General features: G+C 40.9%; 4 non-coding genes across 4 annotated transcripts; all 4 read right to left on the bottom strand.

Annotated features, from left to right (window-relative positions):
* Positions 1–38,535: 38,535 nt before the first annotated feature.
* LOC140285159 (U2 spliceosomal RNA) lies at positions 38,536–38,726 on the bottom strand. Its single transcript, XR_011910300.1, has one exon. It is a non-coding gene; the product is annotated as a U2 spliceosomal RNA (small nuclear RNA).
* A 259-nt stretch (positions 38,727–38,985) lies between these two features.
* On the bottom strand, positions 38,986–39,099 carry LOC140285158 (U5 spliceosomal RNA). The gene has a single exon (XR_011910299.1). It is a non-coding gene; the product is annotated as a U5 spliceosomal RNA (small nuclear RNA).
* A 390-nt stretch (positions 39,100–39,489) lies between these two features.
* LOC140285151 (U2 spliceosomal RNA) lies at positions 39,490–39,680 on the bottom strand. The gene has a single exon (XR_011910293.1). It is a non-coding gene; the product is annotated as a U2 spliceosomal RNA (small nuclear RNA).
* Positions 39,681–39,988: 308 nt separating this feature from the next.
* LOC140285154 (U5 spliceosomal RNA) lies at positions 39,989–40,102 on the bottom strand. Its single transcript, XR_011910296.1, has one exon. It is a non-coding gene; the product is annotated as a U5 spliceosomal RNA (small nuclear RNA).
* Between the last annotated feature and the right edge of the window lie 31,987 nt (positions 40,103–72,089).

Raw genomic sequence — 72,089 nt, 5'->3', positions numbered from 1 at the left:
CTCTCTGCCTGCTTCTGATTGTTTGGGGGGGCTGTGGATTGTGGCCCTGTACGCTTATACACTCATAACTAAGCACGGTTATCATGTAGGTCCTGTGCCATGGGTGTTGCATGTTCTCGCACACACACACACACATTCATTAGTCCAGTAGCATGGTCGCTAAGCAGTTGATGTATTATCATGTCGTCTCAGGTCATCTATATCCACAGCTGTGTTGTATGCGATTGCCGCTTCTTGTGCTTGTTTTTGTTTCTTTGTGTGTTTGTTTTTTCTCTGCTTGTCTGCTTTCAGGTGCTCCTGGTGGCGCTAAGGCTGGAATCCCCTCAGAGGCCATGGATTGTTGTCTGTTTTGTTTTTTACAGGTGTAGCAGCTGGTTGTCTGGTTTTTGTTTCTATTTTTGTTCTCTTTCCTCTTCTTTCCTCTTCTTCTTTCCTTGTCCCCCGGTCCGGTTCAGTTCTATTACATGTCATATATTGTAAACAGAAATAAATAAATGGGCATCAAGGGGAGCTTTACATTTATAAAACTTCCCTTGGCAAAGCAAATCTGTTTGGCATCAAAGGTATTCAGACTACAATTCTGCTGCCATAATGCTGAACAGGACAAGGGGAAAAAAAAAAAAAGTAAAGAAGACAGTTCTGCCGAAAGCCAGGGACTAGACCTGTTCTAAGTTCTATACTTTTTAAAAGGGGCGTGTTTATCAACTATAGAATTAGAAGATTTACAAAAATGGTCAAGTGCTAGATCTTCATCTGGGATTTTAACAGTGTCATGAACTATTCAACAGATCAGTTAAAAAAAAGCCTGCTCATGGAGATGTTTCAGGATCTGGATACCAACCGTGGACCTAATGTTTTCATTTTTGCAATTCTGATACAAGCTATTGAGCAGTGATAACTAACACCAAGTTCAGATACTGCGGATTTTCTACCTTTGATTTGTTAAGATTGAGCCAATCAGGGACAACCTTGAAGGATCTCTTAAGTTTGGTTTAGTAGGATCAGTAATTACCTGAGAAAGGTTGATATTGGTACACACCTTTTTTAAATGATCAGAGGCAGAGTTCAACTTGTTTAAATTAAAATTGCCACACAGAGATTGGGTTTAGGCCACATGCACACAGAATGACCACAACAAATATAAGAAATATTAAGCATTTACACATGGATTTTTGAATACATGTAGAGGAATGATACTTTGAAATGTGCTCATTGCGGAGTTATGCTCAGTTGAGTAATGAAGGTTGAACTATTCTGGGAAAGAGGTTCTATTCCCAGCATCATGATGGACACTCCTGATATAGAAGGTTTCGCTAACGCATTGGAATTGTTTTACTATTTTCATATGCATGTGCAATGAAGAATTGCTTGTTGCTAATAAATGCAAAGAAGAACAGCTTACACATAGATGCTCACATATAGGCTGCTGAATGCAATGAAGACCTGCTTATCCAGTAAAGTTCAATGTCAATGTGTAATATTCAATTAGGATTTGCAAAACAGTGAAGTTAAACAATGAATGGGTCCATAGTCGGTATGAGAAGACTACAGGAACATTTACCTGGGTGTACGTTCAAACAGAGATGAAAAAATTGCGATAAATAATTGTTTGTTTGTTAGTATGTATATGAATGTTATGTATATAAACTGTGTTGGGTTATAGTTACTCAGTGGTGTCTCAGTGAAACAACCGACGGGGGAAGCCTTGCGGTGACAACAAAAGCAGTGTTTTACTGATCAGTCAAGTTTTCCAGTGTACTCCATACAAACTGGTTGGCTACTGAAGGGATAGAAAATGGGGAATACTTGTTTTAAAGCAAACAAGGAATTAGATGGGAAAAATACATGTTTTAACGGGACCCAGACAATATTAAATACTCAGACAGATGGGAGAAGAAGTGTAGTTTTGTAGGAAATCACAAAATTATTACATAAAATTAGTGAAATCAATTGAAGAATGCCTTTCTGAAGAGCTGTTTACCACAGATGAGCAGCTTTGCGACCAAGCACATTGTAGATCGCTTTACTGCCAAAATGATCTAATTTAATGGATTTTTTTAGACATGCATAACAGCATTTTAAGAACAAAGAGAGAAACAAAAAGGGACAACGCTTCATGGTGGAAGGTGATGTATAAATAACTGTGTATATGATGAAGGAGAGACCATTTGAGCAGCACAGCCATTTCGCAGCACAGGGACAGCAGTCCAAGTTAAAGGATCTCCCACGTGGTATCACCTGTCACACTGTCTCAAGGCATCAAAAGAAGAAAAAATCACCTAACTCAAGGACAAAGAGACGAAGACTCCGGTGAACGAAGAGAGAGGACTGACAAACCAGAAATACAAAAGGATGCTCGATATCAAGATCCAGAAGAAGAGGCTAACAATGCCACGAACACTTACGATGCTGGGAATGATGCCAGCAATGAACAGAGAAGAAGATTCAGTGTCATCAATCTGCAACACGTGCCTCTAATGAGGGGGTGAATATAGAATCCTCAACAATTACAACGTCTCTGGGAACTGTGACAACAACAAGGTTTAAACCATTTTGATATATATTGTAACCTATTGGCTAAGGAATAGTGCTGAAAATTAGGTAAATCTAATCCACCACTGTCCTTGGTCTTCTATAGGGTTTTTAAACTAATACGTGGTGGTTTGTTTTTCCACAGAAATTTGGAGATGAATGAATCTAGTGACTTAAACCAAGTAGCAGATGGTTTTATGGGGATCATTGAGAACAAATAGTTAACTTTTGGTAGTATCATCATTTTAATGGTTGTAACTCTCCCCATAAGTGATATAGGTGAGGACTTCCAACGAGAGAGATCGTCCTCTACTCTCTTTAATAATTGCACATAATTTAGCTTTGTTAGCTCTGAGAGCCTGGAGGAAATGTTTATGCCTAAATATCTAATATTTCCTGACTGTAAAGGGATCACAGGTATATTCTGGACCCTGCAGTTAATGGGCAGAACTTTGGTCTTAGACCAGTTGATAGAGTAGTCAGAAAGTGCTGAGAATTTATTTATGAGTGTGATCGTGTGAGTGAGAGACGTCTGTGAGTTCTGAAGGAAAAGGCTCCCGGAGGGCATCTGCCCTATGCTTATGGGGGCTCTTTCCGGGGGATTCCTCTGCAGTCTTCTGGGTGAATGCATGGTTGCCCCTGCGGTGGGCTTCCTGGGTTCTGTGCTCTGTGGGGGCTGCTGGTGGCCTGGGTCTTGTGGCCCTCTCTGCCTGCTTCTGATTGTTTGGGGGGGCTGTGGATTGTGGCCCTGTACGCTTATACACTCATAACTAAGCACGGTTATCATGTAGGTCCTGTGCCATGGGTGTTGCATGTTCTCGCACACACACACACACATTCATTAGTCCAGTAGCATGGTCGCTAAGCAGTTGATGTATTATCATGTCGTCTCAGGTCATCTATATCCACAGCTGTGTTGTATGCGATTGCCGCTTCTTGTGCTTGTTTTTGTTTTTTTGTGTTTTTTTTTTTTTCTCTGCTTGTCTGCTTTCAGGTGCTCCTGGTGGCGCTAAGGCTGGAATCCCCTCAGAGGCCATGGATTGTTGTCTGTTTTGTTTTTTACAGGTGTAGCAGCTGGTTGTCTGGTTTTTGTTTCTATTTTTGTTCTCTTTCCTCTTCTTCTTTCCTTGTCCCCCGGTCCGGTTCAGTTCTATTACATGTCATATATTGTAAACAGAAATAAATAAATGGGCATCAAGGGGAGCTTTACATTTATAAAACTTCCCTTGGCAAAGCAAATCTGTTTGGCATCAAAGGTATTCAGACTACAATTCTGCTGCCATAATGCTGAACAGGACAAGGGGAAAAAAAAAAAAAAGTAAAGAAGACAGTTCTGCCGAAAGCCAGGGACTAGACCTGTTCTAAGTTCTATACTTTTTAAAAGGGGCGTATTTATCAACTATAGAATTAGAAGATTTACAAAAATGGTCAAGTGCTAGATCTTCATCTGGGATTTTAACAGTGTCATGAACTATTCAACAGATCAGTTAAAAAAAAAGCCTGCTCATGGAGATGTTTCAGGATCTGGATACCAACCGTGGACCTAATGTTTTCATTTTTGCAATTCTGATACAAGCTATTGAGCAGTGATAACTAACACCAAGTTCAGATACTGCGGATTTTCTACCTTTGATTTGTTAAGATTGAGCCAATCAGGGACAACCTTGAAGGATCTCTTAAGTTTGGTTTAGTAGGATCAGTAATTACCTGAGAAAGGTTGATATTGGTACACACCTTTTTTAAATGATCAGAGGCAGAGTTCAACTTGTTTAAATTAAAATTGCCACACAGAGATTGGGTTTAGGCCACATGCACACAGAATGACCACAACAAATATAAGAAATATTAAACATTTACACATGGATTTTTGAATACATGTAGAGGAATGATACTTTGAAATGTGCTCATTGCGGAGTTATGCTCAGTTGAGTAATGAAGGTTGAACTATTCTGGGAAAGAGGTTCTATTCCCAGCATCATGATGGACACTCCTGATATAGAAGGTTTCGCTAACGCATTGGAATTGTTTTACTATTTTCATATGCATGTGCAATGAAGAATTGCTTGTTGCTAATAAATGCAAAGAAGAACAGCTTACACATAGATGCTCACATATAGGCTGCTGAATGCAATGAAGACCTGCTTATCCAGTAAAGTTCAATGTCAATGTGTAATATTCAATTAGGATTTGCAAAACAGTGAAGTTAAACAATGAATGGGTCCATAGTCGGTATGAGAAGACTACAGGAACATTTACCTGGGTGTACGTTCAAACAGAGATGAAAAAATTGCGATAAATAATTGTTTGTTTGTTAGTATGTATATGAATGTTATGTATATAAACTGTGTTGGGTTATAGTTACTCAGTGGTGTCTCAGTGAAACAACCGACGGGGGAAGCCTTGCGGTGACAACAAAAGCAGTGTTTTACTGATCAGTCAAGTTTTCCAGTGTACTCCATACAAACTGGTTGGCTACTGAAGGGATAGAAAATGGGGAATACTTGTTTTAAAGCAAACAAGGAATTAGATGGGAAAAATACATGTTTTAACGGGACCCAGACAATATTAAATACTCAGACAGATGGGAGAAGAAGTGTAGTTTTGTAGGAAATCACAAAATTATTACATAAAATTAGTGAAATCAATTGAAGAATGCCTTTCTGAAGAGCTGTTTACCACAGATGAGCAGCTTTGCGACCAAGCACATTGTAGATCGCTTTACTGCCAAAATGATCTAATTTAATGGATTTTTTTAGACATGCATAACAGCATTTTAAGAACAAAGAGAGAAACAAAAAGGGACAACGCTTCATGGTGGAAGGTGATGTATAAATAACTGTGTATATGATGAAGGAGAGACCATTTGAGCAGCACAGCCATTTCGCAGCACAGGGACAGCAGTCCAAGTTAAAGGATCTCCCACGTGGTATCACCTGTCACACTGTCTCAAGGCATCAAAAGAAGAAAAAATCACCTAACTCAAGGACAAAGAGACGAAGACTCCGGTGAACGAAGAGAGAGGACTGACAAACCAGAAATACAAAAGGATGCTCGATATCAAGATCCAGAAGAAGAGGCTAACAATGCCACGAACACTTACGATGCTGGGAATGATGCCAGCAATGAACAGAGAAGAAGATTCAGTGTCATCAATCTGCAACACGTGCCTCTAATGAGGGGGTGAATATAGAATCCTCAACAATTACAACGTCTCTGGGAACTGTGACAACAACAAGGTTTAAACCATTTTGATATATATTGTAACCTATTGGCTAAGGAATAGTGCTGAAAATTAGGTAAATCTAATCCACCACTGTCCTTGGTCTTCTATAGGGTTTTTAAACTAATACGTGGTGGTTTGTTTTTCCACAGAAATTTGGAGATGCATGAATCTAGTGACTTAAACCAAGTAGCAGATGGTTTTATGGGGATCATTGAGAACAAATAGTTAACTTTTGGTAGTATCATCATTTTAATGGTTGTAACTCTCCCCATAAGTGATATAGGTGAGGACTTCCAACGAGAGAGATCGTCCTCTACTCTCTTTAATAATTGCACATAATTTAGCTTTGTTAGCTCTGAGAGCCTGGAGGAAATGTTTATGCCTAAATATCTAATATTTCCTGACTGTAAAGGGATCACAGGTATATTCTGGACCCTGCAGTTAATGGGCAGAACTTTGGTCTTAGACCAGTTGATAGAGTAGTCAGAAAGTGCTGAGAATTTATTTATGAGTGTGATCGTGTGAGTGAGAGACGTCTGTGAGTTCTGAAGGAAAAGGCTCCCGGAGGGCATCTGCCCTATGCTTATGGGGGCTCTTTCCGGGGGATTCCTCTGCAGTCTTCTGGGTGAATGCATGGTTGCCCCTGCGGTGGGCTTCCTGGGTTCTGTGCTCTGTGGGGGCTGCTGGTGGCCTGGGTCTTGTGGCCCTCTCTGCCTGCTTCTGATTGTTTGGGGGGGCTGTGGATTGTGGCCCTGTACGCTTATACACTCATAACTAAGCACGGTTATCATGTAGGTCCTGTGCCATGGGTGTTGCATGTTCTCGCACACACACACACACATTCATTAGTCCAGTAGCATGGTCGCTAAGCAGTTGATGTATTATCATGTCGTCTCAGGTCATCTATATCCACAGCTGTGTTGTATGCGATTGCCGCTTCTTGTGCTTGTTTTTGTTTTTTTGTGTTTTTTTTTTTTTCTCTGCTTGTCTGCTTTCAGGTGCTCCTGGTGGCGCTAAGGCTGGAATCCCCTCAGAGGCCATGGATTGTTGTCTGTTTTGTTTTTTACAGGTGTAGCAGCTGGTTGTCTGGTTTTTGTTTCTATTTTTGTTCTCTTTCCTCTTCTTCTTTCCTTGTCCCCCGGTCCGGTTCAGTTCTATTACATGTCATATATTGTAAACAGAAATAAATAAATGGGCATCAAGGGGAGCTTTACATTTATAAAACTTCCCTTGGCAAAGCAAATCTGTTTGGCATCAAAGGTATTCAGACTACAATTCTGCTGCCATAATGCTGAACAGGACAAGGGGAAAAAAAAAAAAAAGTAAAGAAGACAGTTCTGCCGAAAGCCAGGGACTAGACCTGTTCTAAGTTCTATACTTTTTAAAAGGGGCGTGTTTATCAACTATAGAATTAGAAGATTTACAAAAATGGTCAAGTGCTAGATCTTCATCTGGGATTTTAACAGTGTCATGAACTATTCAACAGATCAGTTAAAAAAAAGCCTGCTCATGGAGATGTTTCAGGATCTGGATACCAACCGTGGACCTAATGTTTTCATTTTTGCAATTCTGATACAAGCTATTGAGCAGTGATAACTAACACCAAGTTCAGATACTGCGGATTTTCTACCTTTGATTTGTTAAGATTGAGCCAATCAGGGACAACCTTGAAGGATCTCTTAAGTTTGGTTTAGTAGGATCAGTAATTACCTGAGAAAGGTTGATATTGGTACACACCTTTTTTAAATGATCAGAGGCAGAGTTCAACTTGTTTAAATTAAAATTGCCACACAGAGATTGGGTTTAGGCCACATGCACACAGAATGACCTCAACAAATATAAGAAATATTAAACATTTACACATGGATTTTTGAATACATGTAGAGGAAAGATACTTTGAAATGTGCTCATTGCGGAGTTATGCTCAGTTGAGTAATGAAGGTTGAACTATTCTGGGAAAGAGGTTCTATTCCCAGCATCATGATGGACACTCCTGATATAGAAGGTTTCGCTAACGCATTGGAATTGTTTTACTATTTTCATATGCATGTGCAATGAAGAATTGCTTGTTGCTAATAAATGCAAAGAAGAACAGCTTACACATAGATGCTCACATATAGGCTGCTGAATGCAATGAAGACCTGCTTATCCAGTAAAGTTCAATGTCAATGTGTAATATTCAATTAGGATTTGCAAAACAGTGAAGTTAAACAATGAATGGGTCCATAGTCGGTATGAGAAGACTACAGGAACATTTACCTGGGTGTACGTTCAAACAGAGATGAAAAAATTGCGATAAATAATTGTTTGTTTGTTAGTATGTATATGAATGTTATGTGTATAAACTGTGTTGGGTTATAGTTACTCAGTGGTGTCTCAGTGAAACAACCGACGGGGGAAGCCTTGCGGTGACAACAAAAGCAGTGTTTTACTGATCAGTCAAGTTTTCCAGTGTACTCCATACAAACTGGTTGGCTACTGAAGGGATAGAAAATGGGGAATACTTGTTTTAAAGCAAACAAGGAATTAGATGGGAAAAATACATGTTTTAACGAGACCCAGACAATATTAAATACTCAGACAGATGGGAGAAGAAGTGTAGTTTTGTAGGAAATCACAAAATTATTACATAAAATTAGTGAAATCAATTGAAGAATGCCTTTCTGAAGAGCTGTTTACCACAGATGAGCAGCTTTGCGACCAAGCACATTGTAGATCGCTTTACTGCCAAAATGATCTAATTTAATGGATTTTTTTAGACATGCATAACAGCATTTTAAGAACAAAGAGAGAAACAAAAAGGGACAACGCTTCATGGTGGAAGGTGATGTATAAATAACTGTGTATATGATGAAGGAGAGACCATTTGAGCAGCACAGCCATTTCGCAGCACAGGGACAGCAGTCCAAGTTAAAGGATCTCCCACGTGGTATCACCTGTCACACTGTCTCAAGGCATCAAAAGAAGAAAAAATCACCAAACTCAAGGACAAAGAGACGAAGACTCCGGTGAACAAAGAGAGAGGACTGACAAACCAGAAATACAAAAGGATGCTCGATATCAAGATCCAGAAGAAGAGGCTAACAATGCCACGAACACTTACGATGCTGGGAATGATGCCAGCAATGAACAGAGAAGAAGATTCAGTGTCATCAATCTGCAACACGTGCCTCTAATGAGGGGGTGAATATAGAATCCTCAACAATTACAACGTCTCTGGGAACTGTGACAACAACAAGGTTTAAACCATTTTGATATATATTGTAACCTATTGGCTAAGGAATAGTGCTGAAAATGAGGTAAATCTAATCCACTACTGTCCTTGGTCTTCTAGAGGGTTTTTAAACTAATACGTGGTGGTTTGTTTTTCCACAGAAATTTGGAGATGCATGAATCTAGTGACTTAAACCAAGTAGCAGATGGTATATGGGGATCATTGAGAACAAATAGTTAACTTTTGGTAGTATCATCATTTTAATGGTTGTAACTCTCCCCATAAGTGATATAGGTGAGGACTTCCAACGAGAGAGATCGTCCTCTACTCTCTTTAATAATTGCACATAATTTAGCTTTGTTAGCTCTGAGAGCCTGGAGGAAATGTTTATGCCTAAATATCTAATATTTCCTGACTGTAAAGTGATCACAGGTATATTCTGGACCCTGCAGTTAATGGGCAGAACTTTGGTCTTAGACCAGTTGATAGAGTAGTCAGAAAGTGCTGAGAATTTATTTATGAGTGTGATCGTGTGAGTGAGAGACGTCTGTGAGTTCTGAAGGAAAAGGCTCCCGGAGGGCCTCTGCCCTATGCTTATGGGGGCTCTTTCCGGGGGATTCCTCTGCAGTCTTCTGGGTGAATGCATGGTTGCCCCTGCGGTGGGCTTCCTGGGTTCTGTGCTCTGTGGGGGCTGCTGGTGGCCTGGGTCTTGTGGCCCTCTCTGCCTGCTTCTGATTGCTTGGGGGGGCTGTGGATTGTGGCCCTGTACGCTTATACACTCATAACTAAGCACGGTTATCATGTAGGTCCTGTGCCATGGGTGTTGCATGTTCTCGCACACACACACACACATTCATTAGTCCAGTAGCATGGTCGCTAAGCAGTTGATGTATTATCATGTCGTCTCAGGTCATCTATATCCACAGCTGTGTTGTATGCGATTGCCGCTTCTTGTGCTTGTTTTTGTTTCTTTGTGTGTTTGTTTTTTCTCTGCTTGTCTGCTTTCAGGTGCTCCTGGTGGCGCTAAGGCTGGAATCCCCTCAGAGGCCATGGATTGTTGTCTGTTTTGTTTTTTACAGGTGTAGCAGCTGGTTGTCTGGTTTTTGTTTCTATTTTTGTTCTCTTTCCTCTTCTTTCCTCTTCTTCTTTTCTTGTCCCCCGGTCAGGTTCAGTTCTATTACATGTCATATATTGTAAACAGAAATAAATAAATGGGCATCAAGGGGAGCTTTACATTTATAAAACTTCCCTTGGCAAAGCAAATCTGTTTGGCATCAAAGGTATTCAGACTACAATTCTGCTGCCATAATGCTGAACAGGACAAGGGAAAAAAAAAAAAAAGTAAAGAAGACAGTTCTGCCGAAAGCCAGGGACTAGACCTGTTCTAAGTTCTATACTTTTTAAAAGGGGCGTGTTTATCAACTATAGAATTAGAAGATTTACAAAAATGGTCAAGTGCTAGATCTTCATCTGGGATTTTAACAGTGTCATGAACTATTCAACAGATCAGTTAAAAAAAAGCCTGCTCATGGAGATGTTTCAGGATCTGGATACCAACCGTGGACCTAATGTTTTCATTTTTGCAATTCTGATACAAGCTATTGAGCAGTGATAACTAACACCAAGTTCAGATACTGCGGATTTTCTACCTTTGATTTGTTAAGATTGAGCCAATCAGGGACAACCTTGAAGGATCTCTTAAGTTTGGTTTAGTAGGATCAGTAATTACCTGAGAAAGGTTGATATTGGTACACACCTTTTTTAAATGATCAGAGGCAGAGTTCAACTTGTTTAAATTAAAATTGCCACACAGAGATTGGGTTTAGGCCACACGCACACAGAATGACCTCAACAAATATAAGAAATATTAAACATTTACACATGGATTTTTGAATACATGTAGAGGAATGATACTTTGAAATGTGCTCATTGCGGAGTTATGCTCAGTTGAGTAATGAAGGTTGAACTATTCTGGGAAAGAGGTTCTATTCCCAGCATCACGATGGACACTCCTGATATAGAAGGTTTCGCTAACGCATTGGAATTGTTTTACTATTTTCATATGCATGTGCAATGAAGAATTGCTTGTTGCTAATAAATGCAAAGAAGAACAGCTTACACATAGATGCTCACATATAGGCTGCTGAATGCAATGAAGACCTGTTTATCCAGTAAAGTTCAATGTCAATGTGTAATATTCAATTAGGATTTGCAAAACAGTGAAGTTAAACAATGAATGGGTCCATAGTCGGTATGAGAAGACTACAGGAACATTTACCTGGGTGTACGTTCAAACAGAGATGAAAAAATTGCGATAAATAATTGTTTGTTTGTTAGTATGTATATGAATGTTATGTATATAAACTGTGTTGGGTTATAGTTACTCAGTGGTGTCTCAGTGAAACAACCGACGGGGGAAGCCTTGCGGTGACAACAAAAGCAGTGTTTTACTGATCAGTCAAGTTTTCCAGTGTACTCCATACAAACTGGTTGGCTACTGAAGGGATAGAAAATGGGGAATACTTGTTTTAAAGCAAACAAGGAATTAGATGGGAACAATACATGTTTTAACGGGACCCAGACAATATTAAATACTCAGACAGATGGGAGAAGAAGTGTAGTTTTGTAGGAAATCACAAAATTATTACATAAAATTAGTGAAATCAATTGAAGAATGCCTTTCTGAAGAGCTGTTTACCACAGATGAGCAGCTTTGCGACCAAGCACATTGTAGATCGCTTTACTGCCAAAATGATCTAATTTAATGGATTTTTTTAGACATGCATAACAGCATTTTAAGAACAAAGAGAGAAACAAAAAGGGACAACGCTTCATGGTGGAAGGTGATGTATAAATAACTGTGTATATGATGAAGGAGAGACCATTTGAGCAGCACAGCCATTTCGCAGCACAGGGACAGCAGTCCAAGTTAAAGGATCTCCCACGTGGTATCACCTGTCACACTGTCTCAAGGCATCAAAAGAAGAAAAAATCACCTAACTCAAGGACAAAGAGACGAAGACTCCGGTGAACGAAGAGAGAGGACTGACAAACCAGAAATACAAAAGGATGCTCGATATCAAGATCCAGAAGAAGAGGCTAACAATGCCACGAACACTTACGATGCTGGGAATGATGCCAGCAATGAACAGAGAAGAAGATTCAGTGTCATCAATCTGCAACACGTGCCTCTAATGAGGGGGTGAATATAGAATCCTCAACAATTACAACGTCTCTGGGAACTGTGACAACAACAAGGTTTAAACCATTTTGATATATATTGTAACCTATTGGCTAAGGAATAGTGCTGAAAATGAGGTAAATCTAATCCACCACTGTCCTTGGTCTTCTATAGGGTTTTTAAACTAATACGTGGTGGTTTGTTTTTCCACAGAAATTTGGAGATGCATGAATCTAGTGACTTAAACCAAGTAGCAGATGGTTTTATGGGGATCATTGAGAACAAATAGTTAACTTTTGGTAGTATCATCATTTTAATGGTTGTAACTCTCCCCATAAGTGATATAGGTGAGGACTTCCAACGAGAGAGATCGTCCTCTACTCTCTTTAATAATTGCACATAATTTAGCTTTGTTAGCTCTGAGAGCCTGGAGGAAATGTTTATGCCTAAATATCTAATATTTCCTGACTGTAAAGGGATCACAGGTATATTCTGGACCCTGCAGTTAATGGGCAGAACTTTGGTCTTAGACCAGTTGATAGAGTAGTCAGAAAGTGCTGAGAATTTATTTATGAGTGTGATCGTGTGAGTGAGAGACGTCTGTGAGTTCTGAAGGAAAAGGCTCCCGGAGGGCCTCTGCCCTATGCTTATGGGGGCTCTTTCCGGGGGATTCCTCTGCAGTCTTCTGGGTGAATGCATGGTTGCCCCTGCGGTGGGCTTCCTGGGTTCTGTGCTCTGTGGGGGCTGCTGGTGGCCTGGGTCTTGTGGCCCTCTCTGCCTGCTTCTGATTGTTTGGGGGGGCTGTGGATTGTGGCCCTGTACGCTTATACACTCATAACTAAGCACGGTTATCATGTAGGTCCTGTGCCATGGGTGTTGCATGTTCTCGCACACACACACACACACATTCATTAGTCCAGTAGCATGGTCGCTAAGCAGTTGATGTATTATCATGTCGTCTCAGGTCATCTATATCCACAGCTGTGTTGTATGCGATTGCCGCTTCTTGTGCTTGTTTTTGTTTCTTTGTGTGTTTGTTTTTTCTCTGCTTGTCTGCTTTCAGGTGCTCCTGGTGGCGCTAAGGCTGGAATCCCCTCAGAGGCCATGGATTGTTGTCTGTTTTGTTTTTTACAGGTGTAGCAGCTGGTTGTCTGGTTTTTGTTTCTATTTTTGTTCTCTTTCCTCTTCTTTCCTCTTCTTCTTTCCTTGTCCCCCGGTCCGGTTCAGTTCTATTACATGTCATATATTGTAAACAGAAATAAATAAATGGGCATCAAGGGGAGCTTTACATTTATAAAACTTCCCTTGGCAAAGCAAATCTGTTTGGCATCAAAGGTATTCAGACTACAATTCTGCTGCCATAATGCTGAACAGGACAAGGGGAAAAAAAAAAAAAGTAAAGAAGACAGTTCTGCCGAAAGCCAGGGACTAGACCTGTTCTAAGTTCTATACTTTTTAAAAGGGGCGTGTTTATCAACTATAGAATTAGAAGATTTACAAAAATGGTCAAGTGCTAGATCTTCATCTGGGATTTTAACAGTGTCATGAACTATTCAACAGATCAGTTAAAAAAAAGCCTGCTCATGGAGATGTTTCAGGATCTGGATACCAACCGTGGACCTAATGTTTTCATTTTTGCAATTCTGATACAAGCTATTGAGCAGTGATAACTAACACCAAGTTCAGATACTGCGGATTTTCTACCTTTGATTTGTTAAGATTGAGCCAATCAGGGACAACCTTGAAGGATCTCTTAAGTTTGGTTTAGTAGGATCAGTAATTACCTGAGAAAGGTTGATATTGGTACACACCTTTTTTAAATGATCAGAGGCAGAGTTCAACTTGTTTAAATTAAAATTGCCACACAGAGATTGGGTTTAGGCCACACGCACACAGAATGACCTCAACAAATATAAGAAATATTAAACATTTACACATGGATTTTTGAATACATGTAGAGGAATGATACTTTGAAATGTGCTCATTGCGGAGTTATGCTCAGTTGAGTAATGAAGGTTGAACTATTCTGGGAAAGAGGTTCTATTCCCAGCATCATGATGGACACTCCTGATATAGAAGGTTTCGCTAACGCATTGGAATTGTTTTACTATTTTCATATGCATGTGCAATGAAGAATTGCTTGTTGCTAATAAATGCAAAGAAGAACAGCTTACACATAGATGCTCACATATAGGCTGCTGAATGCAATGAAGACCTGTTTATCCAGTAAAGTTCAATGTCAATGTGTAATATTCAATTAGGATTTGCAAAACAGTGAAGTTAAACAATGAATGGGTCCATAGTCGGTATGAGAAGACTACAGGAACATTTACCTGGGTGTACGTTCAAACAGAGATGAAAAAATTGCGATAAATAATTGTTTGTTTGTTAGTATGTATATGAATGTTATGTATATAAACTGTGTTGGGTTATAGTTACTCAGTGGTGTCTCAGTGAAACAACCGACGGGGGAAGCCTTGCGGTGACAACAAAAGCAGTGTTTTACTGATCAGTCAAGTTTTCCAGTGTACTCCATACAAACTGGTTGGCTACTGAAGGGATAGAAAATGGGGAATACTTGTTTTAAAGCAAACAAGGAATTAGATGGGAACAATACATGTTTTAACGGGACCCAGACAATATTAAATACTCAGACAGATGGGAGAAGAAGTGTAGTTTTGTAGGAAATCACAAAATTATTACATAAAATTAGTGAAATCAATTGAAGAATGCCTTTCTGAAGAGCTGTTTACCACAGATGAGCAGCTTTGCGACCAAGCACATTGTAGATCGCTTTACTGCCAAAATGATCTAATTTAATGGATTTTTTTAGACATGCATAACAGCATTTTAAGAACAAAGAGAGAAACAAAAAGGGACAACGCTTCATGGTGGAAGGTGATGTATAAATAACTGTGTATATGATGAAGGAGAGACCATTTGAGCAGCACAGCCATTTCGCAGCACAGGGACAGCAGTCCAAGTTAAAGGATCTCCCACGTGGTATCACCTGTCACACTGTCTCAAGGCATCAAAAGAAGAAAAAATCACCTAACTCAAGGACAAAGAGACGAAGACTCCGGTGAACGAAGAGAGAGGACTGACAAACCAGAAATACAAAAGGATGCTCGATATCAAGATCCAGAAGAAGAGGCTAACAATGCCACGAACACTTACGATGCTGGGAATGATGCCAGCAATGAACAGAGAAGAAGATTCAGTGTCATCAATCTGCAACACGTGCCTCTAATGAGGGGGTGAATATAGAATCCTCAACAATTACAACGTCTCTGGGAACTGTGACAACAACAAGGTTTAAACCATTTTGATATATATTGTAACCTATTGGCTAAGGAATAGTGCTGAAAATGAGGTAAATCTAATCCACCACTGTCCTTGGTCTTCTATAGGGTTTTTAAACTAATACGTGGTGGTTTGTTTTTCCACAGAAATTTGGAGATGCATGAATCTAGTGACTTAAACCAAGTAGCAGATGGTTTTATGGGGATCATTGAGAACAAATAGTTAACTTTTGGTAGTATCATCATTTTAATGGTTGTAACTCTCCCCATAAGTGATATAGGTGAGGACTTCCAACGAGAGAGATCGTCCTCTACTCTCTTTAATAATTGCACATAATTTAGCTTTGTTAGCTCTGAGAGCCTGGAGGAAATGTTTATGCCTAAATATCTAATATTTCCTGACTGTAAAGGGATCACAGGTATATTCTGGACCCTGCAGTTAATGGGCAGAACTTTGGTCTTAGACCAGTTGATAGAGTAGTCAGAAAGTGCTGAGAATTTATTTATGAGTGTGATCGTGTGAGTGAGAGACGTCTGTGAGTTCTGAAGGAAAAGGCTCCCGGAGGGCCTCTGCCCTATGCTTATGGGGGCTCTTTCCGGGGGATTCCTCTGCAGTCTTCTGGGTGAATGCATGGTTGCCCCTGCGGTGGGCTTCCTGGGTTCTGTGCTCTGTGGGGGCTGCTGGTGGCCTGGGTCTTGTGGCCCTCTCTGCCTGCTTCTGATTGTTTGGGGGGGCTGTGGATTGTGGCCCTGTACGCTTATACACTCATAACTAAGCACGGTTATCATGTAGGTCCTGTGCCATGGGTGTTGCATGTTCTCGCACACACACACACACATTCATTAGTCCAGTAGCATGGTCGCTAAGCAGTTGATGTATTATCATGTCGTCTCAGGTCATCTATATCCACAGCTGTGTTGTATGCGATTGCCGCTTCTTGTGCTTGTTTTTGTTTTTTTGTGTTTTTTTTTTTTTCTCTGCTTGTCTGCTTTCAGGTGCTCCTGGTGGCGCTAAGGCTGGAATCCCCTCAGAGGCCATGGATTGTTGTCTGTTTTGTTTTTTACAGGTGTAGCAGCTGGTTGTCTGGTTTTTGTTTCTATTTTTGTTCTCTTTCCTCTTCTTCTTTCCTTGTCCCCCGGTCCGGTTCAGTTCTATTACATGTCATATATTGTAAACAGAAATAAATAAATGGGCATCAAGGGGAGCTTTACATTTATAAAACTTCCCTTGGCAAAGCAAATCTGTTTGGCATCAAAGGTATTCAGACTACAATTCTGCTGCCATAATGCTGAACAGGACAAGGGGAAAAAAAAAAAAAAGTAAAGAAGACAGTTCTGCCGAAAGCCAGGGACTAGACCTGTTCTAAGTTCTATACTTTTTAAAAGGGGCGTGTTTATCAACTATAGAATTAGAAGATTTACAAAAATGGTCAAGTGCTAGATCTTCATCTGGGATTTTAACAGTGTCATGAACTATTCAACAGATCAGTTAAAAAAAAGCCTGCTCATGGAGATGTTTCAGGATCTGGATACCAACCGTGGACCTAATGTTTTCATTTTTGCAATTCTGATACAAGCTATTGAGCAGTGATAACTAACACCAAGTTCAGATACTGCGGATTTTCTACCTTTGATTTGTTAAGATTGAGCCAATCAGGGACAACCTTGAAGGATCTCTTAAGTTTGGTTTAGTAGGATCAGTAATTACCTGAGAAAGGTTGATATTGGTACACACCTTTTTTAAATGATCAGAGGCAGAGTTCAACTTGTTTAAATTAAAATTGCCACACAGAGATTGGGTTTAGGCCACATGCACACAGAATGACCTCAACAAATATAAGAAATATTAAACATTTACACATGGATTTTTGAATACATGTAGAGGAAAGATACTTTGAAATGTGCTCATTGCGGAGTTATGCTCAGTTGAGTAATGAAGGTTGAACTATTCTGGGAAAGAGGTTCTATTCCCAGCATCATGATGGACACTCCTGATATAGAAGGTTTCGCTAACGCATTGGAATTGTTTTACTATTTTCATATGCATGTGCAATGAAGAATTGCTTGTTGCTAATAAATGCAAAGAAGAACAGCTTACACATAGATGCTCACATATAGGCTGCTGAATGCAATGAAGACCTGCTTATCCAGTAAAGTTCAATGTCAATGTGTAATATTCAATTAGGATTTGCAAAACAGTGAAGTTAAACAATGAATGGGTCCATAGTCGGTATGAGAAGACTACAGGAACATTTACCTGGGTGTACGTTCAAACAGAGATGAAAAAATTGCGATAAATAATTGTTTGTTTGTTAGTATGTATATGAATGTTATGTGTATAAACTGTGTTGGGTTATAGTTACTCAGTGGTGTCTCAGTGAAACAACCGACGGGGGAATCCTTGCGGTGACAACAAAAGCAGTGTTTTACTGATCAGTCAAGTTTTCCAGTGTACTCCATACAAACTGGTTGGCTACTGAAGGGATAGAAAATGGGGAATACTTGTTTTAAAGCAAACAAGGAATTAGATGGGAAAAATACATGTTTTAACGGGACCCAGACAATATTAAATACTCAGACAGATGGGAGAAGAAGTGTAGTTTTGTAGGAAATCACAAAATTATTACATAAAATTAGTGAAATCAATTGAAGAATGCCTTTCTGAAGAGCTGTTTACCACAGATGAGCAGCTTTGCGACCAAGCACATTGTAGATCGCTTTACTGCCAAAATGATCTAATTTAATGGATTTTTTTAGACATGCATAACAGCATTTTAAGAACAAAGAGAGAAACAAAAAGGGACAACGCTTCATGGTGGAAGGTGATGTATAAATAACTGTGTATATGATGAAGGAGAGACCATTTGAGCAGCACAGCCATTTCGCAGCACAGGGACAGCAGTCCAAGTTAAAGGATCTCCCACGTGGTATCACCTGTCACACTGTCTCAAGGCATCAAAAGAAGAAAAAATCACCAAACTCAAGGACAAAGAGACGAAGACTCCGGTGAACAAAGAGAGAGGACTGACAAACCAGAAATACAAAAGGATGCTCGATATCAAGATCCAGAAGAAGAGGCTAACAATGCCACGAACACTTACGATGCTGGGAATGATGCCAGCAATGAACAGAGAAGAAGATTCAGTGTCATCAATCTGCAACACGTGCCTCTAATGAGGGGGTGAATATAGAATCCTCAACAATTACAACGTCTCTGGGAACTGTGACAACAACAAGGTTTAAACCATTTTGATATATATTGTAACCTATTGGCTAAGGAATAGTGCTGAAAATGAGGTAAATCTAATCCACTACTGTCCTTGGTCTTCTATAGGGTTTTTAAACTAATACGTGGTGGTTTGTTTTTCCACAGAAATTTGGAGATGCATGAATCTAGTGACTTAAACCAAGTAGCAGATGGTTTTATGGGGATCATTGAGAACAAATAGTTAACTTTTGGTAGTATCATCATTTTAATGGTTGTAACTCTCCCCATAAGTGATATAGGTGAGGACTTCCAACGAGAGAGATCGTCCTCTACTCTCTTTAATAATTGCACATAATTTAGCTTTGTTAGCTCTGAGAGCCTGGAGGAAATGTTTATGCCTAAATATCTAATATTTCCTGACTGTAAAGTGATCACAGGTATATTCTGGACCCTGCAGTTAATGGGCAGAACTTTGGTCTTAGACCAGTTGATAGAGTAGTCAGAAAGTGCTGAGAATTTATTTATGAGTGTGATCGTGTGAGTGAGAGACGTCTGTGAGTTCTGAAGGAAAAGGCTCCCGGAGGGCCTCTGCCCTATGCTTATGGGGGCTCTTTCCGGGGGATTCCTCTGCAGTCTTCTGGGTGAATGCATGGTTGCCCCTGCGGTGGGCTTCCTGGGTTCTGTGCTCTGTGGGGGCTGCTGGTGGCCTGGGTCTTGTGGCCCTCTCTGCCTGCTTCTGATTGCTTGGGGGGGCTGTGGATTGTGGCCCTGTACGCTTATACACTCATAACTAAGCACGGTTATCATGTAGGTCCTGTGCCATGGGTGTTGCATGTTCTCGCACACACACACACACATTCATTAGTCCAGTAGCATGGTCGCTAAGCAGTTGATGTATTATCATGTCGTCTCAGGTCATCTATATCCACAGCTGTGTTGTATGCGATTGCCGCTTCTTGTGCTTGTTTTTGTTTCTTTGTGTGTTTGTTTTTTCTCTGCTTGTCTGCTTTCAGGTGCTCCTGGTGGCGCTAAGGCTGGAATCCCCTCAGAGGCCATGGATTGTTGTCTGTTTTGTTTTTTACAGGTGTAGCAGCTGGTTGTCTGGTTTTTGTTTCTATTTTTGTTCTCTTTCCTCTTCTTTCCTCTTCTTCTTTTCTTGTCCCCCGGTCAGGTTCAGTTCTATTACATGTCATATATTGTAAACAGAAATAAATAAATGGGCATCAAGGGGAGCTTTACATTTATAAAACTTCCCTTGGCAAAGCAAATCTGTTTGGCATCAAAGGTATTCAGACTACAATTCTGCTGCCATAATGCTGAACAGGACAAGGGAAAAAAAAAAAAAAGTAAAGAAGACAGTTCTGCCGAAAGCCAGGGACTAGACCTGTTCTAAGTTCTATACTTTTTAAAAGGGGCGTGTTTATCAACTATAGAATTAGAAGATTTACAAAAATGGTCAAGTGCTAGATCTTCATCTGGGATTTTAACAGTGTCATGAACTATTCAACAGATCAGTTAAAAAAAAGCCTGCTCATGGAGATGTTTCAGGATCTGGATACCAACCGTGGACCTAATGTTTTCATTTTTGCAATTCTGATACAAGCTATTGAGCAGTGATAACTAACACCAAGTTCAGATAATGCGGATTTTCTACCTTTGATTTGTTAAGATTGAGCCAATCAGGGACAACCTTGAAGGATCTCTTAAGTTTGGTTTAGTAGGATCAGTAATTACCTGAGAAAGGTTGATATTGGTACACACCTTTTTTAAATGATCAGAGGCAGAGTTCAACTTGTTTAAATTAAAATTGCCACACAGAGATTGGGTTTAGGCCACATGCACACAGAATGACCTCAACAAATATAAGAAATATTAAACATTTACACATGGATTTTTGAATACATGTAGAGGAATGATACTTTGAAATGTGCTCATTGCGGAGTTATGCTCAGTTGAGTAATGAAGGTTGAACTATTCTGGGAAAGAGGTTCTATTCCCAGCATCATGATGGACACTCCTGATATAGAAGGTTTCGCTAACGCATTGGAATTGTTTTACTATTTTCATATGCATGTGCAATGAAGAATTGCTTGTTGCTAATAAATGCAAAGAAGAACAGCTTACACATAGATGCTCACATATAGGCTGCTGAATGCAATGAAGACCTGCTTATCCAGTAAAGTTCAATGTCAATGTGTAATATTCAATTTAATGGATTGGTTTAGACATGCATAACAGCATTTTAAGAACAAAGAGAGAAACAAAAAGGGACAACGCTTCATGGTGGAAGGTGATGTATAAATAACTGTGTATATGATGAAGGAGAGACCATTTGAGCAGCACAGCCATTTCGCAGCACAGGGACAGCAGTCCAAGTTAAAGGATCTCCCACGTGGTATCACCTGTCACACTGTCTCAAGGCATCAAAAGAAGAAAAAATCACCAAACTCAAGGACAAAGAGACGAAGACTCCGGTGAACGAAGAGAGAGGACTGACAAACCAGAAATACAAAAGGATGCTCGATATCAAGATCCAGAAGAAGAGGCTAACAATGCCACGAACACTTACGATGCTGGGAATGATGCCAGCAATGAACAGAGAAGAAGATTCAGTGTCATCAATCTGCAACACGTGCCTCTAATGAGGGGGTGAATATAGAATCCTCAACAATTACAACGTCTCTGGGAACTGTGACAACAACAAGGTTTAAACCATTTTGATATATATTGTAACCTATTGGCTAAGGAATAGTGCTGAAAATGAGGTAAATCTAATCCACCACTGTCCTTGGTCTTCTATAGGGTTTTTAAACTAATACGTGGTGGTTTGTTTTTCCACAGAAATTTGGAGATGCATGAATCTAGTGACTTAAACCAAGTAGCAGATGGTTTTATGGGGATCATTGAGAACAAATAGTTAACTTTTGGTAGTATCATCATTTTAATGGTTGTAACTCTCCCCATAAGTGATATAGGTGAGGACTTCCAACGAGAGAGATCGTCCTCTACTCTCTTTAATAATTGCACATAATTTAGCTTTGTTAGCTCTGAGAGCCTGGAGGAAATGTTTATGCCTAAATATCTAATATTTCCTGACTGTAAAGTGATCACAGGTATATTCTGGACCCTGCAGTTAATGGGCAGAACTTTGGTCTTAGACCAGTTGATAGAGTAGTCAGAAAGTGCTGAGAATTTATTTATGAGTGTGATCGTGTGAGTGAGAGACGTCTGTGAGTTCTGAAGGAAAAGGCTCCCGGAGGGCCTCTGCCCTATGCTTATGGGGGCTCTTTCCGGGGGATTCCTCTGCAGTCTTCTGGGTGAATGCATGGTTGCCCCTGCGGTGGGCTTCCTGGGTTCTGTGCTCTGTGGGGGCTGCTGGTGGCCTGGGTCTTGTGGCCCTCTCTGCCTGCTTCTGATTGTTTGGGGGGGCTGTGGATTGTGGCCCTGTACGCTTATACACTCATAACTAAGCACGGTTATCATGTAGGTCCTGTGCCATGGGTGTTGCATGTTCTCGCACACACACACACACATTCATTAGTCCAGTAGCATGGTCGCTAAGCAGTTGATGTATTATCATGTCGTCTCAGGTCATCTATATCCACAGCTGTGTTGTATGCGATTGCCGCTTCTTGTGCTTGTTTTTGTTTGTTTGTGTGTTTGTTTTTTCTCTGCTTGTCTGCTTTCAGGTGCTCCTGGTGGCGCTAAGGCTGGAATCCCCTCAGAGGCCATGGATTGTTGTCTGTTTTGTTTTTTACAGGTGTAGCAGCTGGTTGTCTGGTTTTTGTTTCTATTTTTGTTCTCTTTCCTCTTCTTTCCTCTTCTTCTTTCCTTGTCCCCCGGTCCGGTTCAGTTCTATTACATGTCATATATTGTAAACAGAAATAAATAAATGGGCATCAAGGGGAGCTTTACATTTATAAAACTTCCCTTGGCAAAGCAAATCTGTTTGGCATCAAAGGTATTCAGACTACAATTCTGCTGCCATAATGCTGAACAGGACAAGGGGAAAAAAAAAAAAAGTAAAGAAGACAGTTCTGCCGAAAGCCAGGGACTAGACCTGTTCTAAGTTCTATACTTTTTAAAAGGGGCGTGTTTATCAACTATAGAATTAGAAGATTTACAAAAATGGTCAAGTGCTAGATCTTCATCTGGGATTTTAACAGTGTCATGAACTATTCAACAGATCAGTTAAAAAAAAGCCTGCTCATGGAGATGTTTCAGGATCTGGATACCAACCGTGGACCTAATGTTTTCATTTTTGCAATTCTGATACAAGCTATTGAGCAGTGATAACTAACACCAAGTTCAGATACTGCGGATTTTCTACCTTTGATTTGTTAAGATTGAGCCAATCAGGGACAACCTTGAAGGATCTCTTAAGTTTGGTTTAGTAGGATCAGTAATTACCTGAGAAAGGTTGATATTGGTACACACCTTTTTTAAATGATCAGAGGCAGAGTTCAACTTGTTTAAATTAAAATTGCCACACAGAGATTGGGTTTAGGCCACACGCACACAGAATGACCTCAACAAATATAAGAAATATTAAACATTTACACATGGATTTTTGAATACATGTAGAGGAATGATACTTTGAAATGTGCTCATTGCGGAGTTATGCTCAGTTGAGTAATGAAGGTTGAACTATTCTGGGAAAGAGGTTCTATTCCCAGCATCATGATGGACACTCCTGATATAGAAGGTTTCGCTAACGCATTGGAATTGTTTTACTATTTTCATATGCATGTGCAATGAAGAATTGCTTGTTGCTAATAAATGCAAAGAAGAACAGCTTACACATAGATGCTCACATATAGGCTGCTGAATGCAATGAAGACCTGTTTATCCAGTAAAGTTCAATGTCAATGTGTAATATTCAATTAGGATTTGCAAAACAGTGAAGTTAAACAATGAATGGGTCCATAGTCGGTATGAGAAGACTACAGGAACATTTACCTGGGTGTACGTTCAAACAGAGATGAAAAAATTGCGATAAATAATTGTTTGTTTGTTAGTATGTATATGAATGTTATGTATATAAACTGTGTTGGGTTATAGTTACTCAGTGGTGTCTCAGTGAAACAACCGACGGGGGAAGCCTTGCGGTGACAACAAAAGCAGTGTTTTACTGATCAGTCAAGTTTTCCAGTGTACTCCATACAAACTGGTTGGCTACTGAAGGGATAGAAAATGGGGAATACTTGTTTTAAAGCAAACAAGGAATTAGATGGGAACAATACATGTTTTAACGGGACCCAGACAATATTAAATACTCAGACAGATGGGAGAAGAAGTGTAGTTTTGTAGGAAATCACAAAATTATTACATAAAATTAGTGAAATCAATTGAAGAATGCCTTTCTGAAGAGCTGTTTACCACAGATGAGCAGCTTTGCGACCAAGCACATTGTAGATCGCTTTACTGCCAAAATGATCTAATTTAATGGATTTTTTTAGACATGCATAACAGCATTTTAAGAACAAAGAGAGAAACAAAAAGGGACAACGCTTCATGGTGGAAGGTGATGTATAAATAACTGTGTATATGATGAAGGAGAGACCATTTGAGCAGCACAGCCATTTCGCAGCACAGGGACAGCAGTCCAAGTTAAAGGATCTCCCACGTGGTATCACCTGTCACACTGTCTCAAGGCATCAAAAGAAGAAAAAATCACCTAACTCAAGGACAAAGAGACGAAGACTCCGGTGAACGAAGAGAGAGGACTGACAAACCAGAAATACAAAAGGATGCTCGATATCAAGATCCAGAAGAAGAGGCTAACAATGCCACGAACACTTACGATGCTGGGAATGATGCCAGCAATGAACAGAGAAGAAGATTCAGTGTCATCAATCTGCAACACGTGCCTCTAATGAGGGGGTGAATATAGAATCCTCAACAATTACAACGTCTCTGGGAACTGTGACAACAACAAGGTTTAAACCATTTTGATATATATTGTAACCTATTGGCTAAGGAATAGTGCTGAAAATGAGGTAAATCTAATCCACCACTGTCCTTGGTCTTCTATAGGGTTTTTAAACTAATACGTGGTGGTTTGTTTTTCCACAGAAATTTGGAGATGCATGAATCTAGTGACTTAAACCAAGTAGCAGATGGTTTTATGGGGATCATTGAGAACAAATAGTTAACTTTTGGTAGTATCATCATTTTAATGGTTGTAACTCTCCCCATAAGTGATATAGGTGAGGACTTCCAACGAGAGAGATCGTCCTCTACTCTCTTTAATAATTGCACATAATTTAGCTTTGTTAGCTCTGAGAGCCTGGAGGAAATGTTTATGCCTAAATATCTAATATTTCCTGACTGTAAAGGGATCACAGGTATATTCTGGACCCTGCAGTTAATGGGCAGAACTTTGGTCTTAGACCAGTTGATAGAGTAGTCAGAAAGTGCTGAGAATTTATTTATGAGTGTGATCGTGTGAGTGAGAGACGTCTGTGAGTTCTGAAGGAAAAGGCTCCCGGAGGGCCTCTGCCCTATGCTTATGGGGGCTCTTTCCGGGGGATTCCTCTGCAGTCTTCTGGGTGAATGCATGGTTGCCCCTGCGGTGGGCTTCCTGGGTTCTGTGCTCTGTGGGGGCTGCTGGTGGCCTGGGTCTTGTGGCCCTCTCTGCCTGCTTCTGATTGTTTGGGGGGGCTGTGGATTGTGGCCCTGTACGCTTATACACTCATAACTAAGCACGGTTATCATGTAGGTCCTGTGCCATGGGTGTTGCATGTTCTCGCACACACACACACACATTCATTAGTCCAGTAGCATGGTCGCTAAGCAGTTGATGTATTATCATGTCGTCTCAGGTCATCTATATCCACAGCTGTGTTGTATGCGATTGCCGCTTCTTGTGCTTGTTTTTGTTTGTTTGTGTGTTTGTTTTTTCTCTGCTTGTCTGCTTTCAGGTGCTCCTGGTGGCGCTAAGGCTGGAATCCCCTCAGAGGCCATGGATTGTTGTCTGTTTTGTTTTTTACAGGTGTAGCAGCTGGTTGTCTGGTTTTTGTTTCTATTTTTGTTCTCTTTCCTCTTCTTCTTTCCTTGTCCCCCGGTCCGGTTCAGTTCTATTACATGTCATATATTGTAAACAGAAATAAATAAATGGGCATCAAGGGGAGCTTTACATTTATAAAACTTCCCTTGGCAAAGCAAATCTGTTTGGCATCAAAGGTATTCAGACTACAATTCTGCTGCCATAATGCTGAACAGGACAAGGGGAAAAAAAAAAAAAAGTAAAGAAGACAGTTCTGCCGAAAGCCAGGGACTAGACCTGTTCTAAGTTCTATACTTTTTAAAAGGGGCGTGTTTATCAACTATAGAATTAGAAGATTTACAAAAATGGTCAAGTGCTAGATCTTCATCTGGGATTTTAACAGTGTCATGAACTATTCAACAGATCAGTTAAAAAAAAGCCTGCTCATGGAGATGTTTCAGGATCTGGATACCAACCGTGGACCTAATGTTTTCATTTTTGCAATTCTGATACAAGCTATTGAGCAGTGATAACTAACACCAAGTTCAGATACTGCGGATTTTCTACCTTTGATTTGTTAAGATTGAGCCAATCAGGGACAACCTTGAAGGATCTCTTAAGTTTGGTTTAGTAGGATCAGTAATTACCTGAGAAAGGTTGATATTGGTACACACCTTTTTTAAATGATCAGAGGCAGAGTTCAACTTGTTTAAATTAAAATTGCCACACAGAGATTGGGTTTAGGCCACATGCACACAGAATGACCTCAACAAATATAAGAAATATTAAACATTTACACATGGATTTTTGAATACATGTAGAGGAAAGATACTTTGAAATGTGCTCATTGCGGAGTTATGCTCAGTTGAGTAATGAAGGTTGAACTATTCTGGGAAAGAGGTTCTATTCCCAGCATCATGATGGACACTCCTGATATAGAAGGTTTCGCTAACGCATTGGAATTGTTTTACTATTTTCATATGCATGTGCAATGAAGAATTGCTTGTTGCTAATAAATGCAAAGAAGAACAGCTTACACATAGATGCTCACATATAGGCTGCTGAATGCAATGAAGACCTGCTTATCCAGTAAAGTTCAATGTCAATGTGTAATATTCAATTAGGATTTGCAAAACAGTGAAGTTAAACAATGAATGGGTCCATAGTCGGTATGAGAAGACTACAGGAACATTTACCTGGGTGTACGTTCAAACAGAGATGAAAAAATTGCGATAAATAATTGTTTGTTTGTTAGTATGTATATGAATGTTATGTGTATAAACTGTGTTGGGTTATAGTTACTCAGTGGTGTCTCAGTGAAACAACCGACGGGGGAAGCCTTGCGGTGACAACAAAAGCAGTGTTTTACTGATCAGTCAAGTTTTCCAGTGTACTCCATACAAACTGGTTGGCTACTGAAGGGATAGAAAATGGGGAATACTTGTTTTAAAGCAAACAAGGAATTAGATGGGAAAAATACATGTTTTAACGGGACCCAGACAATATTAAATACTCAGACAGATGGGAGAAGAAGTGTAGTTTTGTAGGAAATCACAAAATTATTACATAAAATTAGTGAAATCAATTGAAGAATGCCTTTCTGAAGAGCTGTTTACCACAGATGAGCAGCTTTGCGACCAAGCACATTGTAGATCGCTTTACTGCCAAAATGATCTAATTTAATGGATTTTTTTAGACATGCATAACAGCATTTTAAGAACAAAGAGAGAAACAAAAAGGGACAACGCTTCATGGTGGAAGGTGATGTATAAATAACTGTGTATATGATGAAGGAGAGACCATTTGAGCAGCACAGCCATTTCGCAGCACAGGGACAGCAGTCCAAGTTAAAGGATCTCCCACGTGGTATCAGCTGTCACACTGTCTCAAGGCATCAAAAGAAGAAAAAATCACCAAACTCAAGGACAAAGATACGAAGACTCCGGTGAACAAAGAGAGAGGACTGACAAACCAGAAATACAAAAGGATGCTCGATATCAAGATCCAGAAGAAGAGGCTAACAATGCCACGAACACTTACGATGCTGGGAATGATGCCAGCAATGAACAGAGAAGAAGATTCAGTGTCATCAATCTGCAACACGTGCCTCTAATGAGGGGGTGAATATAGAATCCTCAACAATTACAACGTCTCTGGGAACTGTGACAACAACAAGGTTTAAACCATTTTGATATATATTGTAACCTATTGGCTAAGGAATAGTGCTGAAAATGAGGTAAATCTAATCCACTACTGTCCTTGGTCTTCTATAGGGTTTTTAAACTAATACGTGGTCGTTTGTTTTTCCACAGAAATTTGGAGATGCATGAATCTAGTGACTTAAACCAAGTAGCAGATGGTTTTATGGGGATCATTGAGAACAAATAGTTAACTTTTGGTAGTATCATCATTTTAATGGTTGTAACTCTCCCCATAAGTGATATAGGTGAGGACTTCCAACGAGAGAGATCGTCCTCTACTCTCTTTAATAATTGCACATAATTTAGCTTTGTTAGCTCTGAGAGCCTGGAGGAAATGTTTATGCCTAAATATCTAATATTTCCTGACTGTAAAGTGATCACAGGTATATTCTGGACCCTGCAGTTAATGGGCAGAACTTTGGTCTTAGACCAGTTGATAGAGTAGTCAGAAAGTGCTGAGAATTTATTTATGAGTGTGATCGTGTGAGTGAGAGACGTCTGTGAGTTCTGAAGGAAAAGGCTCCCGGAGGGCCTCTGCCCTATGCTTATGGGGGCTCTTTCCGGGGGATTCCTCTGCAGTCTTCTGGGTGAATGCATGGTTGCCCCTGCGGTGGGCTTTCTGGGTTCTGTGCTCTGTGGGGGCTGCTGGTGGCCTGGGTCTTGTGGCCCTCTCTGCCTGCTTCTGATTGCTTGGGGGGGCTGTGGATTGTGGCCCTGTACGCTTATACACTCATAACTAAGCACGGTTATCATGTAGGTCCTGTGCCATGGGTGTTGCATGTTCTCGCACACACACACACACATTCATTAGTCCAGTAGCATGGTCGCTAAGCAGTTGATGTATTATCATGTCGTCTCAGGTCATCTATATCCACAGCTGTGTTGTATGCGATTGCCGCTTCTTGTGCTTGTTTTTGTTTGTTTGTGTGTTTGTTTTTTCTCTGCTTGTCTGCTTTCAGGTGCTCCTGGTGGCGCTAAGGCTGGAATCCCCTCAGAGGCCATGGATTGTTGTCCGTTTTGTTTTTTACAGGTGTAGCAGCTGGTTGTCTGGTTTTTGTTTCTATTTTTGTTCTCTTTCCTCTTCTTTCCTCTTCTTCTTTTCTTGTCCCCCGGTCCGGTTCAGTTCTATTACATGTCATATATTGTAAACAGAAATAAATAAATGGGCATCAAGGGGAGCTTTACATTTATAAAACTTCCCTTGGCAAAGCAAATCTGTTTGGCATCAAAGGTATTCAGACTACAATTCTGCTGCCATAATGCTGAACAGGACAAGGGGAAAAAAAAAAAAAAGTAAAGAAGACAGTTCTGCCGAAAGCCAGGGACTAGACCTGTTCTAAGTTCTATACTTTTTAAAAGGGGCGTGTTTATCAACTATAGAATTAGAAGATTTACAAAAATGGTCAAGTGCTAGATCTTCATCTGGGATTTTAACAGTGTCATGAACTATTCAACAGATCAGTTAAAAAAAAGCCTGCTCATGGAGATGTTTCAGGATCTGGATACCAACCGTGGACCTAATGTTTTCATTTTTGCAATTCTGATACAAGCTATTGAGCAGTGATAACTAACACCAAGTTCAGATACTGCGGATTTTCTACCTTTGATTTGTTAAGATTGAGCCAATCAGGGACAACCTTGAAGGATCTCTTAAGTTTGGTTTAGTAGGATCAGTAATTACCTGAGAAAGGTTGATATTGGTACACACCTTTTTTAAATGATCAGAGGCAGAGTTCAACTTGTTTAAATTAAAATTGCCACACAGAGATTGGGTTTAGGCCACATGCACACAGAATGACCTCAACAAATATAAGAAATATTAAACATTTACACATGGATTTTTGAATACATGTAGAGGAATGATACTTTGAAATGTGCTCATTGCGGAGTTATGCTCAGTTGAGTAATGAAGGTTGAACTATTCTGGGAAAGAGGTTCTATTCCCAGCATCATGATGGACACTCCTGATATAGAAGGTTTCGCTAACGCATTGGAATTGTTTTACTATTTTCATATGCATGTGCAATGAAGAATGGCTTGTTGCTGATAAATGCAAAGAAGAACAGCTTACACATAGATGCTCACATATAGGCTGCTGAATGCAATGAAGACCTGCTTATCCAGTAAAGTTCAATGTCAATGTGTAATATTCAATTAGGATTTGCAAAACAGTGAAGTTAAACAATGAATGGGTCCATAGTCGGTATGAGAAGACTACAGGAATATTTACCTGGGTGTACGTTCAAACAGAGATGAAAAAATTGCGATAAATAATTGTTTGTTTGTTAGTATGTATATGAATGTTATGTGTATAAACTGTGTTGGGTTATAGTTACTCAGTAGTGTCTCAGTGAAACAACCGACGGGGGAAGCCTTGCGGTGACAACAAAAGCAGTGTTTTACTGATCAGTCAAGTTTTCCAGTGTACTCCATACAAACTGGTTGGCTACTGAAGGGATAGAAAATGGGGAATAGTTGTTTTAAAGCAAACAAGGAATTAGATGGGAAAAATACATGTTTTAACGGGACCCAGACAATATTAAATACTCAGACAGATGGGAGAAGAAGTGTAGTTTTGTAGGAAATCACAAAATTATTACATAAAATTAGTGAAATCAATTGAAGAATGCCTTTCTGAAGAGCTGTTTACCACAGATGAGCAGCTTTGCAACCAAGCACATTGTAGATCGCTTTACTGCCAAAATGATCTAATTTAATGGATTGGTTTAGACATGCATAACAGCATTTTAAGAACAAAGAGAGAAACAAAAAGGGACAACGCTTCATGGTGGAAGGTGATGTATAAATAACTGTGTATATGATGAAGGAGAGACCATTTGAGCAGCACAGCCATTTCGCAGCACAGGGACAGCAGTCCAAGTTAAAGGATCTCCCACGTGGTATCACCTGTCACACTGTCTCAAGGCATCAAAAGAAAAAAAAATCACCAAACTCAAGGACAAAGAGACGAAGACTCCGGTGAACGAAGAGAGAGGACTGACAAACCAGAAATACAAAAGGATGCTCGATATCAAGATCCAGAAGAAGAGGCTAACAATGCCACGAACACTTACGATGCTGGGAATGATGCCAGCAATGAACAGAGAAGAAGATTCAGTGTCATCAATCTGCAACACGTGCCTCTAATGAGGGGGTGAATATAGAATCCTCAACAATTACAACGTCTCTGGGAACTGTGACAACAACAAGGTTTAAACCATTTTGATATATATTGTAACCTATTGGCTAAGGAATAGTGCTGAAAATGAGGTAAATCTAATCCACCACTGTCCTTGGTCTTCTATAGGGTTTTTAAACTAATACGTGGTGGTTTGTTTTTCCACAGAAATTTGGAGATGCATGAATCTAGTGACTTAAACCAAGTAGCAGATGGTTTTATGGGGATCATTGAGAACAAATAGTTAACTTTTGGTAGTATCATCATTTTAATGGTTGTAACTCTCCCCATAAGTGATATAGGTGAGGACTTCCAACGAGAGAGATCTCTATCTTTAATAATTGCACATAATTTAGCTTTGTTAGCTCTGAGAGCCTGGAGGAAATGTTTATGCCTAAATATCGAATATTTCCTGACTGTATAGTGATCACAGGTATATTCTGGACCCTGCAGTTAATGGGTAGAACTTTGGTCTTAGACCAGTTGATAGAGTAGTCAGAAAGTGCTGAGAATTTATTTATGAGTGTGATCGTGTGAGTGAGAGACGTCTGTGAGTTCTGAAGGAAAAGTAATACATCATCAGCATAAAGACTTATTTTATGCTCAATATTTTGGGATTGGATGCCTTTAATATTTCTATCTTGTCTGATAGAAGCTGCTAAAGGTTTGATGAAAATAGCAAAAAGTGAGGGAGAAAGTGGATAACCTTGTCTTGTACCTCTCTGCAGACTGAAGCTTGGAGAAGTTTGATCATTTGTCCTGACACTTGCATTTGGGGAGCTATATAATATCCTTCTCCAGTTGATGAAGTGTGACCCAAACCCGAATTTGTTTAATGCTGCGAATAAAAGTTTCCAGTTCACTCCATCAAATGCTTTTTCTGCATCTATAGAGTCGATTGTGGCTTCCAAGTTGTTGATGGTAGAATAGTCTTTGAGATTAATGATCCGGTTTGTGAATGAACCGTTGTGCCTACTGCTCTTCAGCCTGTCAAATGAAATGTATAATTTGAAACGTGACAAATGAACGAAGACCCAAGGAGTCGTAAACAAATCAATACTGTTTCCTGTGCAAGGACCCGTCAGCCGAGGAGTTGAGTCATGAACGAATCAATACTGTTTCCTGTGCGAGGACCCGTCTCCCGAGGAGTTGAGTCGTGAACGAATCAATACTGTTTCCTGTCCTGCTGACTGAGCTTATGAAGCTGCCGCCTGTCATGTGGTGAGGAAGGGTACTGCATGAAAATGAACGAATCACTCACTGAGACAACTCGTTACTCCCGAGTCATATAAAAAATTAGTTTATATCGAACGAATCGCTCACGAACGACACATCACTATCTATTTGACGAGTTATGCATGAATTCGGATTTTGCAATAAAATTAATTCCTTCTCTCAAACCAAGTTCAAACTGCTTTGTCCTTCATATTTATCTACTTCTAATCTAGTTTCAACAATAAACAACACTGTATTTTGTAGTATGAAAAAGAACCAGACCTAATTTTCAGCAATTAGCTTCTCTCGAGGAGATATGAAGGAATACAGATTTTGCTATAAAATGAAATACTTCTATCAAACTGACTTAAAACAGTTTGTTCTTATTTCTTCATTTCTGATGAAGTTTCAACAATAAACAACAAACTTTGTATTATGAGAAAGAACCAGACTTATTCTTCAGGAATCCGAAAATAAGCTCTATTTCACGAGTTATGCACAAATTCGGATTCTCCTATAAAACAAATTCCTTAACTCAAACCAAGTTAAGACTGCTTTGTCCTTCATATTTATTCATGTCTAATCAAGTTTCAACAATAAACAACGTTGTACTTTGTAGAATGAGAAAGAACTTCTTCAGCAATAAGCATCTCTCGACATATGACGAAATACAGATTTTGCTATAAAATTAATTCCTTCTATCAGCCTGACTTAAAACTGTTTGTCCTCCTTATTTATCCACTTCAAATCAAATTTCAAAAATTAAAAAAATTTTGTAGTTTGAGAAAGAACAACTTAATCTTCAGCTATCAGTATAAAAAGAGGGTAAGAAAAGGTGCAAATGCCAACCATACATCACTAAAAGGTGGAGCGGAAGTATTCGGCTGCAAGTAGGTGTGACTGTTCGACCATAATTTGTAAAAAGCGGGTAAGAAAAGGTTCGAATGCCCGACTATATATTAACAAAAGCGGAAGGAGAGATCTTCGGATGAGAGTGGGTGAGAATTTCCAACCATAATCTATAAAATGCGGTGAAAAAAAAGGTGTGAATACCCCATAGAACACTAAAAGGTGGAGCGGAAGTGTTCGGCTGCAAGAAGGTGTGAATGTCCGACTATATTTGGTGAAAAGCAGGTGAAGCAAGGTCTGAATGCCCAACCTTACATCATCAAAAGCGAGATCAGAGGTGTTTGGCTGCAAGAAGGCCATAGTTTGCCAAAAGCGGGTAAGGTGCGAATGACCGACTAAATATCAACAAAAGTGGGGGCGGAGGTCTTCGGATGCAAGTGGGTGTGAATATCCCACCATACAAGTATGGTGTAGAGGAAGCTGTGAATGGCCGACCATAGTAGAAAGCGGGTGAGAGAAGGTGCGAATGTCAAACCATACATGATCAAAACAGTGAGCGGAGGTGTTTGGCTGCGACAAGGTGTGAATGTCCACCCATAATTAATGAAAAGCGGGCAACAAGTAGGTTCGAATGCCCAACCATACATCATCAAAAGCAGGAGTGGATGTGTTCGGCTACAAGAAGGTTTGAATATCCGACCATAGTTTGTAAAAAGCGGGTAAGAAAAGGTTTGAATGCCCGAACATACACCATCAAAAGAGGGAGCGGACGGGTTCCGCTGTAAGAAGGTGTGAATGTCCGACCATAGTTGGTAAAAAGCGGGTAAGAAAAGGTTAAAATACCCGACTGTACACAATCAATAGCGGGAGCGGAGTTATTCGGCTACTAAAAGGTGTGAAAGTCCGACCAGGGTTTGTAAAAAGCGGGTAAGAAAAGGTGCGAATGCCCGACAATGTATGATGAAAAGAGGGAGCGGAGGTGTTCAGCTGCAAGAAGGTCTGAATGTCCATCAATAATTGCTAGAAAACATGAAAGAAAATTTTCTAATATCAAACCGCACATGATCATAAGCGGGAGAGGAGGTGTTCAGCTGCAAGAAGGTGTGAATGTCCACCCATAATTACTGAAAAATGGTTTGTAAAAAGCGGGTAAGAAAAGGTATGAATGCCTGACTATACACCATCAAATGCGGGAACGGAGGTGTTCGGCTCTGAGTAGGTGTGAATGTCCGACCATAATTGCTGAAAAATGTGTTAGAAAAGGTAAGAATGCCGGTCCATACATCATCAAAAGCGAGAAAGGTGGTGTTCGGCTGCAAGTAGGTGTGAATGTCCAGCCATAATTACTCACAAATGGGTAAGAAAAGGTAGTATTGCCAGACCATACATGATCAAAACAGGGAGCGGAGGTGGTTCAGCTGCAAGAAGGTGTGAATGTCCGACTAAAGTTTGTAAAAAGCGGATAAGACAAGGTGCGAATGCCTGACAATGTATGATCAAAAGAGTGAGCGGAGGTTTTCGGCTGCAAGAAGTTCTGAATGTCTACCCATAATTCCTGAAAAATGGGTAAAAAAAGGGTCCGAATGCCCAACCATACATCATCAAAAGCGGGAGAGGAGGTGTTCAGCTGCAAGAAGGTGTGAATGTCCACCCATAATTCCTGAAAAATGGGTAAAAAAAGGTGCGAATGCCCAACCATACATTATCAAAAGCAGGTGTGAATGTCAGATCATAATTTGCAAAAAGCTGATGAGAAAAGGTGAGAATGCCTGACTATACACCATCAAATGCGGGAGCAGAGGTGTTCGGCTCTGAGTAGGCGTGAATGTCCGACCATAATTGCTGAAAAATGTGTTAGAAAAGGTAAGAATGCCGGAACATACATCATCAAAAGCGGGAGAGGTGGTGTTCAGCTGCAAAAAGGTGTGAATGTTCGACTAAAGTTTGTAAAAAGCGGGTAAGACAAGGTCCGAATGCCCGAACATACACCATCAAAAGAGGGAGCGGAGGTGTTCCGCTGTAAGAAGGTGTGAATGTCCAAACCATAGTTGGTAAAAAACGGGTAAGAAAAGGTTGAAATACCCGACTGTACACAATCAAAAGAGGGAGCGGAGTTGTTCAGCTAAGAGATGGTGTGAAAGTCCGACCATGGTTTGTAAAAAGCGGGTAAGAAAAGGTTCGTATGCCCTAATATACACTATCAAAAGCAGAAGCGGAGGTGTTCGGCTGCAAGAAGGTGTGAACGTCCAACCAAAGTTTGTAAAAAGCAGTTAAGAAAAGTTTCGAATATCTAACCAAACATAATCAAAAGCGGGAGCAGAGCTGTTCGACTGCAAGTAGGTGTGAATGTCAGATCATAATTTGCAAAAAGCTGATGAGAAAGGGTGAGAATGCCCGACTATACACCATCAAATGCGGTAGCGGAGTTGTTCGGCTGTGAGTAGGTGTGAATGTCCGACCATAATTGCTGGAAAATGTGTTAGAAAAGATAAGAATGCCGGTCCATATATCATCAAAAGCGGGAGAGGTGGTGTTCGGCTGCAAGTAGGTGTGAATGTCCAGCCATAATTACTCACAAACGGGTAAGAAAAGATAGTATTGCCAGACCATACATGATCAAAACAGGGAGCGGAGGTGGTTCAGCTTCAAGGTCTGAATGTCCACCAATAATTACTGAAAAATGGTTAAGAAAAGGTGCGAATGCCCAACCATATATCATCAAAAGCAGGAGTGGATGTGTTCGGCTACAAGAAGGTTTGAATGTCCGACCATAGTTTGTAAAAGGCGGGTAAGAAAAGGTTCCAATGTCCAAACATACACCATCAAAAGAGGGAGAGGAGGTGTTCCGCTGTAAGGTGTGAATGTCCGACCATAGTTTGTAAAAAGCGGATAAGAAAAGGTTAAAATACCCGACTGTACACAATCAAAAGAGAGAGCGGAGTTGTTCAGCTAAGAGATGGTGTGAAAGCCCGACCATGGTTTGTAAAAAGCGGGTAAGAAAAGGTTTGTATGCCCTAATATACACTATCAAAAGCAGAAGCGGAGGTGCTCGGCTGCAAGAAGGTGTGAACGTCCAACCAAAGTTTGTAAAAAGCAGTTAAGAAAAGTTTCGAATATCTAACCAAACATAATCAAAAGCGGGAGCAGAGCTGTTCGACTGCAAGTAGGTGTGAATGTCAGATCATAATTTGCAAAAAGCTGATGAGAAAGGGTGAGAATGCCTGACTATACACCATGAAATTGCGGTAGCGGAGTTGTTCGGCTGTGAGTAGGTGTGAATGTCCGACCATAATTGCTGGAAAATGTGTTAGAAAAGGTAAGAATGCCGGTCCATACATCATCAAAAGCGGGAGAGGTGGTGTTCGGCTGCAAGTAGGTGTGAATGTCCAGCCATAATTACTCCCAAACGGGTAACACCGAGAGTCCGAAAAGGAAATATAGATCACCCTACTCACTTTTCACCTAAAGAAATGAAGGAAGAGCTAGTTTCCCAAGAAATAACCTGAGTGTGTAATTTGTTTTGATAACTTAGAAAAACGAAAATGACATACCTACTTTCCTTTATCCTTTTAATGGTTCTCACCTTCTCAACACTAAATGTGAGAAGTGTGAAATCAAAGACAAGAGCCCAGAGTATTTTATCCTTCTTAGACTCCATAAAATCAGATGTGTTTTTAATACAAGAATGTGGACTACCTTTTTTAAAAAACCATAGACAATGGGAGGAAATGTGGCCCCATTTATCGATATGGAGTGGTTCAAATCAAAATAAAAATGATGGTGTGGCCATTCTAATTAAAAATCCGCATGTTCTGGTGAAAGGTAGCACAGTGGTGAGAGACGGACGGGCACTTTTAGCACACTTGAATTTTATGGGGCAAGACTTTAACCTCTTAAATATTTATGGTTTCAATGGAAAAATGACAGGTATGACCTTTTAGAAGATATACAGCTTTACATGCTAGGGCAAGTACCTTTAGTTGTAGCAGGATTTTAACTGTATCTTGAGCAGGAAAGATAGAAAAAGAGCAGGGGGAGATTTTAAAGTGGATAAGACTTCGATTTTACTTCAGGGCATATGCAGGGATTTTAAGCTTACTGACTGTTTTAAAACCATGCATCCCAGAGAGGAGGGCTTCACCTGGTTTAGTCATGATGGCACCAGAGCCTCTCGCATCGATTATTTCTTTACTAGAGATTGCCCACCCACTGATGTTAGATTAACCCCTGTTTTCTTTTCAAACCACCTTATGCTCTCCTGCACCCTTTCACCCCCTTCTGGTGTGACGGTAGGACGTGGTCTGTGGAAACTCAACTGTTCCCTGTTGGAGGATGAAATCATAGTCAGTCAGTACAGGGAATGTTATAAAGAGTGGCAGACCCTTCAAGACCTCTACGAAACACATGCACAATGGTGGGAAATGGTGAAGGAAACGACCCAGACTTTTTTTAAACAGCAAGGTAAACGTAAAAAAAGGAAAGAGAATAGATGTATGATGGGACAACAGAAACGCTTACAGCGCTACTTTAAACTAAATCAGTGTGGCATAAACTTTAATGAAGAAATCAAAGATGTCAAAAAGGAAATGTCAGTTTTAGCAGAAATAAAGAGTAAAGGAATTTTTGTAAGAAGCAGGGAGCAGGAAATTGAGGAAGGTGAAAAATGCACACGGTACTTTTTTAAGAAAGTTATAAATAAAAAGGAGTGTATTCAAAATCTAAAAAGAGAAGATGGGTTTTGAACAAAATCCACACAAGAGATGATTGAAACTGTACATACCTTTTATAGTAACATGTACAAAGAGAAACCAGTGCACTTGGAAACATCGGCAGAAATTTTAAAATTCGTTGACAAAACCGTAAAAGAGAATGCACACTTGACACAGGATTTTACTGCTTTAGAGTTAAAAAAAATGCCTAACAGGTTTTAAGAGAAGTCGAGCTCCGGGTTTAGACGGGCTTCCTGCAGAATTCTATCTGACCTTTTGGGACCTTTTATCATCAGACATTTTAGATGTTTTTAAAGATTTTGAAAAACTCGACCGACTGCCTGACAGTTTTAGAATGGGAATAGTGACTCTACTTTATAAAAAAAATGATAAGACTGACCTAAAGAATTGGAGGCCCATCACACTTTTAAACTTTGACTGTAAACTTTTTAGCAAGGTTTTAGCGACACGGATGTCCTCTGTTTTAGAGGAGGTAATTCACCCAGACCAGGCTTGTGCAATCTCAGGGAGACAACTCACTGACAGCCTCGTACTGATTCGAGACATCATTGATTACGATAGAGAAAGAAACACCCGGCTTGTCATCTTAAATTTAGACTTTGAAAAAGCTTTTCATCAGGTCTCGCATCAATATCTCTTTCAGGTGTTGCAGCCATCGAATAGGACCCTGAAACTTCCATCCTGCACCGCTGTTTGCTTTTTCACAAGAGCAGAGAAGATCGCACCGTTCCCAGCGGCACTGCAGTACCGGGTCGATGCTTGGAGTGAACGGAGCCAGCTCCTTTTTCAACTCCTATTGCTAAAAATCCATTTAATATGTAGTCCTCGTATAGAGGACATATCAAATATTAAACTGATAAGAACAGATACCACACTTGATCTTAGCCAAAAGGCCGAGAAGCGATAACTGTCCACTGGTTCACGTCCGAGGGCCCTTCCTGGCACAATGCGCACTTGTAGCGGTGTTCTTTTTAGTGTCACTTTGCACCTCCGCACTGAGCACTCTTCAGCCCTTTTAAATGGTATAACTTTGCACTCCTGCACGCTCCAGCAAGCACCATTCAAGCAACAACGTCAGCACAGTCGCAACAAGTAAGGCGACTCTACTCAGAGAAGTCACTCTGCACAGTAACAAGATTTCTTTTGCACAGACAGAAAGGGCTTCACCCGCAAAGGTAAAGCCTGCCAAAAATAGAAACAACTCACTAGTGCTGCTCTCCACGGAAGTCTTTAGTAAAAGGCGAAAGACTTGTACGTTATGAAGAGAAACCAGAGTACGATTATCCGTCACTGCAGGAGCAGGGCATCAGGCTAGTTGGCATAGCCACCTTCCCCATGGTGAGCTTTGCTTGGTAGAGACGTTTGCTCCCCCCCCTTGCTCGTCGGCTGACCAAGTAGGGACAATCGGGCCCTATTCGATGGCTGCCTTGTCTTTTACTCTGTGCAAAAGACAAGGCAGCAACAAAAACACCATGGGAACACCGTATTGAGGCTTTTTTCTGACCGCTCATTCGGTGTCGCGTTTCTTTCAAGCAATTCTCCCGGTTAGCCCGCACTCGGCTTGCTCCCAGAGCCGTGTTAAAGTCTACTTCGCATTCACACTCTCTTCTCAGCAGACTAAAAGAAACTTCCATCCTGCACCGCTGTTTGCTTTTTCACTAGAGCAGAGAAGAGCGCACCGTTCCCAGCGGCACTGCAGTACTGGGTCGATGTTTGGAGTGAACGGAGCAAGCTACTTTTTCAACTCCTATTGCTAAAAATCCATTTAATATGTAGTCCTCGTATAGAGGACATATCAGAAATTAAACTGATAAGAACAGATATTACACTTGATCTGAGCTAAAAGACCGAGAAGCGATAAATGTCCACTGGTTCACGTCCGAGGGCCCTTCCTGGCACAATGCGCACTTGTAGCGGTGTTCTTTTTATGGCCATAGGTGTCCAGAGTGTCACTTTGCACCTCCGCCCACCCGCTGCACTGAGCACTCTTCAGCCCTTTCAAATGGTATAAATTTGCACTCCCGCACGCTCCAGCAAGCACCATTCAAGCAACAACTTTGCACTCCAGCTTCGAACATCGGCACAGTCGCAACAAGTAAGGCGACTCTACTCAGAGAAGTCACTCTGCACAGTAACAAGATTTCTTTTGCACAGACAAAAAGGGCTTCACCCGCAAAGGTAAAGCCTGCCAAAAATAGAAACAACTCATTAGTGCTGCTCTCCACGGAAGTCTTTAGTAAAAGGCGAAAGACTTGTACGTTATGAAGAGAAACCAGAGTACGATTATCCGTCACTGCAGGAGCAGGGCATCAGGCTAGTTGGCATAGCCACCTTCCCCATGGTGAGCTTTGCTTGGTGGAGACGCTTGCTCCCCCCCCTTGCTCCTCGGCTGACCAAGTAGGAACAATCGGGCCCTATTCGATGGCTGCCTTGTCTTTTACTCTGTGCAAAAGACAAGGCAGCAACAAAAACACCATGGGAACACCGTATTGAGGCTTTTTTCTGACCGCTCATTCGGTGTCGCGTTTCTTTCAAGCAATTCTCCCGGTTAGCCCGCACTCGGATTGCTCCCAGAGCCGTGTTAAAGTCTACTTCGTATTCACTCTCTTTTCTCAGCAGACTCTTGGGATTTTATCTATAAAATGAATTCCTTCACTCAAACTATGTTAAAACTGCTTTGTCCTTCATATTTACCATGTCTAGAAAGATTTAAACAAAAAAAACAACGTCGTACATTGCATCTTTTGATCATACATTTTCGGGCATTCGCACCTTTTCTTACCCGCTTTTTTCAAACCAGGGTCGGACTTTCACACCTTTTAATAGCCGAACAACTCCGCTCCCGCTATTGATTGTGTACAGTCGGGTATTTTCACCTTGTCTTACCCGCTTTTTACCAACTATGGTCGGACATTCACACCTTCTTACAGCGGAACCCCTCCGCTCCCTCTTTTGATGGTGTATGTTTGGGCATTCGCACCTTTTCTTACCCGCTTTTTACAAACAATGGTCAGACATTCAAACCTTCTTGTAGCCGAACACATCCACTCCTGTTTTTGATGATGTATGGTTGGTTATTCGCACCTTTTCTTACCCATTTTTCAGTAATTATGGGTGGACATTCACACCTTCTTGCAGCTGAACACCTCCTCTCCCGCTTATGATCATGTGTGGTTTGATATTAGAAAATTTTCTTTCATGTTTTCTAGCAATTATTGATGGACATTCAGACCTTCTTGCAGCTGAACACCTCCGCTCCCGCTTTTTATGGTGTATAGTCAGGGTTTCGAACCTTTCCTTACCCGCTTTTTACAAACTATGGTCGGACATTCAGACCTTCTTGCAGCCAAAAACCTCCGCTCCCTCTTTTGATCATACATTTTCGGGCATTCGCACCTTTTCTTACCCGCTTTTTACAAACCAGGGTCGGACTTTCACACCTTTTAGTAGCTGAACAACTCCACTCCCGCTATTGATTGTGTACAGTCGTGTATTTTCACCTTGTCTTAACCGCTTTTTACCAACTATGGTCAGACATTCACACCGTCTTACAGCGGAACACCTCCGCTCCCTCTTTTGATGGTGTATAGTCGGGCATTCGAACCTTTTCTTACCCGCTTTTCACCATCTATGGTCGGACATTCACACCTTCTTACAGCGGAACACCTCCGCTCCTGCTTTTGATGATGTATGGTTGGGCATTCGAAGCTTTTCTTACCTATTCTTCAGTAATTATGTGTGGACATTAACACCTTCTTGCAGCTGAACACCTCCTCTCCCGCTTATGATCATGTGCGGTTTGATATTCGAAAATTTTCTTTCATGTTTTCTAGCAATTATTGATGGACATTCAGACCTTCTTGCAGCTGAACACCTTTGCTCCCGCTTTTGATGGTGTATAGTCGGGCTTTCGAGCCTTTTCTTCCCCGGTTTTTACAAATTATGTTTGGACATTCAGACCTTCTTGCAGCCGAAGACTTCCGCTCCACCTTTTGGTGTTCTATCACACCATTTTTTTCACCGCATTTTATAGATTATGGTTGGAAATTCTCAACCACTCTCATCCGAAGACCTCTCCTCCCGCTTTTGTTAATATATTTGAACTTTAGTCGGACATTCACCCCTTCTTGCAGCTGAACCACCTCCGCTCCCTGTTTTGATCATGTATGGTCTGGCATTCTTACCTTTTCCTACCCGTTTGTGAGTAATTATGGCTGGACATTCACACCTAATTGCAGCCGAACACCACCTCTCCCGCTTTTGATTATGTATGGACCGGCATTCTTACCTGTTCTAACACATTTTTCAGCAATTATGGTCAGAGATTCACACCTACTCACAGCTGAACAACTCCGCTCCCGCATTTGATGGTGTATAGTTGGGCATTCTCACCCTTTCTCATCAGCTTTTTGCAAATTATGATCTGACATTCACACCTACTTGCAGTCGAACAGCTCTACTCCCGCTTTTGATTATGTTTGGTTGGATATTCAAACCTTTTAACTGCTTTTTACAAACTTTGGTCGGACGTTCACATCTTCTTGCAGCCGAACACCACAGCTTCCGCTTTTGATGGTATATATTTGGGCATTCGAACCTTTTCTTACCCGCTTTTTACAAACCATGGTCGGACTTTCACACCTTCTTGTAGCCAAATAACTCCACTCCCGCTATTGATTGTGTACAGTTGGGTATTTTAAACTTTTCTTACCCGCTTTTTACCAACTAAGGTCGGACATTCACACCGTCTTACAGCGGAACACCTCCGCTCCTGCTTTTGATCATGTATGGTTGGGCATTCGAAGCTTTTCTTACCCATTCTTCAGTAATTATGTGTGGACATTAACACCTTCGTGCAGCTGAACACCTCCTCTCCCGCTTATGATCATGTGCGGTTTGATATTCGAAAATTTTCTTTCATGTTTTCTAGCAATTATTGATGGACATTCAGACCTTCTTGCAGCTGAACACCTCCGCTCCCGCTTTTGATGGTGTATAGTCGGGCTTTCGAGCCTTTTCTTCCCCGGTTTTTACAAATTATGTTTGGACATTCAGACCTTCTTGCAGCCGAAGACTTCCGCTCCACCTTTTGGTGTTCTATCACACCTTTTTTTTCAACGCATTTTATAGATTATGGTTGGAAATTCTCAACCACTCTCATCCCAAGACCTCTCCTCTCGCTTTTGTTAATATATTTGAACTTTAGTCGGACATTCACACCTTCTTGCAGCTGAACCACCTCCGCTCCCTGTTTTGATCATGTATGGTCTGGCAATACTACCTTTTCTTACCCGTTTGTGAGTAATTATGGCTGGACATTCACACCTACTTGCAGCCGAACACCACCTCTCTCGCTTTTGATGATGTATGGACCGGCATTCTTACGTTTTCTAACATATTTTTCAGAAATTATGGTCGGAGATTCACACCTACTCACAGCCGAACAACTCCGCTCCCGCATTTGATGGTGTATAGTTGGGCATTCTCACCCATTCTCATTAGCTTTTTGCAAATTATGATCTGACATTCACACCTACTTGCAGTCGAACAGCTCTACTCCCGCTTTTGATTATGTTTGGTTGGATATTCGAACCTGTTCTTAACTGCTTTTTACAATCTTTGGTCGGACGTTCACACAATTTTGCAGCCGAACACCTCCGCTTCCGCTTTTGATGGTATATAATCGGGCATTCGAACCTTTTCTTACCCGCTTTTTAAAAACCATGGTCGGACATTCACACCTTCTTGTAGCCGAACAACTCTGCTCCCGCTATTGATTGTGTACAGTCGGGTATTTTAACCTTTTCTTACCAACTTTTTACCAACTATGGTCGGACATTCACACCGTCTTACAGCGGAACGCCTCCGCTTCCTCTTTTGATGATGTATGGTTGGGCATTTGCACCTTTTCTTACCCATTTTTCAGTAATTATGGGTGGACATTGACACCTTCTTGCAGCTGAACACCTCCTCTTCTGCTTATGATCATGTGCGGTTTGATATTCGAAAATTTTCTTTCATGTTTTCTAGCAATTATTGATGGACATTCAGACCTTCTTGCAGCTGAACACCTTCGCTCCCGCTTTTGATGGTGTATAGTCGGGCTTTCGAGCCTTTTCTTTCCCGGTTTTTACAAATTATGGTTGGACATTCAGACCTTCCTGCAGCCGAAAACCTCCGCTCCCTCTTTTGATCATACATTGTCGGGCATTCGCACCTTTTCTTACCCGCTTTTAACAAACCATGGTCGGACGTTCACACCTTTTAGTACCCGAACAACTCCACTCCCGCTATTGATTGTGTACAGTCGGGTATTTTAACCTTTTCTTACCCGCTTTTTACCAACTATGGTTGGACATTCACACCTTCTTACAGCGGAACACCTCCGCTCCCTCTTTTTATGGTGTATGTTCGGGCATTCAAACCTTTTCTTACCCGCTTTTTACAAACTATGGTCGGATATTCAAACCTTCTTGTAGCCGAACATATCCACTCCTGCTTTTGATGATGTATGGTTTGACATTCGAAACTACTTGTTGCCCGCTTTTCATTAATTATGGGTGGACATTCACACCTTGTCACAGTCAAACACCTCCGCTCCCTGTTTTGATCATGTATGGTTTGACCTTCGCACCTTCTCTCACCCGCTTTTTACTATGGTCGGCCATTCACAGCTTACTCTCCACCATACTTGTATGGTGGGATATTCACACCCACTTGCATCTGAAGACCTCCGCCCCCACTTTTGTTGATATTTAGTCGGTCATTCGCACCTTACCCGCTTTTGGCAAACTATGGCCTTCTTGCAGCCAAACACCTCTGATCTCGCTTTTGATGATGTAAGGTTGGGCATTCAGACCTTGCTTCACCTGCTTTTCAACAAATATAGTCGGACATTCACACCTTATTGCAGCCGAACACTTCCGCTCCACCTTTTAGTGTTCTATCACACCATTTTTTTCACCGCATTTTATAGATTATGGTTGGAAATTCTCAACCACTCTCATCCGAAGACCTCTCCTCCCGCTTTTGTTAATATATTTGAACTTTAGTCGGACATTCACCCCTTCTTGCAGCTGAACCACCTCCGCTCCCTGTTTTGATCATGTATGGTCTGGCATTCTTACCTTTTCCTACCCGTTTGTGAGTAATTATGGCTGGACATTCACACCTAATTGCAGCCGAACAGCACCTCTCCCGCTTTTGATTATGTATGGACCGGCATTCTTACCTGTTCTAACACATTTTTCAGCAATTATGGTCTGAGATTCACACCTACTCACAGCTGAACAACTCCGCTCCCGCATTTGATGGTGTATAGTTGGGCATTCTCACCCTTTCTCATCAGCTTTTTGCAAATTATGATCTGACATTCACACCTACTTGCAGTCGAACAGCTCTACTCCCGCTTTTGATTATGTTTGGTTGGATATTCAAACCTTTTAACTGCTTTTTACAAACTTTGGTCGGACGTTCACATCTTCTTGCAGCCGAACACCACAGCTTCCGCTTTTGATGGTATATATTTGGGCATTCGAACCTTTTCTTACCCGCTTTTTACCAACTATGGTCGGACATTCAAACCTTCTTGTAGCCGAACACATCCACTCCTGCTTTTGATGATGTATGGTTTGGCATTCGCACCTTTTCTTACCCATTTTTCAGTAATTATGGTTGGACATTCACACCTTCTTGCAGCTGAACACATCCACTCCTGCTTTCGATGATGTATGGTTGGGCATTCGCACCCTTTTTTTTACCCATTTTTCAGGAATTATGATTGGACATTCAGACCTTCTTGCAGCTGAACTACGTCCGCTCCCTGTTATGATCATGTGCTGTTTGATATTCGAAAATTCTCCTTCATGTTTTCTAGCAATTATTGATGGACATTCAGACCTTCTTGCAGCCGAACACATCCACTCCTGCTTTTGATGATGTATGGTTGGGCATTCGCACCCTTTTCTTGCCCATTTTTCAGGAATTATGGTTGGACATTAAGACCTTCTTGCAACCGAACACATCCACTCCTGCTTTCGATGATGTATGGTTGGGCATTCGCACCCTTTTTTTTACCCATTTTCAGGAATTATGATTGGACATTCAGACCTTCTTGCAGCTGAACTACGTCCGCTCCCTGTTTTGATCATGTATGGTCTTGCAATACGACCTTTTCTTACCCGTTTGTGAGTAATTATGGCTGGACATTCACACCTACTTGCAGCCGAACACCACCTCTCTCGCTTTTGATGATGTATGGACCGGCATTCTTACCTTTTCTAACACATTTTTCAGCAATTATGGTCGGAGATTCACACCTACTCACAGCCGAACAACTCCGCTCCCGCATTTGATGGTGTATAGTTGGGCATTCTCATCCATTCTCATTAGCTTTTTGCAAATTATGATCTGACATTCACACCTACTTGCAGTCGAACAGCTCTGCTCCTGCTTTTGATTATGCTTGGTTGGATATTTGAACCTTTTCTCAACTGCTTTTTACAAACTTTGGTTGGACGTTCACGTCTTCTTGAAGCCGAACACCACCGCTTCTGCTTTTGATGGTGTATATTCGGGCATACGAACCTTATCTTACCCGCTTTTTACAAACCATGGTCGGAGATTCACACCTACTTGTAGCTGAAAAACTCCGCTCCCTCTTTTGATTGTGTACAGTCAGGAATTTCGAGCCTTTTCTTACCCGCTTTTTACCAACTAAGGTTGGACATTCACACCTTCTTAAAGCGGAACACCTCCGCTTCCTCTTTTGATCATACATTGTCGGGCATTCGCATCTTTTCTTACCCGCTTTTTACAAACCAGGGTCGGACTTTCACACCTTTTAGTAGCTGAACAACTCCGCTCCCGCTATTGATTGTGTACAGTCAGGTATTTTCACCTTTTCTTACCCGCTTTTTACCAACTATGGTCGGACATTCACACCTTCTTGCAGAGGAACACCTCCGCTCCCTCTTTTGATGGTGTATATTCGGGCATTCAAACCTTTTCTTACCCATTTGTCAGTAATTATGGGTGGACATTCACACCTTCTTGCAGCTGAACACCTCCTCTCCCGTTTATGATCATGTGCGGTTTGATATTCGAAAATTCTCTTTCATGTTTTCTAGCAATTATTGATGGACATTCAGACCCTGCAGCTGAACACCTCCGCTCCCTGTTTTGATGATGTATGGTTTGACATTTGCACCTTTTCTCACCCGCTTTTTATCATGGTCGGCCATTCACAGCTTCCTCTCCACCATACTGGTATGGTGGGATATTCACACCCACTTGCATCCGAAGACCTCCGCCCCACTTTTGTTGATATTTAGTCGGTCATTCGCACCTTACTCGCTTTTGGCAAACTATGGCCTTCTTGCAGCCAAACACCTCTGATCTCGCTTTTGATGATGTAAGGTTGGGCATTCAGACCTTGCTTCACCTGCTTTTCACCAAATATAGTCGGACATTCACACCTTCTTGCAGCCGAACAACTCCGCTCCCACTATTGATTGTGTACAGTCGGGTATTTTAACCTTTTCTTACCCGATTTTTACCAACTATGGTCGGACATTCACACCGTCTTACAGCAGAACACCTCCACTGCCTCTTTTGATGGTGTATGTTCGGGCATTCGAACCTGTTCTTACCCACTTTTTACCAACTATGGTCGGACATTCAAACCTTCTTGTAGCCGAACACATCCACTCCTGCTTTTGATGATGTATGGTTTGGCATTCGCACCTTTTCTTACCAATTTTTCAGTAATTATGGTTGGACATTCACACCTTCTTGCAGCTGAACACATCCACTCCTGCTTTCGATGATGTATGGTTGGGCATTCGCACCCTTTTTTTTACCCATTTTTCAGGAATTATGATTGGACATTCAGACCTTCTTGCAGCTGAACTACGTCCGCTCCCTGTTATGATCATGTGCGGTTTGATATTCGAAAATTCTCCTTCATGTTTTCTAGCAATTATTGATGGACATTCAGACCTTCTTGCAGCCGAACACATCCACTCCTGCTTTTGATGATGCATGGTTGGACATTCACACCTTTTCTTACCAATTTTTCAGTAATTATGGGTGGACATTCACACCTTCTTGCAGCCGAACACTTCCGCTCCACCTTTTAGTGTTCTATGGGGTATTCACACCTTTTTTTCACCGCATTTTATAGATTATGGTTGGAAATTCTCACCCACTCTCATCCGAAGACCTCTCCTCCTGCTTTTGTTAATATATAGTCGGGTATTGGAACCTTTTCTTACCCGCTTTTTACAAATTATGGTCGAACATTCACACCTACTTGCAGCCGAATACTTCCGCTCCACCTTTTAGTGATGTATGGTTGGCATTTGCACCTTTTCTTACTCTCTTTTTATACTGATTGCTGAAGATTAAGTTGTTCTTTCTCAAACTACAACATTTTTTTAATTGTTGAAACTTCATTTGAAGTGGATAAATAAGGAGGACAAACAGTTTTAAGTCAGGCTGATAGAAGGAATTAATTTTAGAGCAAAATCTGTATTTCGTCATATGTCGAGAGATGCTTATTGCTGAAGAAGTTCTTTCTCATTCTACAAAGTACAAAGTTGTTTATTGTTGAAACTTGATTAGACATGAATAAATATGAAGGACAAAGCAGTCTTAACTTGGTTTGAGTTAAGGAATTCGTTTTATAGGAGAATCCGAATTCGTGCATAACTCGTGAAATAGAGTTTATTTTCGGATTCCTGAAGAATAAGTCTGGTTCTTTCTCATAATACAAAGTTTGTTGTTTATTGTTGAAACTTCATCAGAAGTGAAGAAATAAGGACAAACCGTTTTAAGTCAGTTTGATAGAAGGATTTCCTTTTGTAGCAAAATCTGTATTGCTTCATATCTCCTCGAGAGAAGCTTATTGTTGAAAATTAGTTCTGGTTCTTTTTCATACTACAAAATACAGTGTTGTTTATTGTTGAAACTAAATTAGAAGTAGATAAATATGAAGGACAAAGCAGTGTGAACTTGGTTTGAGAGAAGGAATTAATTTTATTGCAAAATCCGAATTCATGCATAACTCGTCAAATAGATAGTGATGTGTCGTTCGTGAGCGATTCGTTCGATATGAACTAATTTTTTATATGACTCGGGAGTAACGAGTTGTCTCAGTGAGTGATTCGTTCATTTTCATGCAGTACCCTTCCTCACCACATGGCAGGCGGCAGCTTCATAAGCTCAGTCAGCAGGACAGGAAACGGTATTGATTCGTTCACGACTCAACTCCTCGGGTGACGGGTCCTCGCACAGGAAACAGTATTGATTCGTTCATGACTCAACTCCTCGGCTGACGGGTCCTCGCACAGGAAACAGTATTGATTCATTTACGACTCAACTCCTTGGGTCTTCGTTCATTTGTCACGTTTCAAATTCTACGTTTCATTTGACAGGCTGAAGAGCAGTAGGCACAACAGTTCGTTCACAAACCAGATCATTAATCCCATAGACTATTCTACCATCAACAACTTGGAAACCACAATCGACTCTCTAGATGCAGAAAAAGCATTTGATGGAGTGAACTGGAAATTTTTATTCGCAGCATTAAACAAATTCGGGTTTGGGTCACACTTCATCAACTGGATAAGGATATTATATAGCTCCCCAAATGCAAGTGTCAGGACAAATGATCAAAATTCTCCAAGCTTCAGTCTGCAGAGAGGTACAAGACAGGGTTGCCCACTTTCTCCCTCACTTTTTGCTATTTTCATCAAACCTTTAGCAGCTTCTATCAGACAAGATAGAAATATTAAAGGCATCCAATCCCAAAATATTGAGCATAAAATAAGTCTTTATGCTGATGATGTATTACTTTTCCTTCAGAACTCACAGACGTCTCTCACTCACACGATCACACTCATAAATAAATTCTCAGCACTTTCTGACTACTCTATCAACTGATCTAAGACCACAGTTCTGCCTATTAACTGCAGGGTCCAGAATATACCTGCGATCACTTTACAGTCAGGAAATATTAGATATTTAGGCATAAACATTTCCTCCAGGCTCTCAGAGCTAACAAAGCTAAATTATGTGCAATTATTAAAGAGAGTAGAGGACGATCTCTCTCGTTGGAAGTCCTTACCTATATCACTTATGGGGAGAGTTACAACCATTAAAATGATGATACTACCAAAAGTTAACTATTTGTTCTCAATGATCCCCATAAAACCATCTGCTACTTGGTTTAAGTCATGTGAGTGAGGATAGCTGTATAAGGTGATATCATGTATAACCGGCTTGCTCATTTCTGTGCTTGAACAGCAGCTTTATAAGGAGATATCTCTGAGAAAAACATGTGGTGAAACTAGGACCGCACACACAACGGTCTTCTGAAAGTAACTCCTTATACAGGCACACACACGCACACACATAGAGGAAGAGACAAGATATTGACGCACACACATCTCATAAGGAGGAGACTGAATACAAGTGTATATAACATCACACTCCTAGACAAAGACAGAGTTTTTCCGTACTTTGTGCTGTTCGCATGTGGTGTACTGAACTGCTCTCCGCACTTTGCAAACTGCGCAAATAAAACTGTGTTGATTTTTATATCGTCGCATCTGTCTTCCTCCTTCACTGCATCAACGGACTCGGAAAGAGGCACAGGTTTACCTCAACAGTCACTAGATTCATGCATCTCCAAATTTCTGTGGAAAAACAAACCACCACGTATTAGTTTAAAAACCCTACAGAAGACCAAGGACAGTGGTGGATTAGATTTACCTCATTTTCAGCACTATTCCTTAGCCAATAGGTTACAATATATATCAAAATGGTTTAAACCTAGCCCAATAGATGAACCATGGATAAATATATATATTCGAACCTTTTCTTACCCGCCTTTTACAAACTATGGTCGGACATTCAAACCTTCTTGTAGCCGAACATATCCACTCCTGCTTTTGATGTATGGTTGGGCATTCGAACCTACTTGTTGCCCGCTTTTCATTAATTATGGGTGGACATTCACACCTTGTCGCAGCCAAACACCTCCGCTCCCTGTTTTGATCATGTATGGTTGGACATTTGCACCTTTTCTCACCCGCTTTTTACTATGGTCGGCCATTCACAGCTTCCTCTCCACCATACTTGTATAGTGGGATATTCACACCCACTTGCATCCGAAGACCTCCGCCCCCACTTTTGTTGATATTTAGTCGGTCATTCGCACCTTACCCGCTTTTGGCAAACTATGGCTTTCTTGCAGCCAAACACCTCTGATCTCGCTTTTGATGATGTAAGGTTGGGCATTCAGACCTTGCTTCACCTGCTTTTCACCAAATATAGTCGGACATTCACACCTTCTTGCAGCCGAACACTTCCGCTCCACCTTTTAGTGTTCTATGGGGTATTCACACCTTTTTTTTCACCGCATTTTATAGATTATGGTTGGAAATTCTCACCCACTCTCATCTGAAGACCTCTCCTTCCGCTTTTGTTAATATATAGTCGGGCATTCGAACCTTTTCTTACCCGCTTTTTACAAATTATGGTCGAACAGTCACACCTACTTGCAGCCGAATACTTCCGCTCCACCTTTTAGTGATATATGGTTGGCATTTGCACCTTTTCTTACCCTCTTTTTATACTGATTGCTGAAGATTAAGTTGTTCTTTGTCAAACTACAAAATTTTTTTAATTTTTGAAACTTGATTTGAAGTGGATAAATAAGGAGGACAAACAGTTTTAAGTCAGGCTGATAGAAGGAATTAATTTTATAGCAAAATCTGTATTTCGTCATATGTCGAGAGATGCTTATTGCTGAAGAAGTTCTTTCTCATTCTACAAAGTACAACGTTGTTTATTGTTGAAACTTGATTAGACATGAATAAATATGAAGGACAAAGCAGTCTTAACTTGGTTTGAGTTAAGGAATTCGTTTTATAGGAGAATCCGAATTCGTGCATAACTCGTGAAATAGAGTTTATTTTCGGATTCCTGAAGAATAAGTCTGGTTCTTTCTCATAATACAAAGTTTGTTGTTTATTGTTGAAACTTCATCAGAAGTGAAGAAATAAGGACAAACCGTTTTAAGTCAGTTTGATAGAAGGATTTCATTTTATAGAAAAATCTATATTCCTTCATGTCTCCTCGAGAGAAGCTTATTGTTGAAAATTAGGTCAGGTTCTTTTTCATACTACAAAATACAGTGTTGTTGGCAGGCGGCAGCTTCATAAGCTCAGTCAGCAGGACAGGAAACAGTATTGATTCGTTCATGACTCAACTCCTCGGGTGACGGGTCCTCGCACAGGAAACAGTATTGATTCGTTTACGACTCAACTCCTTGGGTTCATTTGTCACGTTTCAATTTCTACGTTTCATTTGACAGGCTGAAGAGCAGTAGGCACAACAGTCCGTTCACAAACCGGATCATTAATCTCATAGACTATTCTACCATCAACAACTTGGAAACCACAATCGACTCTCTAGATGCAGAAAAGCATTTGCTGGAGTGAACTGGAAATTTTTATTCGCAGCATTAAACAAATTCGGGTTTGGGTCACACTTCATCAACTGGATAAGGATATTATATAGCTCCCCAAATGCAAGTGTCAGGACAAATGATCAAAATTCTCCAAGCTTCAGTCTGCAGAGAGGTACAAGACAGGGTTGCCCACTTTCTCCCTCACTTTTTGCTATTTTCATCAAACCTTTAGCAGCTTCTATCAGACAAGATAGAAATATTAAAGGCATCCAATCCCAAAATATTGAGCATAAAATAAGTCTTTATGCTGATGATGTATTACTTTTCCTTCAGAACTCACAGACGTCTCTCACTCACACGATCACACTCATAAATAAATTCTCAGCACTTTCTGACTACTCTATCAACTGATCTAAGACCACAGTTCTGCCTATTAACTGCAGGGTCCAGAATATACTTGCGATCACTTTACAGTCAGGAAATATTAGATATTTAGGCATAAACATTTCCTCCAGGCTCTCAGAGCTAACAAAGCTATATTATGTGCAATTATTAAAGAGAGTAGAGGACGATCTCTCTCGTTGGAAGTCCTTACCTATATCACTTATGGGGAGAGTTACAACCATTAAAATGATGATACTACCAAAAGTTAACTATTTGTTCTCAATGATCCCCATAAAACCATCTGCTACTTGGTTTAAGTCACTAGATTCATGCATCTCCAAATTTCTGTGGAAAAACAAACCACCACGTATTAGTTTAAAAACCCTACAGAAGACCAAGGACAGTGGTGGATTAGATTTACCTCATTTTCAGCACTATTCCTTAGCCAATAGGTTACAATATATATCAAAATGGTTTAAACCTAGCCCAATAGATGAACCATGGATAAATATATATATTCGAACCTTTTCTTACCCGCCTTTTACAAACTATGGTCGGACATTCAAACCTTCTTGTAGCCGAACATATCCACTCCTGCTTTTGATGTATGGTTGGGCATTCGAACCTACTTGTTGCCCGCTTTTCATTAATTATGGGTGGACATTCACACCTTGTCGCAGCCAAACACCTCCGCTCCCTGTTTTGATCATGTATGGTTGGACATTTGCACCTTTTCTCACCCACTTTTTACTATGGTCGGCCATTCACAGCTTCCTCTCCACCATACTTGTATAGTGGGATATTCACACCCACTTGCATCCGAAGACCTCCGCCCCCACTTTTGTTGATATTTAGTCGGTCATTCGCACCTTACCCGCTTTTGGCAAACTATGGCCTTCTTGCAGCCAAACACCTCTGATCTCGCTTTTGATGATGTAAGGTTGGGCATTCAGACCTTGCTTCACCTGCTTTTCACCAAATATAGTCGGACATTCACACCTTCTTGCAGCCGAACACTTCCGCTCCACCTTTTAGTGTTCTATGGGGTATTCACACCTTTTTTTTCACCGCATTTTATAGATTATGGTTGGAAATTCTCACCCACTCTCATCTGAAGACCTCTCCTTCCGCTTTTGTTAATATATAGTCGGGCATTCGAACCTTTTCTTACCCGCTTTTTACAAATTATGGTCGAACAGTCACACCTACTTGCAGCCGAATACTTCCGCTCCACCTTTTAGTGATATATGGTTGGCATTTGCACCTTTTCTTACCCTCTTTTTATACTGATTGCTGAAGATTAAGTTGTTCTTTGTCAAACTACAAAATTTTTTTAATTTTTGAAACTTGATTTGAAGTGGATAAATAAGGAGGACAAACAGTTTTAAGTCAGGCTGATAGAAGGAATTAATTTTATAGCAAAATCTGTATTTCGTCATATGTCGAGAGATGCTTATTGCTGAAGAAGTTCTTTCTCATTCTACAAAGTACAACGTTGTTTATTGTTGAAACTTGATTAGACATGAATAAATATGAAGGACAAAGCAGTCTTAACTTGGTTTGAGTTAAGGAATTCGTTTTATAGGAGAATCCGAATTCGTGCATAACTCGTGAAATAGAGTTTATTTTCGGATTCCTGAAGAATAAGTCTGGTTCTTTCTCATAATACAAAGTTTGTTGTTTATTGTTGAAACTTCATCAGAAGTGAAGAAATAAGGACAAACCGTTTTAAGTCAGTTTGATAGAAGGATTTCATTTTATAGAAAAATCTATATTCCTTCATGTCTCCTCGAGAGAAGCTTATTGTTGAAAATTAGGTCAGGTTCTTTTTCATACTACAAAATACAGTGTTGTTGGCAGGCGGCAGCTTCATAAGCTCAGTCAGCAGGACAGGAAACAGTATTGATTCGTTCATGACTCAACTCCTCGGGTGACGGGTCCTCGCACAGGAAACAGTATTGATTCGTTTACGACTCAACTCCTTGGGTTCATTTGTCACGTTTCAATTTCTACGTTTCATTTGACAGGCTGAAGAGCAGTAGGCACAACAGTCCGTTCACAAACCGGATCATTAATCTCATAGACTATTCTACCATCAACAACTTGGAAACCACAATCGACTCTCTAGATGCAGAAAAGCATTTGCTGGAGTGAACTGGAAATTTTTATTCGCAGCATTAAACAAATTCGGGTTTGGGTCACACTTCATCAACTGGATAAGGATATTATATAGCTCCCCAAATGCAAGTGTCAGGACAAATGATCAAAATTCTCCAAGCTTCAGTCTGCAGAGAGGTACAAGACAGGGTTGCCCACTTTCTCCCTCACTTTTTGCTATTTTCATCAAACCTTTAGCAGCTTCTATCAGACAAGATAGAAATATTAAAGGCATCCAATCCCAAAATATTGAGCATAAAATAAGTCTTTATGCTGATGATGTATTACTTTTCCTTCAGAACTCACAGACGTCTCTCACTCACACGATCACACTCATAAATAAATTCTCAGCACTTTCTGACTACTCTATCAACTGATCTAAGACCACAGTTCTACCTATTAACTGCAGGGTCCAGAATATACCTGCGATCACTTTACAGTCAGGAAATATTAGATATTTAGGCATAAACATTTCCTCCAGGCTCTCAGAGCTAACAAAGCTAAATTATGTGCAATTATTAAAGAGAGTAGAGGACGATCTCTCTCGTTGGAAGTCCTTACCTATATCACTTATGGGGAGAGTTACAACCATTAAAATGATGATACTACCAAAAGTTAACTATTTGTTCTCAATGATCCCCATAAAACCATCTGCTACTTGGTTTAAGTCACTAGATTCATGCATCTCCAAATTTCTGTGGAAAAACAAACCACCACGTATTAGTTTAAAAACCCTACAGAAGACCAAGGACAGTGGTGGATTAGATTTACCTCATTTTCAGCACTATTCCTTAGCCAATAGGTTACAATATATATCAAAATGGTTTAAACCTAGCCCAATAGATGAACCATGGATAAATATATATATTCGAACCTTTTCTTACCCGCCTTTTACAAACTATGGTCGGACATTCAAACCTTCTTGTAGCCGAACATATCCACTCCTGCTTTTGATGTATGGTTGGGCATTCGAACCTACTTGTTGCCCGCTTTTCATTAATTATGGGTGGACATTCACACCTTGTCGCAGCCAAACACCTCCGCTCCCTGTTTTGATCATGTATGGTTGGACATTTGCACCTTTTCTCACCCGCTTTTTACTATGGTCGGCCATTCACAGCTTCCTCTCCACCATACTTGTATAGTGGGATATTCACACCCACTTGCATCCGAAGACCTCCGCCCCCACTTTTGTTGATATTTAGTCGGTCATTCGCACCTTACCCGCTTTTGGCAAACTATGGCCTTCTTGCAGCCAAACACCTCTGATCTCGCTTTTGATGATGTAAGGTTGGGCATTCAGACCTTGCTTCACCTGCTTTTCACCAAATATAGTCGGACATTCACACCTTCTTGCAGCCGAACACTTCCGCTCCACCTTTTAGTGTTCTATGGGGTATTCACACCTTTTTTTTCACCGCATTTTATAGATTATGGTTGGAAATTCTCACCCACTCTCATCTGAAGACCTCTCCTTCCGCTTTTGTTAATATATAGTCGGGCATTCGAACCTTTTCTTACCCGCTTTTTACAAATTATGGTCGAACAGTCACACCTACTTGCAGCCGAATACTTCCGCTCCACCTTTTAGTGATATATGGTTGGCATTTGCACCTTTTCTTACCCTCTTTTTATACTGATTGCTGAAGATTAAGTTGTTCTTTGTCAAACTACAAAATTTTTTTAATTTTTGAAACTTGATTTGAAGTGGATAAATAAGGAGGACAAACAGTTTTAAGTCAGGCTGATAGAAGGAATTAATTTTATAGCAAAATCTGTATTTCGTCATATGTCGAGAGATGCTTATTGCTGAAGAAGTTCTTTCTCATTCTACAAAGTACAACGTTGTTTATTGTTGAAACTTGATTAGACATGAATAAATATGAAGGACAAAGCAGTCTTAACTTGGTTTGAGTTAAGGAATTCGTTTTATAGGAGAATCCGAATTCGTGCATAACTCGTGAAATAGAGTTTATTTTCGGATTCCTGAAGAATAAGTCTGGTTCTTTCTCATAATACAAAGTTTGTTGTTTATTGTTGAAACTTCATCAGAAGTGAAGAAATAAGGACAAACCGTTTTAAGTCAGTTTGATAGAAGGATTTCATTTTATAGAAAAATCTATATTCCTTCATGTCTCCTCGAGAGAAGCTTATTGTTGAAAATTAGGTCAGGTTCTTTTTCATACTACAAAATACAGTGTTGTTGGCAGGCGGCAGCTTCATAAGCTCAGTCAGCAGGACAGGAAACAGTATTGATTCGTTCATGACTCAACTCCTCGGGTGACGGGTCCTCGCACAGGAAACAGTATTGATTCGTTTACGACTCAACTCCTTGGGTTCATTTGTCACGTTTCAATTTCTACGTTTCATTTGACAGGCTGAAGAGCAGTAGGCACAACAGTCCGTTCACAAACCGGATCATTAATCTCATAGACTATTCTACCATCAACAACTTGGAAACCACAATCGACTCTCTAGATGCAGAAAAGCATTTGCTGGAGTGAACTGGAAATTTTTATTCGCAGCATTAAACAAATTCGGGTTTGGGTCACACTTCATCAACTGGATAAGGATATTATATAGCTCCCCAAATGCAAGTGTCAGGACAAATGATCAAAATTCTCCAAGCTTCAGTCTGCAGAGAGGTACAAGACAGGGTTGCCCACTTTCTCCCTCACTTTTTGCTATTTTCATCAAACCTTTAGCAGCTTCTATCAGACAAGATAGAAATATTAAAGGCATCCAATCCCAAAATATTGAGCATAAAATAAGTCTTTATGCTGATGATGTATTACTTTTCCTTCAGAACTCACAGACGTCTCTCACTCACACGATCACACTCATAAATAAATTCTCAGCACTTTCTGACTACTCTATCAACTGATCTAAGACCACAGTTCTGCCTATTAACTGCAGGGTCCAGAATATACCTGCGATCACTTTACAGTCAGGAAATATTAGATATTTAGGCATAAACATTTCCTCCAGGCTCTCAGAGCTAACAAAGCTAAATTATGTGCAATTATTAAAGAGAGTAGAGGACGATCTCTCTCGTTGGAAGTCCTTACCTATATCACTTATGGGGAGAGTTACAACCATTAAAATGATGATACTACCAAAAGTTAACTATTTGTTCTCAATGATCCCCATAAAACCATCTGCTACTTGGTTTAAGTCACTAGATTCATGCATCTCCAAATTTCTGTGGAAAAACAAACCACCACGTATTAGTTTAAAAACCCTACAGAAGACCAAGGACAGTGGTGGATTAGATTTACCTCATTTTCAGCACTATTCCTTAGCCAATAGGTTACAATATATATCAAAATGGTTTAAACCTAGCCCAATAGATGAACCATGGATAAATATATATATTCGAACCTTTTCTTACCCGCCTTTTACAAACTATGGTCGGACATTCAAACCTTCTTGTAGCCGAACATATCCACTCCTGCTTTTGATGTATGGTTGGGCATTCGAACCTACTTGTTGCCCGCTTTTCATTAATTATGGGTGGACATTCACACCTTGTCGCAGCCAAACACCTCCGCTCCCTGTTTTGATCATGTATGGTTGGACATTTGCACCTTTTCTCACCCGCTTTTTACTATGGTCGGCCATTCACAGCTTCCTCTCCACCATACTTGTATAGTGGGATATTCACACCCACTTGCATCCGAAGACCTCCGCCCCCACTTTTGTTGATATTTAGTCGGTCATTCGCACCTTACCCGCTTTTGGCAAACTATGGCCTTCTTGCAGCCAAACACCTCTGATCTCGCTTTTGATGATGTAAGGTTGGGCATTCAGACCTTGCTTCACCTGCTTTTCACCAAATATAGTCGGACATTCACACCTTCTTGCAGCCGAACACTTCCGCTCCACCTTTTAGTGTTCTATGGGGTATTCACACCTTTTTTTTCACCGCATTTTATAGATTATGGTTGGAAATTCTCACCCACTCTCATCTGAAGACCTCTCCTTCCGCTTTTGTTAATATATAGTCGGGCATTCGAACCTTTTCTTACCCGCTTTTTACAAATTATGGTCGAACAGTCACACCTACTTGCAGCCGAATACTTCCGCTCCACCTTTTAGTGATATATGGTTGGCATTTGCACCTTTTCTTACCCTCTTTTTATACTGATTGCTGAAGATTAAGTTGTTCTTTGTCAAACTACAAAATTTTTTTAATTTTTGAAACTTGATTTGAAGTGGATAAATAAGGAGGACAAACAGTTTTAAGTCAGGCTGATAGAAGGAATTAATTTTATAGCAAAATCTGTATTTCGTCATATGTCGAGAGATGCTTATTGCTGAAGAAGTTCTTTCTCATTCTACAAAGTACAACGTTGTTTATTGTTGAAACTTGATTAGACATGAATAAATATGAAGGACAAAGCAGTCTTAACTTGGTTTGAGTTAAGGAATTCGTTTTATAGGAGAATCCGAATTCGTGCATAACTCGTGAAATAGAGTTTATTTTCGGATTCCTGAAGAATAAGTCTGGTTCTTTCTCATAATACAAAGTTTGTTGTTTATTGTTGAAACTTCATCAGAAGTGAAGAAATAAGGACAAACCGTTTTAAGTCAGTTTGATAGAAGGATTTCATTTTATAGAAAAATCTATATTCCTTCATGTCTCCTCGAGAGAAGCTTATTGTTGAAAATTAGGTCAGGTTCTTTTTCATACTACAAAATACAGTGTTGTTGGCAGGCGGCAGCTTCATAAGCTCAGTCAGCAGGACAGGAAACAGTATTGATTCGTTCATGACTCAACTCCTCGGGTGACGGGTCCTCGCACAGGAAACAGTATTGATTCGTTTACGACTCAACTCCTTGGGTTCATTTGTCACGTTTCAATTTCTACGTTTCATTTGACAGGCTGAAGAGCAGTAGGCACAACAGTCCGTTCACAAACCGGATCATTAATCTCATAGACTATTCTACCATCAACAACTTGGAAACCACAATCGACTCTCTAGATGCAGAAAAGCATTTGCTGGAGTGAACTGGAAATTTTTATTCGCAGCATTAAACAAATTCGGGTTTGGGTCACACTTCATCAACTGGATAAGGATATTATATAGCTCCCCAAATGCAAGTGTCAGGACAAATGATCAAAATTCTCCAAGCTTCAGTCTGCAGAGAGGTACAAGACAGGGTTGCCCACTTTCTCCCTCACTTTTTGCTATTTTCATCAAACCTTTAGCAGCTTCTATCAGACAAGATAGAAATATTAAAGGCATCCAATCCCAAAATATTGAGCATAAAATAAGTCTTTATGCTGATGATGTATTACTTTTCCTTCAGAACTCACAGACGTCTCTCACTCACACGATCACACTCATAAATAAATTCTCAGCACTTTCTGACTACTCTATCAACTGATCTAAGACCACAGTTCTGCCTATTAACTGCAGGGTCCAGAATATACCTGCGATCACTTTACAGTCAGGAAATATTAGATATTTAGGCATAAACATTTCCTCCAGGCTCTCAGAGCTAACAAAGCTAAATTATGTGCAATTATTAAAGAGAGTAGAGGACGATCTCTCTCGTTGGAAGTCCTTACCTATATCACTTATGGGGAGAGTTACAACCATTAAAATGATGATACTACCAAAAGTTAACTATTTGTTCTCAATGATCCCCATAAAACCATCTGCTACTTGGTTTAAGTCACTAGATTCATGCATCTCCAAATTTCTGTGGAAAAACAAACCACCACGTATTAGTTTAAAAACCCTACAGAAGACCAAGGACAGTGGTGGATTAGATTTACCTCATTTTCAGCACTATTCCTTAGCCAATAGGTTACAATATATATCAAAATGGTTTAAACCTAGCCCAATAGATGAACCATGGATAAATATATATATTCGAACCTTTTCTTACCCGCCTTTTACAAACTATGGTCGGACATTCAAACCTTCTTGTAGCCGAACATATCCACTCCTGCTTTTGATGTATGGTTGGGCATTCGAACCTACTTGTTGCCCGCTTTTCATTAATTATGGGTGGACATTCACACCTTGTCGCAGCCAAACACCTCCGCTCCCTGTTTTGATCATGTATGGTTGGACATTTGCACCTTTTCTCACCCGCTTTTTACTATGGTCGGCCATTCACAGCTTCCTCTCCACCATACTTGTATAGTGGGATATTCACACCCACTTGCATCCGAAGACCTCCGCCCCCACTTTTGTTGATATTTAGTCGGTCATTCGCACCTTACCCGCTTTTGGCAAACTATGGCCTTCTTGCAGCCAAACACCTCTGATCTCGCTTTTGATGATGTAAGGTTGGGCATTCAGACCTTGCTTCACCTGCTTTTCACCAAATATAGTCGGACATTCACACCTTCTTGCAGCCGAACACTTCCGCTCCACCTTTTAGTGTTCTATGGGGTATTCACACCTTTTTTTTCACCGCATTTTATAGATTATGGTTGGAAATTCTCACCCACTCTCATCTGAAGACCTCTCCTTCCGCTTTTGTTAATATATAGTCGGGCATTCGAACCTTTTCTTACCCGCTTTTTACAAATTATGGTCGAACAGTCACACCTACTTGCAGCCGAATACTTCCGCTCCACCTTTTAGTGATATATGGTTGGCATTTGCACCTTTTCTTACCCTCTTTTTATACTGATTGCTGAAGATTAAGTTGTTCTTTGTCAAACTACAAAATTTTTTTAATTTTTGAAACTTGATTTGAAGTGGATAAATAAGGAGGACAAACAGTTTTAAGTCAGGCTGATAGAAGGAATTAATTTTATAGCAAAATCTGTATTTCGTCATATGTCGAGAGATGCTTATTGCTGAAGAAGTTCTTTCTCATTCTACAAAGTACAACGTTGTTTATTGTTGAAACTTGATTAGACATGAATAAATATGAAGGACAAAGCAGTCTTAACTTGGTTTGAGTTAAGGAATTCGTTTTATAGGAGAATCCGAATTCGTGCATAACTCGTGAAATAGAGTTTATTTTCGGATTCCTGAAGAATAAGTCTGGTTCTTTCTCATAATACAAAGTTTGTTGTTTATTGTTGAAACTTCATCAGAAGTGAAGAAATAAGGACAAACCGTTTTAAGTCAGTTTGATAGAAGGATTTCATTTTATAGAAAAATCTATATTCCTTCATGTCTCCTCGAGAGAAGCTTATTGTTGAAAATTAGGTCAGGTTCTTTTTCATACTACAAAATACAGTGTTGTTGGCAGGCGGCAGCTTCATAAGCTCAGTCAGCAGGACAGGAAACAGTATTGATTCGTTCATGACTCAACTCCTCGGGTGACGGGTCCTCGCACAGGAAACAGTATTGATTCGTTTACGACTCAACTCCTTGGGTTCATTTGTCACGTTTCAATTTCTACGTTTCATTTGACAGGCTGAAGAGCAGTAGGCACAACAGTCCGTTCACAAACCGGATCATTAATCTCATAGACTATTCTACCATCAACAACTTGGAAACCACAATCGACTCTCTAGATGCAGAAAAGCATTTGCTGGAGTGAACTGGAAATTTTTATTCGCAGCATTAAACAAATTCGGGTTTGGGTCACACTTCATCAACTGGATAAGGATATTATATAGCTCCCCAAATGCAAGTGTCAGGACAAATGATCAAACTTCTCCAAGCTTCAGTCTGCAGAGAGGTACAAGACAGGGTTGCCCACTTTCTCCCTCACTTTTTGCTATTTTCATCAAACCTTTAGCAGCTTCTATCAGACAAGATAGAAATATTAAAGGCATCCAATCCCAAAATATTGAGCATAAAATAAGTCTTTATGCTGATGATGTATTACTTTTCCTTTAGAACTCACAGACGTCTCTCACTCACACGATCACACTCATAAATAAATTCTCAGCACTTTCTGACTACTCTATCAACTGGTCTAAAACCACAGTTCTGCCCATTAACTGTAGGGTCCAGAATATACCTGCGATCACTTTACAGTCAAGAAATATTAGATATTTAGGCATAAACATTTCCGCCAGGCTCTCAGAGCTAACAAAGCTATATTATGTGCAATTATTAAAGAGAGTAGAGGACGATCTCTCTCGTTGGAAGTCCTTACCTATATCACTTATGGGTAGAGTTACAACCATTAAAATGATGATACTACCAAAAGTTAACTATTTGTTCTCAATGATCCCCATAAAACCATCTGCTTCATGGTTTAAGTCACTAGATTCATGCATCTCCAAATTTCTGTGGAAAAACAAACCATCACGTATTAGTTTAAAAACCCTACAGAAGACCAAGGACAGTGGTGGATTAGATTTACCTCATTTTCAGCACTATTCCTTAGCCAATAGGTTACAATATATATCAAAATGGTTTAAACCTAGCCCAATAGATGAACCATGGATAAATATAGAACAAGCATTGTGTGATAATCTGGAATCTCTGACCTGCCACTTATTAGTCAAAACGTAAAAAATCACAAAAGTTTCAAAAGCATTAACATCAACACCTCTCTGGCAGCCTGGTGGGAATTTTTTAAAATAACAAAGTCCTCACTTGTCCCGTGTAAGCTTACACCCATCTGGAACAATCCTGACATACTGCAAAACAAAAAAATGCTAAACTTTACTCTGTGGAAGATCAAAGGAATCAAACATCTGGAACATATAATCCAAAATGGAAATTTTATTTCATTTGATGAGCTCATATCACAACATGAGATAGGCAGCAATAAATTCCTAGAATATCAACAACTTAAGTCTATAATAACAAAGAAATATATCCTCCACCAACCAGACAACTCCCGACTAGGGTAGCAGAATTTCTAAGCATCTGCACCCCAAAACTACTATCAAAAATATATAAATTATTGTCTAACATAGATGACACAATGTCTCTTCCATCCTCAAAATGGGAGGCAGATTTATCCATCAGTTCTAGTCATAGCTTCTGGCCGCAAATATGTTTGAACACCTTCAGAATGACTCGAAATCCTAATTTACAGCTCATTCAATACAAAATCCTTCATAGAACACACTATACAGGACAAAGGATGTTCAGGATGGGTCTAACACAGTCAAACATCTGCTCACATTGCACAGATAACACACCTGATGATTATGCACTTGCTTTGTGGTTCCGTGCTCCTGTCCAGAAGTTCTGTCTTGAAGTCTGTGAGGACCTATCAACATGGCTAAAGTGTAGCATCCCTGCATGCCCCACACTGTGCATACTGGGTGACTTAGACAACATCAACATGGAAATGAACTCAGCACACATGGTTCTCACAGTGTTATGTATCGCAAAGAAAACTATTCTCATGAACTGGAAAGCGAAGAACAATCTGTGTATTAACCAGTTTAGAAATTTTCTTTTAGATTATATTAGCATGGAAACAATGTCTGCCTCCTCAAAACATCAATTGGCTGAATTTCATTCTCTCTGGTCCCCTCTGATTAGCTTTATCACATAGTGGTGGTGGTGGGTTGCTGTCCCGTCGCTCTGGGCGGTTGGGTGTGTGCTGGGGGGGGCTGTGTGGCTTCGGGCTTGGAGGGCAGTTTTGGGGGCTTGCGAGTGGTGCTGTCTTGCGGTGTGGGGCGGGGTCCCTTAGGGGCCTTGGGGTGGTGGCTGCTGGCTCTATGCCGGTTGGCCGGGCCGCTCTGGCGTGGGTGGTGGTGCTGGGCCTGGGACCTGGTGGCTGGGCGCTGCCTTGCGCCCGGAGGGGGTCCCTGCCTGTGCCTGGGGGGGCTGGGTTGCCCTGGACGCGCCACAGTATGGGTGGGTTGGTGCAGGTCCTGGTGCCGGGCTTGTTGCTCTGGGACCTCCAAGGTGTCCGCAGATGGTTGGTTTTTTTTCAGGGTGTTGGGGCGTGCGGTGGGGGGGGGGGCTTTTCCCCTGTTAGGGGGGGGCCTGGGTGATGGTGGGTCTGAGGCCCGGGCTGCTGCGACTGGTGTGACCGGGTGGTTTGTTTGTTTGCTTTTTGTTGTTGTTTGTTTGTTTTTGGTAGAGGTCCTCCGGGGTGGGGTTGGGTTGAGTGGGGTGGGGCGGGATGGGTACCTTCTGGGGGTACAGTAGCTCCCGGAATATGGTCGCTGCAGGCCCCGAATATGGTGGACATCAGGCCCTCCTGCCCTGTGTTGGCTCCCAGGTAGCGGGGATGCCTATTCCAGCCAGTCCCTGGCTGCCCTCTCTGGGGGAGAGAAGCGCCCCCGGTGTATATCCCCATACCCCTCTCCCTTCTGGCTCCTGTACACAGCACACACTCACACATGAAGGGTTTTGGGGGCGTGTGTGTTCGGTGGGGTGTAGTGGATGGGGCCACGTAGGTGGTCCCCTTTGGTTGCACTCTGCAGTTCCCCGCCCCTGTTTTAATTACACCTTAGACATTACTACTTATCAAACACACTCACAAACACACATTAGGTCTTGGGGGGTGGTTACACTGAGTGGCATCTGGTGGGCGGGTCTCTTTGGGTATGTAGGCTGCCCAGAGGGCCGCGCTCCCAGTTTGGCTGCCCCTCAATTTTAATTGCTCACTATTAGAAAATATTGAAGAGCCAGAAGGGTGAGTGGAGGGGTCTTCTTCGCACACCCCTGCTTCCTGGTTGCTGCTCGGGGCGGGAGGGGCCAGGAGGATTAATTAATTGTTCTGCTGGTTCGGGGTCTGTGGTGGCTGGGGGGCTGCTGGCCCCCTGGTGTGCCCGCTGCACTACACCCCAGCGGAGTCGAGGGAGGGAGGACGTGTGGATGTGTGGATGTATGGGACGTGAAAGTGTGTGTGGTAATGATTGGGCCTGGATCTGGGACTTGCTGTCGCCTGGCCTGCCTGTGCTTCTACTGCCATCCCGATGGGGGGGCAGCGTTGCCTCTCCCCGCTGCTCGCGACTTCACCCATCTGTGGGCACGTCTTGACTCCCAGGGCACTTGGCCAGGGGCGCTGGGGCAGGCGCTGACCCACTGTGTGGCTGTCTGGGGTGCTTGGCCCTCCTGGGTATTGGGTGGGGCCTCTGCCGGGGGGTTTGGGGGCGCTCGGGCTCCTGGGGCCTGGGTCCAGTGCACAGCCCATGTCTGGGCGGCTGGGGCCTGGCGGGGTCGGTGGGCTGTTGCCCCTGGCTCCCGGAGGGCCTCTGCCCTATGCTTATGGGGGCTCTTTCCGGGGGATTCCTCTGCAGTCCTCTGGGTGAATGCGTGGTTGCCCCTGCGGTGGGCTTCCTGGGTTCTGTGCTCTGTGGGGGCTGCTTGTGGCCTGGGTCTTGTGGCCCTCTCTGCCTGCTTCTGATTGCTTGGGGGGGCTGTGGATTGTGGCCCTGTACGCTTATACACTCATAACTAAGCACGGTTATCATGTAGGTCCTGTGCCATGGGTGTTGCATGTTCTCGCACACACACACACACACACATTCATTAGTCCAGTAGCATGGTCGCTAAGCAGTTGATGTATTATCATGTCGTCTCAGGTCATCTATATCCACAGCTGTGTTGTATGCGATTGCCGCTTCTTGTGCTTGTTTTTGTTTGTTTGTGTGTTTGTTTTTTCTCTGCTTGTCTGCTTTCAGGTGCTCCTGGTGGCGCTAAGGCTGGATTCCCCTCAGAGGCCATGGATTGTTGTCTGTTTTGTTTTTTACAGGTGTAGCAGCTGGTTGTCTGGTTTTTGTTTCTATTTTTGTTCTGTTTCCTCTTCTTTCCCCTTCTTCTTCTTTCCTTGTCCCCCGGTCCGGTTCAGTTCTATTACATGTCATATATTGTAAACAGAAATAAATAAATGGGCATCAAGGGGAGCTTTACATTTATAAAACTTCCCTTGGCAAAGCAAATCTGTTTGGCATCAAAGGTATTCAGACTACAATTCTGCTGCCATAATGCTGAACAGGACAAGGGAAAAAAAAAAAAGTAAAGAAGACAGTTCTGCCGAAAGCCAGGGACTAGACCTGTTCTAAGTTCTATACTTTTTAAAAGGGGCATGTTTATCAACTATAGAATTAGAAGATTTACAAAAATGGTCAAGTGCTAGATCTTCATCTGGGATTTTAACAGTGTCATGAACTATTCAACAGATCAGTTAAAAAAAAGCCTGCTCATGGAGATGTTTCAGGATCTGGATACCAAGCGTGGACCTAATGTTTTCATTTTTTGCAATTCTGATACAGGCTATTGAGCAGTGATAACTAACACCAAGTTCCGATACTGCGGATTTTCTACCTTTGATTTGTTAAGATTGAGCCAATCAGGGACAACCTTGAAGGATCTCTTAAGTTTGGTTTAGTAGGATCAGTAATTACCTGAGAAAGGTTGATATTGGTACACACCTTTTTTAAATGATCAGAGGCAGAGTTCAACTTGTTTAAATTAAAATTGCCACACAGAGATTGGGTTTAGGCCACATGCACACAGAATGCCCTCAACAAATAAAAGAAATATTAAACATTTACACATGGATTTTTGAATACATGTAGAGGAATGATACTTTGAAATGTGCTCATTGCGGAGTTATGCTCAGTTGCGTAATGAAGGTTGAACTATTCTGGGAAAGAGGTTCTATTCCCAGCATCATGATGGACACTCCTGATATAGAAGGTTTCGCTAACGCATTGGAATTGTTTTACTATTTTCATATGCATGTGCAATGAAGAATTGCTTGTTGCTGATAAATGCAAAGAAGAACAGCTTACACATAGATGCTCACATATAGGCTGCTGAATGCAACGAAGACCTGCTTATCCAGTAAAGTTCAATGTCAATGTGTAATATTCAATTAGGATTTGTAAAACAGTGAAGTTAAACAATGAATGGGTCCTAAGTCAGTATGAGAAGACTATAGGAATATTTACCTGGGTGTACGTTCAAACAGAGATGAAAAAATTGCGATAAATAATTGTTTGTTTGTTTGTTAGTATGTATATGAATGTTATGTGTATAAACTGTGTTGAGTTATAGTTACTCAGTAGTGTCTCAGTGAAACAACCGACGGGGGAAGCCTTGCGGTGACAACAAAAGCAGTGTTTTACTGATCAGTCAAATTGCTCCAGTGTACTCCATACAAACTGGTTGGCTACTGAAGGGATAGAAATTGAAGAATGCCTTTCTGAAGAGCTGTTTACCACAGATGAGCAGCTTTGCGACCAAGCACATTGTAGATCGCTTTACTGCCAAAATGATCTAATTTAATGGATTGGTTTAGACATGCATAACAGCATTTTAAGAACAAAGAGAGAAACAAAAAGGGACAACGCTTCATGGTGGAAGGTGATGTATAAATAACTGTGTATATGATGAAGGAGAGACCATTTGAGCAGCACAGCCGTTTCGCAGCACAGGGACAGCAGTCTAAGTTAAAGGATCTCCCACGTGGTATCACCTGTCACACTGTCTCAAGGCATCAAAAGAAGAAAAAATCACCAAACTCAAGGACAAAGAGACGAAGACTCCGGTGAACGAAGAGAGAGGACTGACAAACCAGAAATACAAAAGGATGCTCGATATCAAGATCCAGAAGAAGAGGCTAACAATGCCACGAACACTTACGATGCTGGGAATGATGCCAGCAATGAACAGAGAAGAAGATTCAGTGTCATCAATCTGCAACACGTGCCTCTAATGAGGGGGTGAATATAGAATCCTCAACAATTACAACGTCTCTGGGAACTGTGACAACAACAAGGTTTAAACCATTTTGATATATATTGTAACCTATTGGCTAAGGAATAGTGCTGAAAATGAGGTAAATCTAATCCACCACTGTCCTTGGTCTTCTATAGGGTTTTTAAACTAATACGTGGTGGTTTGTTTTTCCACAGAAATTTGGAGATGCATGAATCTAGTGACTTAAACCAAGTAGCAGATGGTTTTATGGGGATCATTGAGAACAAATAGTTAACTTTTGGTAGTATCATCATTTTAATGGTTGTAACTCTCCCCATAAGTGATATAGGTGAGGACTTCCAACGAGAGAGATCGTCCTCTACTCTCTTTAATAATTGCACATAATTTAGCTTTGTTAGCTCTGAGAGCCTGGAGGAAATTTTTATGCCTAAATATCGAATATTTCCTGACTGTAAAGTGATCACAGGTATATTCTGGACCCTGCAGTTAATGGGCAGAACTTTGGTCTTAGACCAGTTGATAGAGTAGTCAGAAAGTGCTGAGAATTTATTTATGAGTGTGATCGTGTGAGTGAGAGACGTCTGTGAGTTCTGAAGGAAAAGGCTCCCGGAGGGCCTCTGCCCTATGCTTATGGGGGCTCTTTCCGGGGGATTCCTCTTCAGTCTTCTGGGTGAATGCATGGTTGCCCCTGCGGTGGGCTTCCTGGGTTCTGTGCTCTGTGGGGGCTGCTGGTGGCCTGGGTCTTGTGGCCCTCTCTGCCTGCTTCTGATTGCTTGGGGGGGCAGTGGATTGTGGCCCTGTACGCTTATACACTCATAACTAAGCACGGTTATCATGTAGGTCCTGTGCCATGGGTGTTGCATGTTCTCGCACACACACACACACACATTCATTAGTCCAGTAGCATGGTCGCTAAGCAGTTGATGTCTTATCATGTCGTCTCAGGTCATCTATATCCACAGCTGTGTTGTATGCGATTGCCGCTTCTTGTGCTTGTTTTTGTTTGTTTGTGTGTTTGTTTTTTCTCTGCTTGTCTGCTTTCAGGTGCTCCTGGTGGCGCTAAGGCTGGAATCCCCTCAGAGGCCATGGATTGTTGTCTGTTTTGTTTTTTACAGGTGTAGCAGCTGGTTGTCTGGTTTTTGTTTCTATTTTTGGTCTCTTTACTCTTCTTTCCTCTTCTTCTTTCCTTGTCCCCCGGTCCGGTTCAGTTCTATTACATGTCATATATTGTAAACAGAAATAAATAAATGGGCATCAAGGGGAGCTTTACATTTATAAAACTTCCCTTGGCAAAGCAAATCTGTTTGGCATCAAAGGTATTCAGACTACAATTCTGCTGCCATAATGCTGAACAGGACAAGGGGGAAAAAAAAAAAAGTAAAGAAGACAGTTCTGCCGAAAGCCAGGGACTAGACCTGTTCTAAGTTCTATACTTTTTAAAAGGGGCGTGTTTATCAACTATAGAATTAGAAGATTTACAAAAATGGTCAAGTGCTAGATCTTCATCTGGGATTTTAACAGTGTCATGAACTATTCAACAGATCAGTTAAAAAAAAGCCTGCTCATGGAGATGTTTCAGGATCTGGATACCAACCGTGGACCTAATGTTTTCATTTTTGCAATTCTGATACAAGCTATTGAGCAGTGATAACTAACACCAAGTTCAGATACTGCGGATTTTCTACCTTTGATTTGTTAAGATTGAGCCAATCAGGGACAACCTTGAAGGATCTTTTAAGTTTGGTTTAGTAGGATCAGTAATTACCTGAGAAAGGTTGATATTGGTACACACCTTTTTTAAATGATCAGAGGCAGAGTTCAACTTGTTTAAATTAAAATTGCCACACAGAGATTGGGTTTAGGCCACATGCACACAGAATGACCTCAACAAATATAAGAAATATTAAACATTTACACATGGATTTTTGAATACATGTAGAGGAATGATACTTTGAAATGTGCTCATTGCGGAGTTATGCTCAGTTGAGTAATGAAGGTTGAACTATTCTGGGAAAGAGGTTCTATTCCCAGCATCATGATGGACACTCCTGATATAGAAGGTTTCGCTAACGCATTGGAATTGTTTTACTGTTTTCATATGCATGTGCAATGAAGAATTGCTTGTTGCTGATAAATGCAAAGAAGAACAGCTTACACATAGATGCTCACATATAGGCTGCTGAATGCAATGAAGACCTGCTTATCCAGTAAAGTTCAATGTCAATGTGTAATATTCAATTAGGATTTGCAAAACAGTGAAGTTAAACAATGAATGGGTCCATAGTCGGTATGAGAAGACTACAGGAATATTTACCTGGGTGTACGTTCAAACAGAGATGAAAAAATTGCGATAAATAATTGTTTGTTTGTTAGTATGTATATGAATGTTATGTGTATAAACTGTGTTGGGTTATAGTTACTCAGTGGTGTCTCAGTGAAACAACCGACGGGGGAAGCCTTGCGGTGACAACAAAAGCAGTGTTTTACTGATCAGTCAAGTTTTCCAGTGTACTCCATACAAACTGGTTGGCTACTGAAGGGATAGAAAATGGGGAATACTTGTTTTAAAGCAAACAAGGAATTAGATGGGAAAAATACATGTTTTAACGGGACCCAGACAATATTAAATACTCAGACAGATGGGAGAAGAAGTGTAGTTTTGTAGGAAATCACAAAATTATTACATAAAATTAGTGAAATCAATTGAAGAATGCCTTTCTGAAGAGCTGTTTACCACAGATGAGCAGCTTTGCGACCAAGCACATTGTAGATCGCTTTACTGCCAAAATGATCTAATTTAATGGATTGGTTTAGACATGCATAACAGCATTTTAAGAACAAAGAGAGAAACAAAAAGGGACAACGCTTCATGGTGGAAGGTGATGTATAAATAACTGTGTATATGATGAAGGAGAGACCATTTGAGCAGCACAGCCATTTCGCAGCACAGGGACAGCAGTCCAAGTTAAAGGATCTCCCACGTGGTATCACCTGTCACACTGTCTCAAGGCATCAAAAGAAGAAAAAATCACCAAACTCAAGGACAAAGAGACGAAGACTCCGGTGAACGAAGAGAGAGGACTGACAAACCAGAAATACAAAAGGATGCTCGATATCAAGATCCAGAAGAAGAGGCTAACAATGCCACGAACACTTACGATGCTGGGAATGATGCCAGCAATGAACAGAGAAGAAGATTCAGTGTCATCAATCTGCAACACGTGCCTCTAATGAGGGGGTGAATATAGAATCCTCAACAATTACAACGTCTCTGGGAACTGTGACAACAACAAGGTTTAAACCATTTTGATATATATTGTAACCTATTGGCTAAGGAATAGTGCTGAAAATGAGGTAAATCTAATCCACCACTGTCCTTGGTCTTCTATAGGGTTTTTAAACTAATACGTGGTGGTTTGTTTTTCCACAGAAATTTGGAGATGCATGAATCTAGTGACTTAAACCAAGTAGCAGATGGTTTTATGGGGATCATTGAGAACAAATAGTTAACTTTTGGTAGTATCATCATTTTAATGGTTGTAACTCTCCCCATAAGTGATATAGGTGAGGACTTCCAACGAGAGAGATCATCCTCTACTCTCTTTAATTATTGCACATAATTTAGCTTTGTTAGCTCTGAGAGCCTGGAGGAAATGTTTATGCCTAAATATCTAATATTT

Source organism: Leuresthes tenuis, unplaced genomic scaffold (assembly GCF_036924035.1).
Source record: "Leuresthes tenuis unplaced genomic scaffold, fLeuTen1.0.hap1 SCAF_29, whole genome shotgun sequence".
NCBI classification, from domain to species: domain Eukaryota; kingdom Metazoa; phylum Chordata; class Actinopteri; order Atheriniformes; family Atherinopsidae; genus Leuresthes; species Leuresthes tenuis.
The sequence above is the reverse complement of the archived record's forward strand: the minus strand, read 5'-3'. Positions and strand labels throughout refer to the sequence as shown.